Consider the following 66846-nt stretch of genomic DNA (forward strand, 5'->3'; position numbering starts at 1 on the left):
TCCTAATCATAACCCAACCAGTAATGTAACCAACCGAATGCTCATGAATGAGAAAGTCTAGAAGAAATGACTAAAAGCTATACACCTGACAAAAAGAGATGTCATCGGGAGGAAGGGAAAAAGAATGAAAGAGTGCTATATGCAAACCGTGATTTACCCGCTAAACTAAAGCAACCAGAAACCCCTATACAGTATATGTCTTTGCTCCCCAACTGCTCGCCCTAGGACAAAGGAATGCTAACACACACTGCGCCAGAAAAAAACGATAATACGCCACCCCGGGAAAAAAGAAATAAGCAGCCCCCAAAGAGAAGTGAGAGAGAGAAAAGGGATGGATGCAAATGATTAAGGCTATGAGCTCATAGCAAAGAAAATGATATATACCTGAAAAGAGAAAGGGAAAATACATATATGTATATCACAAGGAACGTAAAGAAAACATGGGAAGGGTCGAGTCCTCGGGCCGGCCAAACGTTAGACAACAATGTCGCCAAGATAGCCTAACTCGTCGACAAGTTCAGCTCTCCAGGCAAGTTCTCCGGCAACTTCTTCTCTCAAACATTCTAAAGATTTCATCCCGCTCGCTGAAAAACCACAGCTCCCGTTATCGGTTTCACCCATGATCACATCTCCAGCATATCGTCCAATCTCTCTGTTTCCGCCCTGCCCGCCAGTCGAAATTTCATCGAAGTTATAGCATCTTGGATAGACTAAAGTTTGCTCTTTCTCCTGAGAATAGCATTCTTGGGGTGTACTATATCGCGGGGCAGAGATCCCAAGGCCATCAATCGGGGTTTCAATTTCGAAAAAATCGCCATCTTCTCCGCCAGCTCCATCGTCACTAGCACAACTCCCATTGGGAGAAAATAGGGAGGAAATATTTGGAGAGCAAGAACAAGTTGAAGGAAGATGGCAAGAACAAGCTGATGCGACCGAGTGATAAAGGGAGGGTGAGGGCGGATTCTTTATTGCATTCGAAGTGATACCGGCCATTTCGAATAGAACAGTGTCCCGTGGCGATATCGATATCGGACACGGCTGCGGGTGTGGCTCAGGCTGTGATCGTTGATGGGCGGTAGCACTCGAGCGGTTTGAAGTCACTGGAGAATGATAGTAAGCCTGTGCAGGCTGTGGCTGCAGACCCCCTGATCTGTTGATCGACATTTCTGAAGATGCCTCTCTGAGATACCCAACAATATCCGAGATCTCATTAGAACTTTTCATCGATGTTGGTGGAGGTACCTGTTTTTTTGGTAGAACCTCTACTGCGATTCCTTCGGCTCTCGTGGTAGCCACTACTTTTCCCGACCGATCGACCACTTTGGAAACTTTATCACCATCTTCAGTCCTAACCTTGCTTCGTCCGCGAAATATGCCAGACGCTTTCTTAGCTAGTGTCCACTTGCGCTTCTTGATTGCAATTTCTTCAGTCGAGACTGGAACATCCTTAGCCGTACCAAATTGAAAAATTGATATCCTACGACCGCCCCGTCCTGCCGCTTTTCCCCTTAGACTTCCTGGGTCTTTGCTCGGCGCTTCGGTTTCAATGGGACTCTGAATAGCTGGATGTTCCGGAACCTTACGTGGCTCTTCGAACAAACCACCCTCGTCACTACTACCAGCAAACACAGAAGATCCAATAACGCTAACAGGGGAAATTGTTTTGGCCTTCTCATCCAGTGAAGCCGTTGGCGGTGTGGGAGATCGAGTCGAAAGGAAAAGATGTGGTGGTGGACTCGGTGGCTTCTCTGGCGATGGTGGAAGCTCTAATGGGACGTATAACGTTGAGAGCAGCCGCCCGCTGGCTGGATCGACTATAGTCAGGTCTGGAGTAGATGCTGGATCTGGTATGAAAGTTTTTGAGTCAAGGAGAAACTAATGGATGTCAATGACGCCCTGCACCGATTCGAGGACACCTGCTCAGTCAAAGAGAAACTAACGTAGTAAGTGTAGTCATGTCCCATTTCAAGTCCGCCTTTTTCGGTAACCATTCCTTTCCAAACCCCACGACCAACACGCAAATCCTGATCCATTGCCAGAGCGGTACAGAAATTGTCCCATGAGCCAATAAGATGCACAGTTTGAGGTACGTTATCCGCGGGAAAAACTCTGAAAAGTGTTAGTTATTCTGTGCACAATCTGAGGAGAAAACAAATGCTGATGTAAAGAAATATTTGCGCTCCCCCACTAAGGGGTGGGTAGAGATAAAACAAAAACCATCAAATTATCCGATAACAAGTGATGGGGGAAACGAACATCCGAAATGTGACCAGAGCCCTGTCCTTCGGATCTCTGGTTTCTCGGCCACTCTTTGTATTAGAAAATGAACTCGGCATGCTTCCCCAGCTCTGAGCTTGTGGTTTCGAGGCTGATTCTGTTTTTAGGTTACTGAGGACTCCCAAAACCCCGGTAGATGCGATCACTATTCTAGCAAGTCAAGCAACCCATTCATTAGTGATCTGACAGCATCCACTCCCACCTTTAAGAAAAAGATGACAAGCAGTTGTATTTAAAGAATCCGGAGGCCCAAAGCATTTCGGTGATGAATTATACAAACATTTCGAGCCCTAATGAACCCCTCCAACTCGTGCAGCTGCCAGTTTGGGTACTGTTACTATTCGTTCCCAAGGTTCTTTCTCGACAACAAGGTTGTTCCGAAGCAGAAAGTCGGGTATGCAGGCACCCGGCTCAATTCGAATTTGCTGGGCAAACACCTTCGAGAAGTGAGAACAGGGGCAGGCAAACCTAACAGATAGGAGGCCAGTAAGTATGGTAGAAGTTCCGAAAAGAAAATCAACTGAAAATCCGATTATGATTCCGGAGCGGACAACGGTGGTTCATTCCATCAAGATGAGGATGGGAAAACGCTAGCACAAAAGGCACCAGCTACGATGGGCAGGTAAAAAAAGTATCAGGGAGCAAAAAGTTGCTTATAGCAACGAAAAGGGAGTCTATGAAGGTGGTTGAGGAAGGGGGGGGGGAAGAGCGGATTGACTGACTGACGACAAGCTGGCGAACAGAAGCTGCACGGCCAACAGCACGCAAAGTTGAGAAGGCAAGCTAGTCAACGGGCTGAATCGATGGGGCACAATTGGGGAGCTGGTTGGTTATATTGCGATGTTACTGTGCATGGGATGTTTGGGACTTGCTTTTGTGAATTTTTTCTTTGCCCCCCCCCGGGATTAGACTCAGTGGCCCCCTAGACAACGAGTGGTTGTGAACCTGGAGACGACAAGTGGAAATTTCTCAATCAAGTCTGGCCGAGACCTGATCTGTCCCGCTTCGTGGTTTAGATTGGCCAAGGCTCTGTGCGGGTGGGCAGTCCTTAACGCTCTACGGGCCCAGTTTGACTCAAGTTGGGCGTCATTAAAGATCCTATTCGGCCTTGGTGATATCGGCTCCAGGGACATTCGTTGGCCAGGACAAGGGGAGTTGGAAAAGAATGTTGCAGAATGCTGCAGGTTTTTTTTTTTTACTTCTATTCGGTGACAAGATACCACATACTGTGTGCTCGAGCACGGAATTCATCCTTTACCGGTACTGTAGCATTGCCAACTACTCGTACTTATCTTCTCCCCCGCAGGCAGCGGGAGAACGCAGTCAAAGGGAAAGCAACGACCCCAAAATGTCCCCAGGCGCAAGACCCCCTCCCCCTCCCCCTCCCCAAATCACACTCCCTAGTGGGCACAGGCAAACCATAAACCTCTCACCACAGTGCCCACGTTCTGGCGAGGGTAACCGAACCCCAAGAGGATAGTCACCACGACACCAATTATTGGGTTCCTGAAATGCAGGGTTGTCGGCAGAGCATTACTGTAATTGGGTTCTAACTCCTCGAGGGTCAAAAACTGGAACAGATTGGAACAGGGGTGCAAAAGGCAGTGGGTGATGCAAGAACAAAGTAGCGACTGTGCAGCCAAGACTGTCCCGCAAATCTCTGGGGAAATTTCCACGCTGCACTGCACAGTCTGGGTTCCGCGTGCGTCGCCTGACAGTACTGTACAGTACTGCCGTAGTAGTCTACAGTACGCTAGCGACCTTCTGCTGTAGGAACTGCTCTGGGGCAAAGGAATCACAAACAAGTCAATTCTACATCCTGCCCCGCCCCGCTACTGGTACTTGTACCAGTACTCGCGCAAGTACCGTACACATACAGGGGGATATTTTTCTCGCGAACCAGTGCTCGCCACTTTGGACTCAGGTTACAAGGTGCAGGTATGCAACAGAAAAGACGGCGTGTTTTACATTCTTTGGTCTTCAGCCTCTGGAAATTGTTGCTAGTTGGCCAGGAGACCGCGCGACTACGATGCCAAGAAAATTTCGCCCAAAATAGACAGGTCCGTCGATTCACTGAGTCTCTGCCAAATGAGAGACAAAGTCCGTCGGCTAGAACCCTTACTGTAATTTCGACAAAAATATCCAACACTTGGGTCCAGCAAACAAATGACTTTGAAACACGGTACCGGTAGTACCGCAAAATTCTCAAACCATTGATGGACCGCCTATCGATTCCCCAAGCGCTTAAGAATGGTTCCTCACCACCTCTAGAATCTCGGGCCATCTTCATTGAAAAACCCTTCAATACTCTACTCGTACAGTACTCTTCCAGGACAACCGCATCCACAAAGCTTTGGTCCCCACGCGGTCCTAGATTGGCTATGGTAAATATATTATCATTATCACGATAATTGTGGCTTATCATTCGAGTCTACTACAATACAAGTACTTGAATCGATCGGATTACTTTTGGTAGATTTATGGATGGGATGCTAAACTATGTGCAAGCTATGATACTACAGTATTTCACCTAGGGTGGACAACACGATACATTCTTGATACCGCGCGCCGTGCAAGTATGATTGATAATTCCATTTTTTGTACCGTACAATACGCTCCGATGTGTGACTACATAATAATACGTCTTTTACAGCTAAGGCAGGTTTTCACCCAAATCAGGGCAATGAGACCCAATGGATGCGGCTGAACCCCATTCGACAAATTGATATCATACCAATACCGCAGAAAATTACAGGCCTTGATAAGTTTCGGGCGTTTCGGAAATTGCCAAAGAAAGGAAGGAAGGCAAATCGGGGGCAAGGACTCATCGAATCCCTGTTTCCGGAGCCTCTCGAGCACCCGCACGGTACTAACTTTGGAGAGAGGAATAATTGGCGATATCACCCTCAGAATACCGCCGCCGTATTCGATACGAGTTCATGTAAACCGCTAATGGGGGCCATTGGGGGTACCAGGAGGAATCGATATATCTAAAGCACCCCCATAAGTACTTTCTCAACTACCGACCACGGAACATGATGAGTTAGCGTCGCCTATCCTCTTGGAATTTTATGCCCTATTCTACCTCTGTTGGTGGCACTATTGTTGCAATGTTGGTGTGTATCCCTACCATTAATAAGGTTAATACTCGAGCATTGGTACGGTACAGTACATCTACACATATCATACTCGCGCTGGGGGAGCGATAGCTAACCAAAAGTTCGATAGCGTCAATCTGTGGTACCAGTACCAGTATTCATGTCACCCGATTGAAGTCGCCTTGCTTTTAGTGGTGATCCACCAAAAGAAATGCGACTCCAATCTGGGGACATTAATAGGGGATGATTTGTACTCGAGTACGGTAATCACTTTGTACTCCACAAGTACCCTTACTTGTACGAGTACTCTGCTCACTGTGTTCGAAGACAAGGTATTCCCCACGGAATTTCCTCATCTAAGATCTAGGCGAGTACCGTAACTTACTCGAGTATACGAGTATCATGGCGGGGGGGGCCGGTGTTCGATAGTGGTAGTAGACCGAAATATTTCTTCCTATTTCAATCAGTACAGCATGGTACCGGTACTTGTATCCCAATAGGGAAAGTGCAAGGCACTGCACGAACCCGAGTCTGTACAGTACCACAAAATATCAACATATCAGGGGGCCTCAATCACGCTGGCTCGGATCTGGGATTTGTACTACGGTTCGAAGGGGTTCGTCGTAGTACTGTGCACGGTGAAACTTCTTCACGATATATTTTCGCTGCTGCTTCGATAAAACCCATTGACAAGAGACTAATGCTGCGAAGAGAAAGGAGGGGCTCTGTTGGTTGGAGTTCCGAATTGTCAGATGCTGTTAGCTTGGAGAATTTTCCCCGCTGGTGATCTATCGTGCCGACACTGTCAACTATTCCTAAACACCCCAACCAAACCACCTCCAGAGCTGGTTATCATACTAGCATCGCAGTTCATTTTTCGAGTTCGCAGCCCACGAACTACGAGTACGAATTTCCTGTCTGAACCGCGCTGAATCGTCGCAGTGGGCTCCCTGTTGAGATCTAAAACTCGGCGCAGGGTGTGGACGCAGGAGCGAAACACCTCCTAAGCGTCGCCATTTTGGAGGCTCGAGGCTCTCGGTACCGGCAACCATCACCCGGCCTACTTTTTTCACGGAGAGGGTGATCTGCGGTGAACTTTTTCTCAACCCGGTACACAGAACCGAATTTAATGGTTGCGGAATACGGCTGTGAACGATTGGTTTGCCGAGAAGTTTGTACCCGCCTACCGGTATTTCTCCGTCAATAGTGTTAGTTGGGCGGATCCTCTCGCCGAGGAACAACTCGAGCACATGCACTATGCTCCAGCATCGCGGCGTATACTTACGTTAAACCGTCGCAAGCGAGCGCAATCGCAACCCGCAGGAACAACGATGATGGCTTTGCCATATCCCGCATCGGGTGATGATTAATTTGAGGTTTAGTAAGCGCGATAGAATGCCAGATCCATAATATCACTGGTACCGGTACCGTACTGCTTTCCCTTCGATCTACCGAGTCAATGGTAACTTACGGCATCTGGTGGCGGAAGTTGAGCGGAGCCGTTCGGGCAAGATTTGCACATGCGATATGTCTGATATATGATGGGCCGGATCCGATGAGGATCACGGGCTAACACATGCGCGGTGCGCCGTGATACGTTACATTTACATCTCTGTGCTTTGTGCATTCTACTGAAATTTAGGGCTGATAGAGTGGAATGTATCTGAGGGCTTGAACCATTCTGGGCTTATCTGGATCACGAGATATCATTTATTTCTTGTTTGTTGGATTTGAGCAGGGCAAATCAAGTACCGGTATGGTATGCCTTATCCCTTATTGTCGTGGTTTGAAGGATGGCGTGAAGGAAAGCATCGAGGTGTCGCGCCTCCCAGTCCTCGTTTGCCACAGTATGCTCCTGCGGCATAATACATGATTTATTTTTTCCACTTGCGACGTGTGCTCATCCCCTACTTTTAACGTTTCCGGGCGTTCAATAACTTGCTGATAGGGCTGTCATTCCGTCAATTCTGAGAGCGTGGGAGTCTAGGTGTGATATCAAGTATCCCTTGGACCCGGCGCGAGAGGCCTTTCCTACATACCCTATCGGGACCCTGGTTTACCGTATACCTCCTGGATTCTGTTCCTATCGATTGGAAATGCTCAGACAAATATCATCCTCACCTGCCTGCCATGGATTTTAGTCTTCGGTCGCAGCTACGGTTCGCGATCAATCGCTTTTTACTACACCTCACCATCAAAGCCTCAAGACCTCCCTCTATCAACCGGCCTCACACCCCTTCTTTACCAACCGCGCTTCCCTACTAATTTAATCCCTACATATATAATTTTTTCCTACGAATCGACCGCTGACTAGGGTCAGCATTTAGCCTTATGTCCAAGCACAGCAATGTACTAGCACAATCTCATTGGCTGACGTAACGGTTGTGTAGAGTTACTCCACCATGTTGCCCCACCATATCAGGTTTTAGATTTATTGCTGACTCCCATCATCCATAGGATCTCTTCCGGGGTTATCTTGTTTTAGGCTGTTTATCGATAGATATCGTGGTGGAAACGAGTCGGGAAGTCTGAGGATTAGGGTAGTGCCGTTCCGTGTGGGTGGTGAAAGTGGGTTTTCGGAGCCCATAATGAAGTCCTCTGAGTATATGATAACATAACTTAAACCTAGGCGTTTAAACATACCAATGTTACTTGAATTAATCCGGTTGCCGTAATATGGCCTCCCGGGACAGTCTTTTATACTCCTATCATTTCGCGCACCGGATTTCTACGGAAAACAATCGTCAGTTGGCCAAGTGGCCTTGCTTGGAAAGCCACCTTCAATCTGTGCCAAAGGGAATAATTTTGTGATACTACTAGTTGAATTCGGATGGAATTTCAGCCAACGAGTGCTGATTTGTGACCGGCTAGCGAGAACTCTCATACCGTACCAATTTATCCCACTAAAAAAGACCACCCAGGAGAGGAGCCATTCTCTCCCACTAGTCTTTCTATTAGAACTTTCATCTCGATATCCTTCGCCTCCCAAATACAATCTTCCCGAACATCCCCTTCACCCATAATATGGCTAACTTTCAGACGCCCCCGCCCTATTCGTCATGCTCACAATTGCGTGCCACGTATTGCCGCCCCCGGTACGAGTACTGCTGTGATACACCACACCGCAGGGCCAGGCCGTCAGCTCCACCATGTCTCAGATATGTGATGGCCATCCCGTCCCTCTTGGCATCCCGGCATTTGCCTTAGGGCTGAAGGACGGGTGAGTTTCTCGGATGCTGTTCATCCTTTTTTTTCTCCTTTTTTTTCTTTTTTGGTTAAGCTTGCTTTCACAATTTCTCACTTACCAGGTAGCCAGGTGGGTAGCCAGGTGAGTGGAGTGGGTTTTCAAACTTTCCTCACCAGTATTTTTTTGGGGGGGAACACGGGTATGTGGTACTGGGTGTGATCCCAAGTAGCACTCCCGCACGTTCTTACGAGCTATAGTCTATGAAGCACTGCTTCCGGCGGGTAACGCCCTAAGCGTATCTGAAGGGAACGCAATCCTTTTCCCGGACCTAGCAAAAAGTTGCTCGAGTTATCTCGTCGGATGGTTGTGCCTCCGTGTAGGGTTACTAGAAACGCCGGGGAGAGGATTGATTATCGGTGCTTCTTGTCTTCCGATGCCTTTGTTTGGTCCTCGGTGGCAGTTTTACATTGATACACGCCGTATCACTCGCCGTATCACTGCTACACATGATGTGAGCGCATACCAACCGCTCAAATGTGTTCAGTAGGCAGTCAAGCGTCTAAGTTACTTCCCTCGTTATCCTGAAAGCTATAGTACCGTATGTTCTAGGATTCCGCGTGCGTGGTCGTAGCATGCGAGTTTTTGCAACTATAGCAATCGGCCTTATTATCGACTCTACTATGTGCGCTCTAGTGTCTCTGCCTGTTAGGTGCACAGCAGGTGGGGGAAAGAGAACTGACATTTTTGCACTCTTGACTTCCTCGTAACCCCCCCTTTCTGTCTTGGGATTCTCAAGTACTTTTTGTTAACACCTGTAGAAGCTAGGCGCTGATGGATGCTCATCGTCAAGGCAGCTAATTGCGGGGCTCTCTTCTTTCTTGCTTGAGTGAAGTGTAGATGATGGAGGTGTGCTGTATGTGGCGGTGGCGAGAAACACGACGAAAACCTGCAGGAGAGTATATGGTTAAGCCATTAGATTCCAACTCCAGTCCACTAAAACCTCAATATTGAGAACTCTCGAGTTGAATGTGATTAGATTCCGTGTTCTTGATGCCCTGTGTTGATAACTTTTGTCTGGGTTTCCGAATAGTTGCTTAGTGACTGTAAGTCCTTTATTGTAATAGTCTCTTCCTTTTATATCTACTATTAGACACTTTTAAAGGGAGCGAATGGGGAAAGATACATAGCGCCCTTACGCCAATCACTGACAAGCACCGAATAATTCCGGGTCTGCGAAACTCAAGGAGCCCGTTGCGCACGTGCCATTCTGGGCTGTGTGTGAGTCTGAAAGAACGTACGAGGCCACTTCCCTTGCTCTAACGATATTCATATCCTCGAACCGGTACTGCGGGGAGTGAGAGGGGGGGGGGGTAGGAAATGTATCTATGATATAAACACAAACTCAGATTAGGTGTGGGTGACTCGCGTGGAGCGCCTGATCCTTCCAAAGCAGCCGTTCGCTAATGCTTGTGTCGCCAGTGCGATGTTCTTGTGTTCCGTGATCAATTTTCTGTATCCTTCCGTATAATCCCTCTTGGTATTAGGCACGTGATGGGTGTTGTCTGGGCTGCTGAGGAGAGGAGGTTACGGTATGATAGTATCACAAGCTCGGTGAGTTCACAGGCCTGCGAGGGATCTGGGTTTACCAAATAGGCTAATCACAGGGGGACATGGGGAAGGAGGATCTATACCTATAAGGAAAATAGACCTATGTCCTTACAGTTTTTTTTTGGTGGCATCATATCATACCATAGACTCCCGGGATGCTAAACTCCCGAAAGCTCCAGACAAAAGGGAAGAAAGGGGGGGAGCGATACAGCAGGAACTCGAATGAATAGGCCGTGTGCTAGGTAGTCCAGAATTTCCTCCTCTGGAAAAGGGACGAAATACACACCAAAAACATGGTCTCCGAGACGAATTAAGAAAAAAAGTACCAAACCTTCTTAAGAGAGGCAACCCCAACGCCCTAGCACATGGTCCGATTACTCGGGTTCTTATAGTGATTAAACCGTACCCTGTTGAACCGCAAGAAAGTCTAGGGAGAGTAAGCTAAAATTTAATGGATTCAATGCAATAGATACGCATAGTATCATACTGTACAGACTCTACCAACCCACCTTCTCTGACAACTCCCCCCCCCCTCAGTATCACAGGCCGATATGGAACGGGGAAGAGAGGATAGTGAGAAGGAGCACCGCCCATTCGACATTTTTCCGTGAACCAGGGTGCGGCAGGTTGCCCTGAACTTTATTCCAAACTGTGATCATACAACAAAGCGCTCGTTCTATCATACACCAAATCCCGAAGCGCAGCATTCAACATTTCCAGATATTTTTACCCCAATACTCACAAGTCCTTCTGATAGGCCGACCCGGGATTCCCTATAGGTTGGTTGGTTAACCCGGGCTACCCAAGAACCCAACTTTTAGAGGATTTTCGATCGCGATCTAGAATTGGCTGGAAGGGGTTGGGTTGGGCGCAGGTTAGGGATAATCATGGAGACGAGGGATGGACGGCGGAAACATGAACTAATATGGATGGAGCGGCAATCAGGGACGGAAGTCGAAGATCACACAACTCATGCGCTGCCAGGTTAGTAACGGAAGCCTTCTGCAGTAATATCTATCATAACATCGTTCAAGGCATTCTGTCAGACTTTCATTCGAGTCTGGAATCACGAGTAGTTCTTAGTGCTACTTCGAGTGATCACCTTTGATCACTCGAAAACAGACGACAGGACGTGATTATACCAGGATTTATTTATTTTGTTGCTCTCAAAAGCTGCGGTTAGGTTTTTATTTTTGTTCTATGCTAGGCCCTGGCTAGGGGTGATTCTTCTCGCTATTTTTCCTTCGTTTAAATTTTTTTTATCAAGATTTAATACGTATCCCGAATAATCTGTTTTTGCTATTCCGTCACGCGCTATCACCCATTGCTAGAGAAAGCTGCCGGTCCTCTGATACCAGATTTATCCAGCGATGAATTTTGGAATGCAACCCCCATCTTGGGAGGCTGTGAGTTCGGCTGTGTTCGGACATGGTGATGTTGGGAGGTAGGTTTTCACGGTTCTCTCTTGGTAGTGGGCATGTATTCACTATCTCGTTAGCTAGTGGTTAAGTCACTTTGCTATTCTCCCCCATTTCATGACTATAGAGCAAAATCCCTTTCACACCGCTTCAATTCATAGGAGTTAGGGGTCCCTCCAAATTCCCTACTTCGGCCTTGCAGATCTGGAAATGGACCCGCCGGCACTGGGCCGATCAAACTTCTTATCCCGAAATGCCTTTCAGTCTAAGAACCGTTCTTCCTATTGACATCTCCGGTCCCTCCACAAGCGCCGGGTCTCTCCCCCAGGCTTAGGAAAACGTCACGAGGTAGACTTTGGGTTGAACTAATGATCCAGGAGATACGATAGCGGTATACGGATTCATAACTTGGCCATTTTCCTGATAGTGGGGGTCCACTTTGGCAGCACGCTCAAAAAGACTCTCGCTCTCCTAGTGAGGTCATCAGTTTAAGTGAATTTGAATGAATGAGCGAGTGAGTGAAAATCGGAAAGTTCATTGCTGCCTATTTTCTAGCTTCCGCGTAGCTAGTATCACTCCTCACTAAGCCAAACGCTCGATCCAGGTGTAGAACAGCACTTCTAGGCATAGCTCAATGCCAATATTGTTGTCTGGCGGAGCGCTGTTCATCGAAATGTGGGCAATTTCTACTTCCACCACCTCATAAGATACGAGTTTATTATATCGGCCCCTCGTGAGTGGGGGGGGACTTGTCTTTTGGCGTTTCCCGGTTGCTTCATGGTGGTCTCCCGCGCAAATATTTCCAAGAGCAATTGATACAATTCTATAAAGTTCTCTTGTTGGGGGGAGGATTTTCCCGATACTTTAAGACCCCTCTGGTACCGGTGGTAGTTATTAGCCAATCCTCTTGCTAAAATATTGACCTGTACCAGTGTTGGCTACTTTGGTCAGCATCTAATTGTGTGTTGGGCACCGCGGTATGATAAGAAGGGTACTTTCAAGTGACCTGGAATGGGGAGGTTTAACTTGCCGAAAAGCCCAATATTTCCGGCGGATAGAGGGGCATCTCGCGGGCGCTTTAATTTTAGTATGATGTGATGGAAAAGGGATGGACTCCTGCCTGACCTGCTGGGCATCGCGAAACACCGTGTCGCGCTACAAGAAACAACGCCGGTATAAAAAACAAAAAGCATGACTCTCAAAGTAAACCTCTGTTCAGAGCAACATTCCGGGTTAGGTCTCAAAAACCGATAAAAGCTCTAGCCATTACTACGAGATCAAGCGGCGATTCTATCATCTATCATAAATGCTTTGCGTTGTGTTTAAAAAACATGAAATTCAGATTCTTTTCGACTTTCCCTCATTCCCCACGCGATTCCATGCCGCAACAATTTTTGGTTGATTGGGAGGGAGAGTGTGTGAATACGGCAAGTGTGCGTAGGGGGAAGAGGTTAGATAAAAGCATCTGCGGGTGGGAGAGGGAAATCGAGTAATGATGGTATATGTGCAAAGTTCTATTAAAAATTGAGTGGCGTCGAATGCGGGTTCGCTCGGTAGGTTGTCTTATAACCTTATCTATCATATCATACTACTTTTAGCTCATGACCCCTCTCAAAAAGTGGCTTCTGCACCCCGGGACCTTCCACTCCACGCTATATACCGGGTCATGGAGGCGTATAGCCCCACGATGCCCCACGATTCCTATCGGCCCTATCGGCGGTTACCCAGCCAGTGAAGGGGGCCCAATGAACCACCGGAAATAGATCAACCCGTGGAAGAAATAATCCAAACCCCGATGATGGGTGTCTTCGGTAAGGCTGATGGGCTGGGGATATCGTGTTACACTCCGGGGGCGCGACTTCCCCTGCACCTTGTAGTTTAGAATTGGAAGAAAAGGAAGATCCACAACGTTCGGCGTCTGTTCTGAATATAGCCTGACGCCGTGGTATCGCATAGCCTCGGTGGAACCTTGAATTTGTTCTCGAGAAGGGCTTCGTACGAGGGTGAGGTACACCGTTCAAGCGTTTCCTTCGATGGACCTTTTTTTCTTCTTTCGCCCCCAAAGAATCCATTTTAATCTCCCACTCTAAGAGCATCGATTCCTATGAGGATCTACCAAAATTTCATGCTGCGTTACTGAACCCGTAGATAACATGCGGTCAACTCTTCAGAAGGTGGATCTGCTGGGGGAATGTGCGTTAAGTGGGAGGTACATGGATGCCATGTACCTTTTTATATATGGGGCCCATAAAAAAGCCTAAATCATCTTCATACCGGTTGGTGCAATTGTGAATAATGTACGAGTACTCGATTTCTAACCTTCCCTATCCGTCCGTGCCCCTACCAGGCCGAGCGCGAAGTGACTTCCCAGCCGGTGCCAAAGCCCCAATTGCCTTTAGTAAGGAGGCGCTGGGGGACCCACCCCTCCGAAGATGTCCACATCTCCACAGATTCCGTGTGAAGACATGTGCCGGACGAAACGCTTTCGTGCATTCCATGTAATCCTTACGGCCAAGGCGAGGGAAGAGGCAGGGAACACCCGGTCTTTAAATAGATGTAAGCTTGTTTCGATCGTGGGCTAAGATTGATCACTATTCACGTCAATCAATGCACACTGATAGCGAGTGCAAATTGACTAATAGAAATTAAGCGGTGAGAGTTGCATCTTCGTTGAGAGGTGGGGAAATCTAATGGGGGGGAAGGAAGGAGCTAACCGGGCGAGTGAGATATCGTGCTTGGGTTCGCGAACATTTGTTACCCTTTCGGGGAAATTTTGGGGGTTGGATTCCAGAAAGCCACAGCCGGAGCGCAAATTGTGAGGATGTCAAACGGTTTCGAAAGTCTCCCGACCAGCAGTGTTTGCCGAGCGAGCTTGTAGGAGCTGCACAGAATACGAATATCTCCTATAGCCGCAACACTCAGATCCTCTCCCATCCACCCCCTTGCATTCCCAGTGCAAGGGTAGGCCGTGAGTTGATGGTACAGCAGCAGGACAACGCCCTATGACAAATAACACACAAATATGCTATTTGCATGAAGAGATATCTATTTGTTGCAGCGGAGGGGGAAAAAGTGTTCATAATATAATATAGTGAAAAAAACATCCGCCGGTCATGCCCATCGTGAAAAGCCTTAGTTAGCTCTAGCAAAAATTGCGGTAGGGTTTGCGTTGAAAAGGCGACCAGTTGCGTTTTCTGTTCTCATGCCTGGTCACATCGTCAACCACCCCCACTCCATCCCACCAATTTGTAATCTACCCTTGCAGGATACTCCAGGAGTTCGTCATATGATGCCCCCTCTCCGCCAAGGCCGCAAGTATTTCACAGATCTAAACATAATCCAGGCATAGCACATTATCTGCATGCCCAGCTTTCTGTGGATCCACAGAACGCCACATCAATGGCAACATAAAATCATTGTTAATATTAAAAATTACTGGACAAAAGCCCAATTCTTGTCTACGTCGTACGAGAACGCCTGGGGCCCACTTTAATTGGTATGGATATTTAGATGAAAGTGTGAGTAAGACCATACAAGCCCTAGGTGAAAATGGCATTATAAGGGAAAGATAATACGGTATAGTAGGGAAAAAACAGGAAAAAAAGAAAGAACGCAGCATACAATATTTATATCCACCCACCATTGCGCTCAATTTCCCGATAGTGCCATGCGACATCGATTGTAGAGTACTCCGAGGTGTACCCGCTTTCCCCGTCCGGGAGTGGGTCGTCGTCGCTGTTGTAGTAGACGTCGAATGGATTGAAATGTTCGCCATAGAAAGAGTGGGCTCTTCGGCCAAGAGGTACTTGCTTCGTGATCTCCGGCGGGTTTGGGCCTGAGGCGTTGACGTGATTGATTGGATTGGGTTCTCCTTCTTGGGGGATAGCATGAGAATCCACGGAAGGGCCTTTGGGCTTGTTGGCTTCCCAGTAGCTTCTGGCCTCGGGGCTAAACGGATCCGAGGATTTGAGTTTCCTCTCCCTGTACTTTAATTCATCCAGGAAGGACTTGTCTCTCTCCCGCTTGTCCTTCTTAATCTGTCGCTCAAGAGTGGTGAAGCTCGCCCTTTTAGTATTTCTGACAATTCTCCCGACCGTTTCCGAGCGTTCTCTGATCCTGTGAAGTGCATCTTTGCCATGGACCCTTATCCAGGCGTCCAGCCACGGGACCAACCTACCACCTCGATGCTTCCTCGAATAGATTGCGATCCTCACGGCCTCAAGACATACAATGTCACCCGCGATAGCCGCGAGAAGGCAGCCATCGCAATCGGTGTCCTGATACATGTCATCTCGAGGCGGGCTCGCCATATAAAGTTTTTCATAATCTCCCGGGGGAATCCAGTACGCCGATATAATTCTCAAGTTTGCGACGAGCTCTTGCGCATCTCTATTCTTCACGGGCACTAGGGTGTTGAGGTGCGTGCCCCACGCCTCATAGCGGATTTTGTAAAAGAGGGCTTCGAGGAGATCACCGTTGAGTGGTTCATGCACTTTGCACGCCCACCTATTGGCTATTCGTCCGCTCGTACTTCGCGATTGGAGGAGTCGCGGGGGCAGTGCCTTTATCAAGTCCTTTTCCCGACGCTGGAGGTCCTCGGGCAGCCCTTTTGGGTTACGGGCCTTGGACGCTAGTGTCTCTGGTGTCCGGAAAATGACGGCGGCGAAGAGTCGTTTCTCTGACTTGGTTGCTTCTGTTAGTACTCCTGGGAGGGGTATTGGTGATGGTGGTGATGAGGCTTGCGGCTGAGCCGAAGTCCTGCCACCCGTACTCTGGATGGAGGAGAGAGCCTTTGAGTGTTGCTGTTTACTCGTCATGGTGGGTAGGCAGGCGGGCGGGTACGGGGAAAGTGGGCGTCCTGTTTTTGCTTTGTTAGGCTTCTGTATTTAGGTTGTTGTTTTTTTTTTTTCTTTTCTTCCCCCTCTTCGATGGACATGCGCAGTGTGGTGATCTATCGGTAAAGAGGTAAGGAATGGTAAGGAAAGTTACGATTGTTCCAAGCATTATACTAGGCGGTGCGAAATCAAATTGCCAGTATCTAGAGTGTTCCAGTTTCATGCACGACCATGACGATTTGAAATAAGAAGGGAACGTACAGATAGTGAATCATGGAGATGAATTTTTTTTTTTTTTTTCAATAAACGTACACTATCGATGTGGTCAGTCGTTTCCAAGCTCCTCATGCTGCAGCACGGAATCAAGGCGGTGGGTTACTGGGGTGGTTTAGCACCAGGAACTTCCTCGTTAAATGGGAGTGGGCGTGGAAAACTCATTATGTTGTGCCACTGGTGATGTGCGCGGTCCAGCTAAGCCTTTGTACCAAAGTCCGGATTGGGCTAGGCTGTGCAGCACTGTCCACTAAAACACTTCCCAATGCAGTTAAGGTGTGGTATCCGAGATATTTATAGAAAGCCCAATTGACAGCAAAGAATGTGCAGCAGTAAGCCACGCCTGTTCTTACAGGCTTTCTTTTCTTAAACCTTCATTTTCTTTTTTGTTCGTTTACCACGGTGGTACATGACACCTATCGATCGTTCGTTCGCTCGTTGGTCTCCCCCGCTCCTAAGAAAATTCCCAGGATACGGTACGAATCCAGAGGTACGACAGTAAGAAAAAAATAAAAAATAATGGGAGTAAAAGAAACCCCCCGGAAATTGAATAAATGGAATAAAAAATGAAATAAAGGGTATAGAAAAATACAACAGCAACAACTCCAGTTCCTAACATCGGCCCAGGTTCGTTCCCTTCATCACACCGATCCCCATATATGCAACCCCAAAGAATTAACTGAACCTTGCCAATCTGAATGAATGAATGCCCGAGCGCAAAAAAGACCGTAAAGTTTTTTTTTTTAAAAAAAAAAAGAACCGAAAAAATACCGCCAATCCGTCATCCCTTCGTGAGAAAGAAATATGTATAAAATAATCGAAGGAAATAAAATAAGCAAAATATCACAGAATCTGCCGTCTCCCAAAGATTTCAGACTATCTCAACCGCGACAATTCGTTCCTCCTCTGTCAGTTCGCTGACCACTGATGCTGAATCGTCAAAGTTCTCTGTGAACCTTCCTGATGCAGTGGGCTGCGAATATAGCACCCTATTGCTCTGCTGGCTCAGTCTTAACGCCGCTTGCAGTGAAATATTGTCATCCTGCGGTCCCAATACGGGAGAGTCATGGGGGAAGACTACTATTTCCTGCGATACTGGTCTCTGCTGCGGCGTGACGACTGGCTCGAGGCGGTTGAGAGCTGTGCTACTGGCAGCACTTATGGGCCGGGGAGAATGTATCACATGGTGTACCGGTTCCGGTGATTGGAGTATTGGCTGTTCTGGTTGTTGTGGGGGATTGTTGATACCATAATGCTCATTCTAGAGAATATGTTAACGATGCTACAGGGATTGAGATTTCGAGATATCTAGAATGAATCTTTACATACCCATGTTGCATTATCGGTTGACCCAAAAACTGCTGCCTCGTAACTTGGAGGAGCCTTCTCCGCTTCGTCCTCACCATCTATAGGACTCCTTCTACGGCTCCTTCTTCTCTTCTTCCGCTTGAGACAGGCCAGTGCAATCAATGCTGCAACGGAAACCACTCCTAACGCAACTAAAATGCCAACCAACGTCCCAGTGCTAACTCTACTTGCTGGATTGACAGGGGTGCCCGACTCGGTGGCAGTAACTGCCGGAACTTCAGTAGGGGTAGCCAAAGTGCCTGCCGTGGTGGGCGTTATCTGAATTAGCGTCTCCTCGTGCGGTCTACTCCTACCATTTGGTGGTGATGTTTCCCCCGGATGCCAACCGCCCGGATCCTCCGTCTGTGTTGCCGGCGCTTCCCCCAGCACAGAAGCCTCTGCAGTGGGCGTTGGCTCTAAGTCCGATAGAACCGGCCCCCCGAACGCCGGCATAGTATCTCGATTATGGTATTCTCCCTTCTTCCTTTAGCAAAGAATAAAAGCGACCATAGGTGTCCGACAGCTACAGGTAGAGGAGGAGAGGAGAAGGGAAAATGGAAGCGAAGGTGAGCGTGGGTGGGGGGGTTGGGAACATATGTACTCGAGTACTCAAGCACCAGTAGTGAGTGACTCGCCATGCGCTATCATTTCACAGAAATCTCTCAGCCCCTCTTGCTGACCGGGCCCCGGTCTCCTACCGTATTGGAAAGGAATCTCTGCGAATCAGCGCCCCCCGAGGTTTTTTTCTGGTTGTGTGCGGAGGGACCACATGTGGTGTAACGTTGTCACCTCCATGGATTGAACCTAGCTCCACCCCGTCGCACTTTTTTTAAACAAGGGATCTTTCGGGTTGGAAGTGTCAGCAGAGATGTACGAGTACTCGTACAGTGTACTCGAGTACCGGCACGGTAACCGGTAATACTTGTAATAGTTAGTACCATACCAGTTATTTATTTTGGCTTATCTGGGATGGTTTGCAGTCCCGCCATCCATAAAGAGCTACTCCGCAGAGCACTGTAAAATCACAGCGCCTCATCATCACCAGAAAGCTATGAAAAGAAGGATCGTGATCACAACGCAAGTCACTTATTGGAGTCCCGAGCGAAACTTGGTGCGATGTGAAAGGCTGACTTTAGCGGTATACCGGCAAGACCCGTGATAGTGCGAAAAAGCAGGGCTTTGGTTTGTTGATACTTATAGTAACCGTCGCCACCAAAATCATACCGTACCGCAACAACTCTAACTTTCCCTCTCGGATGAGCATGAGCAATAGGCTCACTGTGCTCAAGTAAGGCTCCCCGATAAGTACCTGGACCCGGGGTTTATGCCATAAACTTCCTGAAGTGCAAGTTCACTTCCAACAATACTCCAATTGAACTGCTGAGTGCCTTTGCTGGCCGATAAGTGAGTATCATTTCTAATTCGTTGTGGTAGGGAATAATGTGATTTAAGTACCAAAATTCAGCACTTGGCTGGCGAGGTCACATCCGGGCGAGCCTTAGGCTTGCTTGGATTGAAATTTGTTGCGTCAAATGCAAATGGTCTTGCGTGTTTCAAGAGTCAACCGCTTTCTGAAATACGGTACTGTATTACACTAGTACTAGCAGACCACCATAACAACTTGCCCTACTATGAAGTATCATTTATCAGGCCAACTTAAGCCATAGTCGGTGCTATTCCCCACTCACACTTTTCGGTATGTAACAGCATACTAACCCATTACTCGAGCACCGGTACTAGAGTGGGACAACCCAGCCTTATGATATGGGGAAAGTGCACGCTGACAACTAGCGGGTGTCATGCCAAGCTGTGAATATATTGTTGGAGAGCCCTGTCCTAGTTGATAAGTACAGTACCCAGAAACAAGGGTCGTGAATCTGTATGGGCGCTTAGATCGCACTGGTTTTTTGCTATATATTCCGCGAATTTCTGTTTCCGGGTACTTATTGCCTGAGACAGGTATAGTAAATATCTGATCGCCCGGCCCGTCTCGGATGCCCACTGTGATGCAAGAATAGTCCAAAGCGACTGTTCACCTCGACCGATTCCGGAGAGGTACCGGTACCAATCTGGGATCCCGAGGTCTACTGAGCAGTGCACTTTCTTTTATTTAGAACGGTTGAAACTTCGATAACAGCTGGAAAGCACTGATGTCTAGTGTGATTCCAAAGGAGGGCAGATGATGTCCCAACCGACTTTATAGAAAAACTTTCCACCTCAGGAGACCTTCCACTCTTACCCCCCGTCAGCAAAACACACCGGGTCATCACTTCACCGACCCAACGGTGATTAACCCTCTCCTACCGTTATCATACAAGCAGTTCACCGTGAGGACTCGAATAAATGAATGCAGTGCTAGGAAGCTAGAGCTGCCTCTCCTGGTAAGGCCTACGGTAGTGATTCTTCCTCTCTGGTTTGTGTTGGAAAAGCAGGTTTTTTGGTGCGTATTTTTCCCTCCCTCCCCGCGCCCCACAAGGGTGATTTTTGGACCATCTAGCACATAATCCGCTTGCTCGAGCTCCAACAGTACAGTACCTCAACACTCGCTAAGAAACTAACGTTCTGGAGTAATCTCGCAATCAAAGCCTTTACCGATACTGTACTGCACAGAACCCGACTCCGCCCACTCCAAAAGCATAAAGCGCGGTTACAAGTTTCCGGGCCTTCAATATTTGATTTCCATAGTATTGATAGGCTCTGCCCCCGGGACCCCGCATTGTCCAAACGTGGTCTTGACAGGCACCGCAGGCGAAGCGCCAGAAGTTATTCGGAACACCTACCGAGAGCGATTTCGTTGGATCCCGTTGGGTGGGATCTTTGTAACCGATCGGAGGGTGTCACGGTTCAAGCCACTTGGAGAAAAAATTACAGACATTGCCTTGGGACGTAGTTTTGGTTGGGAATGCGAAGGCAAGCCTTGTTGTTATCGCCGGCAGGCGCAGTGGGCTGGCGGCGCTTCGGTGCTTTCGTAAAACGAGTTGTGGAGGGGCCAATATACCGGGATAACTTAGGGTACAGGTAGATCGCTCGGCTCCTATATTTTACACATATAGACTCCCGTCACATCGCGAAAGGCCGGGTTGGGAAAATCATGCTCTTGAAGCCAGCAGCCAGTGAAGTAGTTAATACAAGTAGCTTGTTATAGTCTCTAATGGTGAACGATTTGATAAAGCAACACTATTTTACTGTATCATAGCAACCGGGCTAGTGTCCGGTGTTACCCAGGGCAGAAAGCTAACTACGATACTTGTACCTCTCCACTTAGACACACCCCATAAATCAAGGAAGTTGAGGCCCCCGGTAATTCAGGCGCCTCCGGGGTACAGTACCACCCACGAACAATGCCGCAATAGCTACTCTCTGCTGTCTTTCATAAGGTCGCTTCTTGGCAGCTTGCCTCGAGTAAAACCGGGACCCACTGCAAGTTAATCTATGATACCGCCGTATGCTGTGATACCACGAGCTTACGCAAGGGAGGCATTTGTATACCCCACCCAACAGATAATCCACTCAAGCACTCGGACAGTTGCCCGCCGTCCCCACAACCTCTCCAGACGTTATCGCTAAGCTACCCGCACCCCATCCGCTAATTAAACGGGTGCTTCACTGTGATTCATCATCAATACCTGTGGCAGCGTATATCTACTATGATATATCGTCAAATGCCCGACCCGGCGGTAAAAACGCACATTTAGGCTCGCATTGCGCACCAGTACGGTACCCGCTCTATGCGACTTCCTTCTATCATTCGAGAAGTGAGCTCGAAGATGAGGAGTGATCCTTGGTTTAATTATATAACACAGCACAGACTGTCCTTAGGCTTTCGCTTTTGATACACCGGTGTCAAGTGGGCGCGGAGAAACAAGAGCGTCAGTCAGCGGTCCAAGATTCCCTCGTACCACGCGCGAGTGAAAAGGATGAAAGAGCGTGATTATTACGTGACGAACTATCCGCCCGGAATGCAGAATAATGATCTTCGAAATGTTATATTCTCGCCCATAGTGATACCGCGGAGTCGTGATTGCGTTCAGCATTTTACCCACCGCGGATCTCTTAGAGAACGGTTAAGTGAAGGCTCCAGGTTTAGCCGTTTACAGGGTTTGTTTCCATCTGGCAAGTTTATACTCTAAATCTCCGTGAGCCGAGCAAGCGGTTTTTTCCACAAAATACCTGAGCTTCACTTTAGTATTCCCAAAGTGTGGGTAGCCCTCCCTACTCGGCATAACAAAGGTGACTGGTAACTGGAGAGGGTAGTTAAGTGATCATCGGTGATCCTGTGGACCGCCTGACTAATACAAGTTAATACATCACGGGTCAGAAGACACATCGATATCAACACAAAACACAAAATTGTCAGGGCTGGAGAAAAAAAAATGACCAACCCTGGAATAAGCGTCAGTGGTCATTCGCCCGAAAACATAAAAACATACTGGCAGAATCGAGCTTATTATCTCTCCCGAGAACCGTTAAACTCTGACGATAATCCACCCCCCAATCAATCACCTCCTCCGAGTTACACATCATGCTGGGCCGGAGACGCTTTCCGTAGGGAAAGAGAATGTTTGACAATCCGTCAATCTCCCCATTTCTGGTGGAACCAGCCCATTAAGCAGTCACCCTACGTCTCGGTTTACGATAGTTTAGCTACCGATGAGGCTTAGAAGTAGGACAAAGTACTTGGGGGAAATTATCACGGGGCATGAATATTACCAGCAGTACTCTTCCGTTACATTCGTACGCCCACCAGAGCAAAAATCCCGAACCGCTGCCCAGCCGAGTAATCCATAGCTACTGTAGAAACCTGTCTTGTGCATAGATAATCCTCCATTGTCCATGATACTTATGTTCTACCTTGATTGTTCCTTTGAGCGCCGAGGGACCTTTCGTAGCGATCGTTAACTAGCGTTTATAATTTCCCCACTCTCAAGGATGTATTTGCTCTTGAGGCTTACAGTCATGTGGTGAGTAGGTGATTATATGTCGGAGTTTCCATCATTTCCCTATTCCGTTCCGTCGTCATTGGTAATCCATCCCGTGTCTGACACTATTTTCCATATCATGAAACAAAAAATTAAGGACCTCCCTTCTACACGCAGAAAGGCAAAGCCCTGTTCAGCACAGGATAGAAATGGCGTTTTTCTGAACCCTAGGGCGTATATGTTGCAAATAAGATATGATATCATACCTTTTGGGATTGAATGATCTTTTTCGGCTATAACTCAATAATAACTCTGTATCTGAGGAAAACAACAATGCATCATATAAACTTAGGGCCTGTTCGGTATGTCCATCATATTTATAGTGATCATAAAACCCGCAAACAGCATACACGTCAATAAAGAAAATATGATCATAATATTATCATAATATTATAGTTCCGAAAACATAAGGGTTCAGCATTATGATACCAGAATATTGAGTGCTGAGAAACTAATATAATAAAATCCTAGTTTCATTGAGAAACCCCCATTGTATGTACAGTACTACCCTTATAGTGACAGTCACATTCAATCTAATAATAACCAACTTGTGTTGTTGAAAAATATGCAACAAAAAAATATGTTGCGATAATAAAAATGTATCACAGCACATGCCGAACACCCCTTCGATAAATATAAAAGTTTTAGATGGAGAAATTTATGCCGTAAAAGTGGCGTACCGAACGGACACTTATCAATATTACCGTCAAGTTCTTGGACAATGATCAACGGTAGTTTTTGGTGATTCTCCTTTCCAGTGCGGGATATTGTAGGGAGGAGACGGGATTTTTTCAGCACGGTATTATGGTAGGGTGTGTAGTTGTGGATAGACGGAAAATACCAGAACTGAGAGAGCTTACGGTAACAGTGCTGATCCTGATGTAAGGCACATCAATTTCCTCCTGTTTTATAGAATTCTTTGTTTTTCCTGTTAGTAAATAAAGTTATATCATACTATGAATTAATAATAGGTTTTTTTTTGTAAAACACATTTTTTCCTTTCCACTCGTCCATGATAGCTTCCAAATGCCAATAAGGGTCCGGTTGCGTATGATATTGCTTGCTCCACAGATCATGAGATTTACGCTGGTCACGACAGCTCACTAAAATACTGTACAATGTGTGTCCCCGACGTATACCCATGCTGAGGAACATGCTTCTGCCCCATTTTCAATTTATTGTCCGTTTTCACTGTTACTGTTTCCCGCTCCTCCCTCAGCTCATGCGATCGCCAAATTCCCACCGCTTGTAGAGTACTTGTCCTTCCTCAACGAGCGTCCGGGAACAGGAGTTGCGAATTTGTATGAGCGGTCAGACAGACACTCCCGGCTCTCATTTGCCATATATTGAATCCCCGTTTCCGGGTACCCATTGTCTGGGACAAGTGCTCGAGTACAGTACCAGTAATCAGGACCGACGCCCTGAGAGAGGCTAGGACCCTCCGCCGCGAGCCCAATAAAGTATCACAACCTACCTTCCACGGGTTTTCCATAAACGCGCAAGACCAGTCCTTATATCAGCTGAGGAATGAGGTAAGGTTAGTACTTCAATTTCGATATAAGGTGATTTCTCATGCGCGTCGTGCGTAGTGGGGGCCCTCGGTTGCGAGTTTATTGGATTCCGATTGTGGGCAATTTTGATCTCTTCACGTGATCTGAGAGGGTATCGGAAAGCGGTTTCTTGCACGGGTACTCTTAGATAGGTGTAGTATTTTGAGGGTTTTGGAATCTCTGCAAATCGTCAAGAACTGTGCGTCGCGTCTGGAGTGAGTGATTTGTTTGGGCCTTCGGACACCGTACTGTACCGTACTGGGGCGGCTATGGAATCCTATAAAAATATTCAGCACCAACGAGAGGTTCCCGCCTTTGGTATTTTGGGAAAATGGCATGCCTTTTTCACGCTCCCTACAGACGAATCCTATCCAAGGACGCGTATAAGCGGTAATTGTAACTCTAGGTACTTTTCCGGGCGATAGGGATACCCCCCACCAGCCAATCTAGACCGAAGATCAGAGTGTGGCGCCAAAGCCTCACGAAACATCACCCGTCTAACAAATAGAATTTAAGCGATAAGCTTGAGTTTATCAGATTTATCCGAAGGAGATCAAGTCAAGTTGTAAACAGCAAGCAGAGGTGGCCACTATGAGGTACCCGAAATGGCAGGCGAGTGCTGCACGAGTACGAGTACAAGTACCGTCCTCGACTTCCCAAGTACTGCACTCGTACCCGGCAATTCATAAAGTATCCGGATGCCTTGGCGACAAGATGACTCCATTTATCCCTCATAGGCGAATCTTGGCGTCAAGGTATCCGGGTACTTTATGAATTGTCGGGTGCTGCTGCGTAGCCTCAACCTTTGGCGTCACTAAACAATCCAAATAATCACCAGACTCGGGTGGATGGTGCTCCTGATCGTGGAGCATTCTAGGGCGGAGAACGGATCCCGGAAGTGGGGTCTCTAGCGTAGGCCCTCAATATCTGAGAGGACTTGGTAAATCAACCTTACGATAAAGATACTCAGTGTAGAGGTACGAGTACTAGTACAGGTACAGGCAGAGTTCAGAGTGTTCGTGGGGGGAGCCGATTGCGGCAGGTGCGAATACTTGTACCCGTACAAGCACAACCGGCTCCGCTGGAAGCGTTCCGGCGGGCCAAATTTCAGGAACTTGTGGCGCCCCCACCCCACAGATTGTACCGCATAAGCGGTTCAGGGTAGGCCAAATTAATCCGTGCTGCTCCCTTGGTGGGCGTACCGGTATGGATGTTCTCATCGGCAGCTTGGGCACAGATGCAGAATGAAAAAGTTCAACAGGGTCGTTGCAATTAAACAAGAGACCAGGTGAGAAATGGTATACCGTGCCTGTAGTGCTTGCATCCCCCACCTGCCCTTCTCGAAAAGATTCGGAAATCTTGCCCCGGTTTAGGCCTTGGAAATGCCAAGATCTCCGGACCTTTTGAAAACGGCAATCTGTCGCTGAGCCCAAGAGATCGATGGGGTGAGGTCTCAGTTTGAAACTCTGGTAATTTGTTACTTGTACCACTTAAGGAAGGTTGCTTCCCGGATGTCCTGAGCAAGATCTTTTGGACTCTTCTGCACACGAAGGGCTACTTGTAATCACAGCCTTTCCCGAGTGCAGCAAGAGATAAGGAAGGAGCAGCTCTTCGCGAAAGGGGCTGAGGGTCACAAGTAAGATGTTCATTATTTCACAGTAATAATCGTATCAAGCACGAAGCGCTGGTTGCCCGCTGATATTTTGAAAGCTGTGAAGCAATTCTCTAGGATTTACCCATAGCTCTATTAACTTGCGGCGGCGCCAGTGTGCAATTGTAGGATTAGCCAGCTACAAAGTACCGGTAGTGGTTGCAGTATTTCCGGAAATATTGGTGACCGTACCCGAGTAGGGATAGGCTATTGTGGCTTGAAACTCTGTACCCGGATTTGTGTTTCACTAAGCGAGGAAAGCTTAAACCTCCGTCCACACGAGTACTCGAGTACTGTACTCGTACTATTCGAGCAGTGAGCCACAACATTAGAGCACCGGCAATCAGCGATCTCGCTTGTACTTGTACTAGTACCGTACTAGTAGTGTACTCGAGTAAGATGGTATGGTAGTATGATACTGTAGCTGAATTTGGCATAGTGACCGGGTTCTATTCTTTTTTCGCCACGCCACTTTGATTCTGCTTGTGTCCGAAATTTAGGACTGGAGCAGGCAGTTTGTGATTAGAGATTAGAGATCTCGTTCTTCAGCGCTTGTGTAGTGTCACATGCTGCAAGTAGGACACTCCCTGGACGGGAGGACAAGCAGATGCGCATAGCAGAAAGGCCTGGAGGTGCAAATGAGAGTGATATTTGATCACTGCTTAGCAGTTAGTGTAGAGGAACTCCACAGTTATTGGGGCTGGGAGAATCCCTCTGGTAATTGCGATTCTGCGACCATAATTTAGGACATAAGGTAGTGTAGCTTTCTAATGCGGGTAGCCACAATGTTCTCGGGTAGGTTTAGATTATTTATGGCACTAGGGAGGGGCGCTTCGCTTTGGTGGCTTGGAGGTCGCGGGGGAAGAGACCAGTAATAAACTGCCGAGAGCAATTATTTCAACTAACTTGATTGAGGTTGTTTGTACGGTTCGAATCTATTGCACGGGGCATTGTACGAGTACTAGTGCGGTCTCGACCATACGGTGGTGGGGTACGAGCTCAAGATTAGTTGGACCACCTTGACAAGAATAGTAAGGGCGCAAGTATTCCTAGATGTTTAACTCCTTCCAGATCAGTCTACACCAATTGATCGGGGCAATCCACCCCTCACTCGCCTACTGTTTGCCAGTATCCATATCCCAGGAATGCAATTATCCGGAGGGATTGAAACACCTTGACCCCATGGTCCGACCGCAACCAGACTTCGACTACCCACACTTTCAAGTTTCAATGGCCAACAGCTGATAAGGAGGAAGGGCAAACCTTTATTAAACAGTCTCCCCTCGCCCTTCTCCCTTCCCTTCTCTCCAGCTCAGTCTTTGCATTCACTTGTCGCTCTTTCTTCCTTTCCCGCCCTCGTTTCCTTTCTTGTTTTCAGGCTTGAAGCCCATATCAGTCCTTTCTCCTTACGACAATTTCTTTTTCTCCGGAAGAAATATTGACAAAGATGAAGTCGTCGTTTATCTTGTCCGTCCTTGGCGCTGCCACTGGTAGTTTGGCCCATGGATTGGTTTCTCAGTTGTTGATTGATGGAACTTTGTACGATAACTTCAACCCGTTTTTCGATGTCTACCAGAACCCCAAGCCTCAGAGGATTGGGTGGACCACTCCTAACAATGGCCCGGCTGAGGTGTGTTTAATAATTTCATGTGTGAATGGAATTGGAGATATTGACATTTGGTAATAGGACATCACCGCTGCCGGCATTGTTTGCGGCGTTGGCTCTACGGCTGGATCTTTGAGCGCCCCGGCTGCCTGCGGATCCTCTATCAAGTTCTTCTGGACCCCATGGCCCGACTCTCACCGCGGTCCTACCATGACCTATCTCGCCAAGTGCCCCGGCACCGACTGCACCACCGCAGACCCCACCACTCTCGACTGGTTTAAGATTGATCATGCAGGTCTTAATCCTGATGGAACTTGGATCTCAGACACCATCATCGCCGACAACAACACCCGGACCGTCACCATCCCCAGCGATATTGCTCCCGGCCCCTACCTGCTTCGCCATGAGCTTCTCGCTCTCCACTCAGCCTTCGATCCCAATGGCGCCCAATTCTACCCCATGTGTGCCAACCTGCAAATCAACGGGACCGGAAGCGCCGTACCAACAAACACCGTCAAGTTCCCGGGCGCTTACTCTCCTACCGACCCTGGCATCCTCATCAACATCCACTACCCGGCCGTCAAAAATTACACCATCCCTGGCCCTGCTCCCTATGTCCCGGGCGGTGCTTCAGCTCCGGTTTCCCCTTCTGCCGTCGTCCCCTCCTCGCCTACCACGGGCTTCACTGCCGCCGGATCCGGTATCCCAACCATCAAGCCTTCCGCTCTCCCTCCGTATGGCAACGGCACCAGCATCCGCAGTAAACCCCCCAAGAAAACCCAGAGTATCGATTCTCCTCTCAGCGAGGTTGCTCCTTTCGGCGGGGACCCCACTGCTCTCACTGATGTCTCGGCCGTCCCGACTGAAGTTGCTCCCACGGCCGTCCCCACTGAAGTTGTTTCCACTGTCATTCAAGTCGTTACTAAGACAGTGCCCGCCGTTGAGGCGGTTGAGACGGTCACTGTTACTATATCTCCCCCCGGTGGTCAACCTGCTTCTGAGTGTACGCCAGTTGGCAGATACAAGCGCGGTAATTATGGGTATGGAATCTAGGTGGGGTTGTATATATCGATTGTGAATTGGCTCGAGCGCCAAGTTTCTTGTGTGTGTATATATTTTCTTTTGCGTATATATCGCAGATGGCCACTGGTTGGGCTATAATTCTTAGAAATAGTATATAGTCAATGGAGAGAGTATCCTGTGACATTTTTATTGTCATTCCCTTTTTTTTTTTTTACTATTGTAACCTTGCTACTTGATTTTTTACCTTAGATCTAGTCTCGCTGGTGTGACTCCCTATTATTCCCCACCCGGACCCCGTACCGACTCGGGGAGATAATATAGTTGAAAGGGGTAAGGTGACCATTCTACTCATACATGAATGTCCGATCTCTGTAGGCTTGGCGTTTTTAAAATCTCCTGGGCGGGAGTTACATGCCAATATACTTGGGCTGCAGCAGTTCCCGCAAAACCCGGCGGGGGACCAAGATTATCAATTGCAATACAAGGGACGACTTGAATATGGGAATTCTTCTAGGAGAGACTGCTAGGCAAGTTGTGGAGCGATTGGGGAGCTCTATCTTAGAGATGTGGTTCATAACATGCGGGTCCACCCGCTGCGTAGGCCCCGTGCGGCATGGGCAGACGGTTGTAAATTTGCTCGGTTTCGATCCTAATAAGAAAGGTTGGTAAAGAATGAATCGTTGTATCTTATGGTGCTGAGGATTTGAAAGATCTGCGCATTAGCTGCAATGAAGTTGGCTTCGTGATGGGAGTGGGATGGGATATCTATTGATGAGATCGATAGAGGTTGGAAAGCGGTTAAAGATTATACGGCGATGTATTGAGTAGGATGGCAGAAGTAAATATCATGCATAATTTTTTTATTTCTTCAATCCCTTATTTCCCCTTCTTGCTTCTCCATTCTTGCCTCTATTTACTTACGTTTAAACTGTTCGTATTATAGAAAAAAAATCTCACCGAACGATCACTCGGACCTTTAATGTTAACTCACACTCGGCACCAAGGCGCGGAAATTCCAGAATACTTATTATCGAATGGTCAAGTGTAACCGCCGAACTACCCCATTGGAGATCCAGTATGATACGGCACCTGCATGCTTCCGCGCTCATAGCGGGGGATCCACAACTTGGCACCTCTGTTGAGCACCATCCGCATCCACTCACCGGTCATTGACACCCTATCGCCGCGGATCGAAGTACCATGGACCGGTGCTTGGCAGTGGGGAATTTAATCCTCCATTATAGGTTTTTGTCAGGGATCGCCCGGAACTCATATCAACCGGATCATAACTACCCGAACTCTGGGAGAAACTAGGAATAGCATGCTAGGGTTTCTATCGGTGCATGCTTTTCCGTCGGCAATCCAAGTCAATCTCTTCTAGAGGCTCATATTATCGCCCCACTCTCCGGTTCCTTCTTTTTCCCACGCTCCACAGATTTCTTCTCCCTGGGTTCTCGGCAGGTTTCTAATCTAAAGACTGGTCTGGTGAGAGCGCTGCCAAAGCAGAATGTCTACGCTCCACCCTAAGCCGCAGCCGTCTATCAGGCACATGGTCTAACAGCAACCACAACATCTCGAGAAACCGGACCCCCTGATAGCCCCCTCCAGGATACTCTGTTGTACAGGGCTTTCATCTCGAGTTCATGGCCACCCCAGCAGGAACAATTGTTAGGCATGCTCGCTCTGAAAACTGTTTAGTCCCTCGGGCTGATATAAACAACCTTTTCTAGCACATGTGTCCAAAGTATTTGAGTCGAGTATCCGAAAGATACCCCCAAAGTGCGTGGGGGCCACGAAAGCCTTTAACGGGAATATGCCACCCTCTCAAGGTAATCTATTATGAGAGCAGACCTCCCGGCACCAGAAACTGCCGGCGAGGGTCCATGTTCACATTGTGTCACTAGTCAAGTCTCTTACACTCGCTGTTGTCGGTCAAGGAAGGTAACTAAGAATGTGGAAACGAAGAGAAGTAAAGACTTGCGAAACAGAGAGGCTGTTGGAGATAAAGACAATGGCTTTTTAGGAATGCAATTGACTTAATTCTTGTTTATTTCTCCAGTGCCTGAGACCGCTATACTTATACCCATCAGTGGTTTCTATATACAGTGCTCCAAGTCCCAATTTGCCATACTCAACATGCTTCCGTCACATTGAAGTAACCATTTCGACACTCACACTCGCACCCTATGCACTACCGTATAAACTCGTGTTATCCGCCAGCCCCCCAACCTCCGTGCTCAGAAGCCAAAACTGTTAAGAATGATTAAGGTGTTTCCCTCACACGGCAACGCCCGAGCGTGCGGACTGCATTGGATCTCATTAACTTGTATTGGCAATTCTATCATCTTGTCAGAGTGGACATATCGTGCGCTGATGCTGGGATTGGCGGGGATTATATTTCTAGAGGAAATGGTGGATATTGCGGGTTTTTTACGGTATGATATCTGCAAAATCACCTGGTAATGCCGGACCAAACCGTACACCATAGTTCGAGACTCAAACCCTGACTAGCAGACTGAGCCGCACACCCGATACCGGATGGGCGGGGTAGTAGCATATAGAGATCAAGGGCGACGCTGCTGCTCTATGGATGACGGCACAATAGCTACCCGTAGCGACACGTCTCCCAATAGCGCATAATACCAAATAATCGCATAAACCATAGGTAGTTCAATAGTACCTATCGTGGCCTCCAGGGAATCCTCAGATAGCAGGGACGGTTGAGAGCCTAACTCCCCCACCTGAGGGTGGATGCAGCAGGCATTAAAGAGGGGAGGGAAAAGTAATCCATTATTAACTACCCTTTTGATAGAGGTCTTGTAGATTTTTGCTGTTCCTTTTTAATCGACTTTGTAGAAATAGTTTCAAGAACCCTGGTGGAGCAGCCGGCAGGAAGGTAGATAGGTAAGTCGAGAAAATTTTGGTAGCGCTGTCCCAAGCTATGCCGTTCGGCGCGGGTACCTTGATTTTTCCCCGGGATCGGCTTTCACCACACCTGCTGCTTGCCCAGGGTCGGTGTGGAATTTTTCTGGGCGGTGAATGGTCGGTTCACGTTCCCAGAGTTTCTGGTGAGTTCTTGTCATTAACGGAATACCTCAAAAACGTTTCTTTTTTTCCCCATGGCTCGCAGAGTTTCGTTTCGTTTCCAGAGATGTTAATGGGTCTGAATACATATATCTCCTGTTGTTTCCTTAATTGTCATCACCCAGTTTGCCATTTCTCGGGTTCGGTTGTACCCGGCCCACCTCCCATATCACTCGCACTACTCCCACTTTTACCACCGTTCTATACCTATGCGGAAGAGGAGTTGGCGGAGATGTGGGTTTCAACCGGGATCTGTGATGGACGCGATCATGATCGATCACTCTATACATACTCATGATGTCGGAGTGTTTTTAAAAAAGACTGGGTCCGCAGGAGGTTGCATGCGACCTACATATGAGCGTTAGCTAATAAGAGTGTGCAAAGTTCGCGATAGGTTCTTCAGCGGTTGTACCAAGGACAGGGAGTGTGAGAGCCATAACTTGGATGCTATGATGACTATCTAAGGAGAATATGAACATGAAGATTTGAAATTAAAATCATTACCACCCTCTCCTGCATTACAGGCTTCCGGGAGAAACGAAATAGGTGAAGATGAACCGTAGTATGATATAAACAACTTTTTGTTCGAGTGAGACTCCCTTTTTTAGCCAAAGCAACCCCTAACTTGTTCCTGCCTTGTCTTAAGGCTAATATTCAGGTCTCATGCAACCTCCTGCAACTTCCACAGACCCGGTCTTTTTGAGAAACCCTTCGACATCATGAGTATATGTCTTGGTGATCACGTGGCCTTATGTAGTAGTATAAGCACTGACGTTTTGACGTACGAGAGCAATTACACTCGAGAAAAATCGATTATAATCGACCGTGCTCGAGCAGCGGCCATAATCGATCACTCGATCAGGGTCCACCGATTTCACCGATTATTCAATCCCGGGGTCCTCTCGATCGGATCGCAACCGAGCAGAACCCTCATGATCTGCTCGGCTATGCCGGTTTCCATCGATGACTGGGATTTTGTTTCGCTTTTTTCCAAGCTATCTCTGCTGACAATTTGCAGCAGTGGGGGGAAGTGTTAGTTAGGGGTTACGGGTGTTTAGTTCGTGGGTTTGACGATCAAACTGTACCTTCATTTCATAAAACGTGACTGCTCTCTACACGAACCCAGACATCCAGGATGAGAATCCTTAGTCCGCCACACTGGGACGCAAGAGCATCGCCTAACATCACCAGACGGAGTCACTATTTCCCAGTTCCTCCATTGCTGCTTTCGGTTGTTGACCGGTGCACATGTTTCCACCACTCCAATCTTCAATCCAACGTCTTCCCGATCTACGAGTTCAACGCTAATACCGTATCAACTCGGGCCAAGAGCAATCTATCCCAGGAAGTCTGGGTTTCCTACCCTGTAATCTCTTGAAATCTACTATCTCCGACAGCCCTTTAATCTCCGGACTCTGAGTCAAAAAAGGCTAGGACTAGCGTTTTCCCCACACGGTATAAGATCTGCCCACCGGGAGTGTTTGGTCCCGTTAACAGGTATTCGCAATCTTGTTAACCCGTCGAGCTAAACCTATCGTGGACTGACGGGCCGATTTTTTTTCCGCTGATAATCTGGCGGTGGAATTTCGGGGGATTGTATGGGTATTTTGACGGGACGGGAGAAGATGCTGTGATAGCAAAATAGACTAACGGGTTACCTAGAAGGGAAACTTTGAAGTCTTGAGATGAATTGCTATTATCCGGGATAATACGGTGTTTAATACAGTCGAGATTGGGAGTACACTAGACATATTAGTAATTTCTCTTCCGGGCCTCTACTATATTATGGTCTAATATAGATTTTGCAATCCTTAGGTTACTCCACTTTCACTACAGGTACCTCGTATGCCGTTACTATTATCACAATCGAGATCGAGTCTAGGTTTAGCGCTCCTTCTGGTCAAAGTCCAATGCTCCTGCGAGGAGGAGGACCAGCACCCGGCCCACGATATGTCAACAATCCCCCCCACCCCGAGACGCAGCGGAAGTCGATCAAAAAGACAATATGAGCATGCAAAAAATAAAAAATAAAAAATTCCCAAGATTCCATCAGAATCCCATTTTCCACGTCAGCCTTAGTCAGCCTTGAGGTGTCCTTCCTCCCTCCCCCCCTCCCCCCAACACATGGCATCACTCGGCCTTTCACATGCGCAAAAAAGCTCCCGGAGGAGACAACCAGCGCCTGCGCCGTGCGAAAAATTGAAACACTTCTTCTCCTCTGCCCCTCGTACGCCTAACAATTTTGCACCCTCACTCGCCTAATTTACCGGGCACTGTGAAGACTACTAACAAACTTGTGTAGTAGTGGTGGGGAATGATGCCGGGACATTCAGAATTTTCCCCCTTTTGGATAGAAGTGGGGGGGAAAGGCAGACAAAAGGATTTCTCGTTCAGCCCACGGTTGAGACAATTGAAAAAAGAAAGGTATGAAACAAACAGATAGACCTTATTCGGAAATGCAACTTCAACGTTCTATGAAGTTTTTTCGATTATCGTAGTTTTTTTTTTTTTTTTTGCGGTATGATAATTATGATACAAAAAAAAAAAAAAAAGAAAAAGTGTTCAACAATACCCCACCCTAAGTAGGGCGTATATGGTGTAAGCTGGGCTCAGTTTCTACCATTGGTCCTAGAGGTGCAATACCCCGTGAGACCGAGATACAGTTACCGGTACCAGTACTCGTAATGTATGATAGCCCCGTAAGGTCCCATGAACGAAAAAGGAAATAAAATCCCAGCCTTTGTAATTCCTTTTTCTTCTTTCCTTTGCACCCTCCTTTAATTACGGGTACAGATATATCGTTGATTTCCGATACCGACAAATTGGTGAACGAGCACGGAAACTTAACCCCCCCCCACGGAGCCCCCCTGCCATGCTATGTGATAAGGGGAGTAGTTTTACCCGTGGTAAGCCCCCTCTCCCAACCGTCATGATATCACCCATCTCCCTCCCTCCCCGTTGGTGGAATTGTTTTCCCAACCGTGCGCCCCCCCTCGCCCCAACGATCCTCAGCCTCGACCCCCATCCCGTAACATGTACCCCCCTCCCCATCATGATAACTTGTAGAGTAACTCACACAGATCGAGGGGGGGTGAGGGGTGGCACAAAACGGCCTAAAGTTGTAACGCAACAAAAGGGTACTTGTAGTGCGACGCCAAAAACCCGAGGCATCGGTACTTGGGTTGACATGTGAAATGGTGGGGGGGGGTGTATGAGTTGTTTTTTTTTTGTGAAAGATACCGGTACTGTATTGTTGCGATGGGGCGGAGGAGGAGGATGAGGGGGTCTGTGCTGGTTGTTGGCTTAACATGTTTGAGAGAGAGAGAGTGTGTGTGTGTGATATGTTATGGGGCGATTGAGGCTGTTGAGGCTTGGGGGGGGAAATGGGAATGTGAGACATTTTGAGCGGATGGCACCGTGGGGCTTTTATTGTCGGATGTGGGTAAATATGCCATTTGTAGAATACGCTACCGGATCGCACAGTAAGCGGTGGGAGGGAGCATCGTCGTAATGATAGCTTGGATCGCGGCACGCTGAGTCATTAGGAGTCGCATGCCGGACGCACCCCCACAGTGACAGGTGAGTTGCCAGCGAGTGATATTGTGTGATACAATCCCGGGACCGGCATCCTTGTTTCATGGCTCTGGTTTGAGCATTCGATTCTGACTTGCGTCGGGTGGGTGAGAGAGAAGCTGGAAAGCTCTTTCTCGTCCTTCTGAATGGCGATGGATTCTTGCTCTTCTGGACCTGCGCCGGTCCATCGGCTTGATCAGGAATTTACAACTCCGGAGAAAGTAAACAAGTAATGGTATTGACAAAATATAGTTAAGTTCAGTAGCTTACCGGGGATAATCCTAACGAAGGGTTACATATGGGCGGGTGGGGTGGGCCGGATGGATTACAAAGAAAAAACAGCATCCGTGGTAGGTACCGCTAGTTAACCTCTACACCCGTGATGTGTGTTTGAGCCGTCTTCCCGAGATCCCTCCCGCGGAATGTTCTGGAGTAGACTTCTCAAGGCTGGGCCGTCAATTCCTTGTTAGGAATCTGTTGTGCCCCTAGCTGGTCGACCTATCGTACATTATCGCGGTTGCAGGCATCAATATCTGGCCGGGACAGGAATACCTTCACCACCCGCGCCCAACCTCTCGAAGCCGCTACATGCAACACTCTATAGCCGGAGAAATCCACCAGCATACCAACCCTTTCATCGCCAAGCTCTAGTGATGTGTGAGGTTAATACTGATCCCCGGCTCAGAACGGGGGTCCCGCGCCCCCCACAGCTCCACCGCACCATGACAAGCCGCGACCTAAGAGCTGCATGCTGTACAAGCAAGGATAATAAATTATCCCGAACCGTACACCGGCGCTGACGCTGGGCCACTTGAGCATTAATTGTGCAATTCTCGTGGGGTTGTATCATACCCAGCAGCTGCCCATGGGAGCGTGCAGCCCTTGCTATTTGGGGACTCGAGGTCTATGTTGGACTCCAACACTCTGGCTATTTCTGCTCCTTTGAGGACCATTACCGGTCTGGCGGAGATTGGAAGCTTCAGAATGCGAGTTGGAAAACCCTGTTAATCATAACGTTGCTTGAGCGCGCAGCTCGGAATTGTAGTCGTAGCCTTTGGATATTCCCTCAACGATCTCCACAAATCGGAGCTTATGGTTTGGGCGGCAGGTCTGCACAAGGATGCTGAGCCTGTTCAAGGTTGTTGGAGACCGGGAGGAGAAGCTTGTTCAGGTTATGGGGGAGCGGCATGTGGGGAATGGCTAGGACAGCAGTTAGTATTTCCGCAGGGTAAAATTCAGTATCTTATCCTCAACTTGAGTTCAAGGTTGGATGTATGCATCTCGGCGACACCACGGACGACTTGCGATCGTACTGTACTTGGTCGCGCTAGTGCAAGTACTGTACGTGTCTAACATGATGGCCTAGGCTCACCCGTGTTCGCGCAAGGTTGCTTCTCTAGTCATGGATCATCACTCGGACGTGGTTGTCGGTCGAGAACTTTTTCTATCTTGCATCGGGTAGAGCAACCACAGTAGACCCGGCATGGAAATTATGAAAAATAATCTATTGGAATCCCGAAGCCCAGCGCATTCATGAGGAGCTCCGAGCCTTTGGGGCTCCGATTGGCAAGGAAGGCCATCCAACCGAAGGCGTGTCGATGCAGAAGACAATGAGGCTCCAATGAAAACGTAAAGTAAAGTTAAGAAATTCGCCTAGTAGGCCAATCGGAGCACTAATATGTGTGATACCTACTTCCTAATAGTGTACCACGCACCCGGAGCCCGGCCGACATTGGGAGACAATTCACAATTTCCAAGGTCATTCTCAAGAAATGTGACACCCCTAAGCGCTCTAAAGCATTCAGTCAGCCGACCAAGGCGACAGTCTCCATCTCTAGAGCCTCAAATCATGTGTTGTTGGCCGCTTATACTTGGCCTAGGTATGAAGTACCCGGAACTAGAGGTTAAAGAATTACTTGTCTCTCGTGACAAGTATCTGAAAATACGCTATTGCCACACAACGACACAACCAACAGAAAAAACCTCTGCTGGTATGCCAGATACATGCATGGTGAAAAATCTGTGGAGATCTGAGCCTAATACAAAACATACACACCATGTTTTCGGGTGCAGTACTTCTTACCTAGAACAAATAAACGGCTCCCGAAAGTTAGCGTCCAGCAAAACTGGATGTTCGCCTCACCAACCGCCTCGCCCAATTCCCGTCTCCACCCCCCGTCCCTCGCAACACATATCAGCGCCGGAGAGGTAGTGACCTTTCCTCCAATCTCCGAAACTACCCAATCAAAACAAGTTCCGAATATCATTCGATGAGGGAAAAAAAAACGAAAGAAAGTATACCCGATTGTGCTCGTAGTATCATAACTATCCTCCTCTCCCCTCTAAATCTCTCGCATCAAATCACAAAGCGCCGCCACCGAAAGAAAAAAGGGAGGAGAAAAAAATCCCCCGTTCCAACTGGCCCCCGTTATTCACAGCAAGCACGCCGACCGGGCAAACCACTCTGATAACAACAAACCGCTAATTTACGGTAGTAGTGAAACCTTGCCTGACGCTAAGACCCCCCTCTTCCCCCCACACGCCCTAGGACAGAAGAGAACCACGGCAAGTGCTGTACTCGTACAGGTACTCGAATAGTACTCGAGTAAAGAAGCAGTACCGGTAGGGGAGAAAGGCTCGGAGTTAGCAACGCTTAAAGCCAGCAATTTCTTTTTCCAATCCCGTAACCAACAACTTGGGGCTAAGCGGGTATCATACTCGTGGGGGATGACACCTGAGCGACTAACTTACCCCAGAGGCAGCCTGACTCCTTGGCGTCAAGGATTTGCGGATTATTGGCCCCTGACGTTAAAGTCGCCGGATGCTTCTGAAGCTCGAGAGTACAGTACGAGTACTGTACTCGAGTATAGCTGGTACTTGTTTACTCGAGTAAGGGGACCTTTACCCGAGCATTGGACTTTGAATTTTTCACGGGAGCACCGACGCGCACGAACGGTTGGCCATACATTTACTCAATCCCTATTCGGGCACCTATTGCCGTAACAGGTGTGTAGCCTAGTTATAGGGGGGGGGGGCAAGTGAGTTGATACGCCATTGGGATAGAAGGACACAATACCTTTGTGCTGTACTCGGAGGGTGGTGGGGGGAAATGGGTGAAGGGGGGGGGAGGAGTGAGAAATTTTTCACAATGGCGATTTGGAATGGGTGATTACGGGAGAGAGGAGGTCTGTGTCTACGTCTACTCGTAGGGGTCTGGTGTTATGGTCGTACCAGACTGGTATATGTGGATCTGCTGGTTTGCTAGGGGGTGTACAGTAAGGCACTTTGGTAAGACATGAATTAAAGTGAACTTGCTTCACCTCAAAGGACTAGCACCGCCTAGGCACTTGTTGTAATGTATAATCCAGGTTAGATAACACTTACCGTGGCTGTTCCAATACTCGAGCACAGCGGGTGCTCTAACGGTTAGCAGACCACCCAAGATGACTATGTAAGCTTATGGAGGAGAAAATTTTTCCTCCTCATTGTTGCCTAGAGTTCGCAGTGGACCGTTTTGGTCACTTGACGTCTAATCTAGATTTACAGAAAGAGTCTGAAGCTCAATTACGGCTGCCTGAGTCGCAAGGATAACTTTGGGTACAGGAAAGCACAGCGCCCTGTCCCCCGCAGCAACGCATAGGCTTGGTTAAGATGAACCTGCCAAATCAAAATTTCTGTGGTATCACATGATACGTACGTTACAATACCGGTAGACAGACATCTTCCCAAAGAAATATATACTCTTTTTATTATCATTACAAATTAAGTGCATCGGGTACCTATACGTTTCCAACGCATACACCAACAAGATTGGACCTATTTTGTAACTGTTCCGAAGGTATATAAAAATTTACCATGAAATAATAGCAAGAACGAAGGAGAAAGAAAAAAAGGGGGTGAAAAAAACACCCCAAAACTAGAGGAAATATAGGAAAACATAACTTGTCCCTTACATTGATACTTGCCGGGGAGCGAACCCTAGCTGTAGAGGTGTTGCTTCGAATTCCAGCTCTATTAACGGGGCGACCATACCATTGATGGTATGGGCTATCTCACCGACAACCCGGTTGACCTCTTCCTCAGAAGGGTCATGAGTGATCTCCCCCGAGTAAACCTGCGTGCTGGCCTCCGCTTCAGCAGGGTCATCAGGTGGCGCTTCGTGCATCTCCAAGTCCTGGCTGGTGGATGTGGGCCCCAAGTTCTCCGGCAGTTCCGGAGAACTTGGGAATATACCGGAGTCCTGTTGAGGGTGATCAACAGCGGCAGCTACGGCTGCAGGTGGTGCCTGGGGTGCTGAGCTGTTCGAAATACGGCGGAATAATGATATCTTGCGCGCAAAGGCCTTCAGCGCCTTCCTGCAGCGTCGCCTCAACCTTCGGACTGCATAGCGAGGGTTTAGCTGGGGTCTGGGCATATCTGACGGGGCAGCCTCTTGACGCGGCGCACCGCTGCCATTAGGAGGAGCGAGGCCACCGAAATCATCAAGTTGCGCTTGGATGTTGCCGGCCTGGGGAGTGCCGGCGGGTGAAAACTCCGAAGGCTCTGGGTCTCTTCCAAACCGTATTTCGAGTTCCCGTGAAGACCTGTTGGCAGCGGTTCCACCTCTGAGCCCAGCAGAATCTGGCTCCTCCTCCACAGGGGTGGGGATGTTATTTCCCATAAACCCTGGGGTAGAACCCGAAAACACTGGTATAGTTAATGGGTATGGCTGCTGAGGGTGATGGTTGGCGCTGGAGCTAGATCCTTCACCAGCATTGTCCTGCCGTGTTTGAAACTGTTCGACGCTTCCCCTATTCGCTTGGAGGGGGTTAGGATATTTGCTGTTTGTATTCCTCCAGCTCTTGTGCCTCCTGAGAATGTCACGAGCCCACTGGACATCCGCATTTTCGTATCTTCTGCGCTCGCTCCAAATCTGTGTTGCATGCCGAACCTGTTCATCAGATGGTTCAACTTCGAAATCAGATCCCATGCTATCGCGCCTCTTAATGCTGGAAGCAATGGCTCCAGATTCGTCCTCGTTTTCCTGCAAAATTAGCTTCGGAGCGTGATTAAGGACTATTTTTGACCCACCAGACGAATGCTCTGTCTCCTGTTGACAGCAACTCTGTGGAGACTCCGTTGAGATTCTGAACGTCGTTTCCCAGACACACTTCGATCAACTGTGGCGGGAAGCTCACGTCTATGATCGAATTCAGGGTCCGGTGACGAGCGGTTTGTTTGTAGATTATGCCAGTCTTGACTACTGTTAGATTCAGAACTGAGTCTTGGGCTCACTGAAAGGTCCATTGTGTAGTCCTCTGACCTCCGGTTTAAGGTACTCCGTCTTGACATGGTACCAGAGGTGGGAGTTGTTGACCCGGGAATGGGAGGAACTGGTGGGGCCGGGGAATGCGAACGGTAACTGGGCCCAACAGAATGCCTTGAGTTCCAGGAGTGACGGTTGATTGGTTTATCCGCCATACTCTCAAAGCCCATAGTGTCGTGGAGGCGGAAGCCGGGCGAGGGTCGCCTCGGCAAACTCACGGAGCTTTGACGACTTCGTGAATTTCCATCTATGGAGCCATCCTCACCAAAGTATTCGCTTGAGCTTCGATCGGGAAGCTCCCTACCGGGTGTGCCATATAACGTTGGTGGGTGTTCGGAGAAGGAGACGCTTGCCTTTCTTGCCGGGGCTTTTTGTTTGCCCTTCAGGCTGGAAGATGTAGGGTTTCGAGAGGGGGGTGAGGGCTCTGGCTCATCCCGTAAATCCCTCACTTCGCTATGGGAATCCGAATTTCTGTTACCCGCATGGCCGGTTTCCGCGATATAAATTTGCTGCGACGAGTCAGTACCGTATACAATCCGAGGTTATTAACGAAACAGGATGTCATACACTACCGATAGAAACAGGGTCACCGTATATATCCCGTTTGGCTGAATCTGGTTCAAATGGAGCCGCTGGATTGTAGTTCGGTTGCCAGTTTGGCGGTGAAGAATATGTTCGTGTTGGTGGACATCTCATGGTGAAGCCAACCACCTGGGTGCAATGCTTGCACTTGAATTCTATCGACTTGTCCGGCTCAAGCAACAATCCGATAACCTTTATTGGGACGTATCGCCCACAACGCCGGCAAGGTATGATGATCTCTTTCGAGGTATAGAATTTGACGCTCCGCCGGATTTCCCGCCCGGACTTCTGCAGAAACTGCAGTATGCTCCCCATCCCAGGCAGTTACCAATGGATAACGGTGGAAGCGGATCTAGGGGGATAAGGCGGTTAGTGAAAGCAATTCTGGTAGGCGATGTATGCTATTGAAGCCAATTCTAGCTGGTATAGAGCAAGGGAGAGAAACAAGTACCAGTTGGTGCGGCAGTGTACCAGAGTGGTGAGTGGAAACTTCCAAAGGAACCCACAACCTCGAACCGAGTTCCCAAGGCGAAGCCTTTATATGGAGGGGGGACCGATGGTCCACTGGGACTCTGGGAGAAATATTTTTCCCCAGTCCACTCGCTATCCTCTCTCAGACCGTAAGCGCTCCCTGTCGGGGACAGCGGTATGTGTGTTTCAGGCGACAACCGTAGGAGAGAGAACTTAGCCCCAATGCAAGGACGCCTTGGTTAGCGGTCTTGCCCCGGAAAGCGTGGCGCGGACATGGCTCCTCGATCTCTGGTTTGAGGTCAGTGGTTATTGTGTACCGGTATCACCATGTGCTTGTACTAGTACTGTAGTTCGCCCGAGATACCCAGTACTGTACTCGTACGGGCACATTATGGCAGCTGAGGGCGAACACACCCACCACATGGACACGTTCCAGAGTGCTGAATCCTCCCTGTTCATGAGATTGTGTTGCATGGCAAGAGGGGTGAAAGTGGAGGTAAGAAGCATCGGCGATGGTTTGTTCTCGCTTTCCCCAACTGCGCGCTGTGGGACTCAATCGTAGTCAAAAAGAGGGTCTAAGCCATGCTAGCTGTTAGCTGGTAGCGAGGTGCAGGCAACCTTTGTCGCCATTTTCACCTTGCTCGGTTAGGACTCGCATCGTTGGGCTCCGCCGCAGGAGATCTACAAGTACCGGTACGAGTACTTGTATGATAGGAGAAATTATGATACTATCACCACGCTAATACCTTTCAATTGGCAGCCGATTCATACCCTACCATGGCCCAAATGTAAACCCCCCCCCGGTGATTCGAGTTAACTTATGATTACCCTACTACTTTCCAAGACCCTCACTGGTGAAATTTTTTTTTTTCGCTCACCTGCACTCACCCTCAGCCGAGCGGGCTCTCCCCATTCCCAAAAATGTATTCTTGAATTTTCGTGGAATAAATGCTTTAAAAACGGAAGAAGCGAAAGGGGGTTGCCTCCTATCCGTTGTTCCCGGCTCGGGAGTACCCCCGTTTCCCGTGTAGGTGCTTACTAAGACAATCTCCTCTAAATACCGGTGCCGATATAGTACGAGTACAAGTATCTTATCTTATCATAAGAGTGTTCGACCAACGGTAGGCTAGTTAGTAAATAACAATAATAACGGGAGAGAAAAGGAGAGCTCGGGTTTTCCGGATCTTAAAACTCAGGGATACAAGGCTGCTATCTCCCCCCAGGGATATGATTCTTGACATGATGCGACTGCCCCGCCAGTTTGGGGGGGTTTTGCCGGATCATCTTGACTCTTCGGCTATCAGGGGTTCTCACGCTTAATCTTGCAAGTATCGGTATGATAAATTATGAATACGATACTCGAGTATGGTGAGTACCGGTATCTTCCAAGCCCCGCCGCGGGGATTCTCAAGGGAGGTACGATACGCCATGATGGTTTGTATGGGCACTTCTCTATTTTGACCAAGCGCGCCCTATTTATCGATATTTGTTCTCGCACCGCCGACCCGGCATATAGCCAATGTTTCAACCAGTGTGGCGGTGACTGGACCGTCACCCCCAAAATCTGACGACCCCGCCCCATCCAGGTTGGAAGATGGTGGGGTCGGGGCTGCTCATGATGACGGGAGGGCTAGGGTTAAAATATTTGGCGGAGATCGATATACTCAATTGTTTCATTCTCTCTCTTGTCAATCCATTCACCTACCGTATTTGCTGACCCCCCTGACTACTCGAGTACCGTTGGCACTTGGCACTAACGAGTTCTGCCAACAGTGGTTTCTATTGGGGGGGGGGGTGCGGTACGAGCATGATACTGTACGGCTCCCGCTGTTTCCTCCTTCTGTGTCCACCTTTGATTGATAGCTAGAGTTCCAAACTGCCGTGACGTTCGATGCTCTGGCAGGGACTATTCGTACTAGTACAGTAGCTTGGCAATTCCTACCCCGTGCTGCACACATCGCACAGTACGGTACTCGTATAGGAGGAAATCTGCTCGAGTACTGTACTTGTACGGTATTAATCTGCTGGCTCAATTCAATCCTTGTTCGGACGCTTCTCTGTAGGCTAGTGTGTGTTTCGCCAGCGGACCAGGATATCGGTATATTCGTAAAAAGCAAAACTCCATTGACTTTTTTAAAAAAGAAAGAATGATGAAAAAGTAAAGAGAAAGGATAACTATCATATACAGTTCCTCACCCCTCCACAGAAATTGCGAGGAGGGGTTTTGTTTTCCCCCACCAATGCTCTTATAACACATAGAACCTTCCCTATCCGTAACATGCCCATCTAGATTCGTCCATCCGTTAAAAAAAAAAATTTCTTCATCAGTTTCATTTGATCTCGTCCAGGCGTATCGGTGGTTTCTGAGCGTTTCACCGAGCCGGCTTCTCGGTGGGAGCAGCGGCCTTCGCAGCTCTTTTGGTCTTTCCACCCTTGGTGTAGGATTCAACGAAGAAACTGACGAAAAGGTAGCTGTTTGGCTGTTAGTTTTTTTTTTTTTTTTTTTTTTTTGATTCGGTCGGTTGATTGGGGTATGAAGATAGACTTACGTCAATGGTGTGAGGTAAACGACATTGGCAACCACGGCCCAGACTTCTCCAGGGTTCGAGAGACAGTGAACCATTCCGGGTGCCTTGACATCCACCGGCATTCCATGACGGGAAACGGAAGCAGAGGCTGAGGAGGATGGAACAACCTCAGTTACGGAACCGGGGAGGTAAGTGGTAGGAGTGAAGTAGACAAAGAGGTGCAAAGCAGCGAGTGAACCGCCAACGACGAATTGGGTGATTTGGAGGGAGGTAAGGCTGCGCTTGAGGGCATTCGGGACGGGGATGCGGACGGTGGAGAGGGTGTAGTAGAAGTACATGAGGGTATGAATCAGTGAGTTGAAGATGCAGAAGACCCAGATAGGTGGTGACATGAATCTACGGATGTATCAATCAGCCTTAGGATCCAAAGAGAGTGACTTTAGGGGGAAGATATCAACAAACCTTATTCCAGCCCACATACAGATCATGGCCCCGGCGTGATGATAGGTTTGCAAAAGACTACTCTTCTTTCCCTTCGCAATGATGATGGCAGTATCCAGGACCTCATAAAACTTGCTCAAGTAGAAGAGCCATCCGTAAAATGCTAATCCTTCCTCCCAGAGTCCAACACCCCCTTCCATTTCTCTGATTTCCACACCCTCGAATCTGGTCTCGGGTCTAATCTTGCACAATGACTCAACCACTCCCGGAACTCCCCTAGAAGTCACTATTGATCGGTGGATGGCGCCGGCCATGCCGATGAATGTCCATAGTGAGTAAACAGCTAGGAGGAGGTTGTGAAGCAGTACAAACGCCTTGAAGATCCGTGTCGTAGCAATGCAATATGGTTTCCCGTTGCATCGAGAATTGAGAAGGTGCACGGCGGCGGCATAGGCTGCCGCAATCGATAATGGCACCCTGGGATCGAGAAAAGCGGTGTAGAGGGACTCGGAGATGGTGAAAGGGTACTTCGACGCTGAGGGTGGAATTGTTGGGGAGGCGGTAGACGGGGATGGCAGCAATGCAAGCCATGAACTTGGAGGAAACGCTACCTTTAGTGATGGGATAAATGATTCCACGGCGGCTTGCATCGTATCAATTGGTCGTCAGGACTTGGTGAAGGAAGAAGTGTGATCTGGAGAGAGGAGAGGAGAAGGGAATAAAGAAGACGAGAGGGAGGATATGTACTGTACAAGCTGCCAGCGTTCTTCCCTATTTTCCTAGCGAATGATGCACGGGGAGTGAATTTTTTTCTCCCGTTTTGATTGGGAACCTCGCTTGTCGGCCCCTGCGTGATGGAGTTCTCAACCCTTTGGGGCTACGCAATGGAATATTGTTGGGAGTCTCGACACCCAGAGATTTTGGGGGAGGATGCCTACTTTTCCACCCGCAAAAGCCTCGGGGAGGAATAGGAAACATTCTCTTGGTCTTGGGAAGGGCAAAATGGAATGCATTCCGTTGTTCGCCTTAGAGATCCGGTGCCATGATACCGTACTTTGCCGGTATTGCGATAACCCGTTGGCATGGGGCACTGATAGTCTGCGCGCGGTGCGGCCGCTGTTCAGCGCGCAGTTGTTGGGATGGCGCATTTTGGATGAAAAAAAGAGAAAAATAATTCTGCATAGGCACCGGAATCCAGTGAATTTGTTTCGAAGGTGAAATGAATGGAGGGACATAAGTCATCTTTGTTTCCCTTATGATACTCTGCGCAACAATCCCTCTCAGCCGTTGACCAAAGTCCAACGCATGGTCTGGTTTTTTTCCAAAGGAGGTTTGACCTGAGGCTCAACTGAAGGTTCACTTATTTCGCTGGCAACAAACCCCAACAAAAAAAAAAAGGTGGAAAAGAACCATTGCTCGGCAAGGGATCGCTTGGCACCCCTCAATTAAGCCTATCAACCGCTCGAGCACGCTCGCCACCCGAAACCAAGGTACTGTACGTACCGGTACTGTACTGGTACAGTACTCTACCATGATATCTCAAGTACGAGTACAGTGCAGTAGTCTACTCTTCAGGCCCCCCCAGCAAAAGGGCGACGGAAAAATGGTTCATCCGTTCAAAAAAAATGAAAAATCTCGAGTATGGTACGGTATTCCCACTGAACCCCACATGCTCCCACTCATCAATTCGTAGATCTAATTGGCCCCCCGCACTTCCCTCCCGCCTTCGGATCTACCCTTTTCCTTCCAAACTTGGAAATCGGCGGGAGGTTTGCTGCCTTTGCAAGGGGAGGAAGCAGGAAGCACCGGCATAAAATGCGGGAGGAATGGTTGCACTTGTACCATGCTGTGAGAGGTCTCGGACATCTGAAAATTGTTGGGATGTGGACTGTTGTACGGGTGCAAAAGTGTGGTCCTTTTCTGCGGCGATTTATTTATTTATTGTGACATCTTTTGCGGGGGGCGGATGTGATAAATGGGAGTGATGATGACTGAATCTCCAGCTAGTTTTCATCTAACGGCTTGCTCTTGGAGTACGAAACCTCGGGGTAGTCGTGAGTTATCACGATGTAGTTGCGGGGCGGAGGAGGCTCTGATGCCCCAGTTCTATGCCCCCGCGGGTTCCGTGTCCCCCCACGAGTGTGGGATCGGAGAAAAGAGCAGCCTACCCAGAAAGAAAGAAGACATCCAAAGCCAATTGGAAGAGTCTTAATAGTGCCAATCCGACTTTCACCAAAATGTACTATACCACACGGGTATTTTCGGGAGCAATATTGGGCTTTGGGGAAAGAGTTCCCTTCCGGTCATACCCTGTCACCCGATATTCCTTTGTCAGCATATTCCCCTGTCAGGTGGCTGCTTCGTTAAGTGTTACCTGTGGGCCATCGCAAATTCAGGCGGGGATAATTATAGGAAATGGTAGTCCAGATCCCAAATGCCCAATGGATATGATGCTCCCTCTAAAGAACATCTTAGACTTTTCAGCCTTCGTTACTACTCATCTTGAGCGCCTCGCTTAGTAGAGATAACCTTCACCATTCTCCGAACTATCCCATTTTCATCATGCCGGTACCTCGGGCATAGCTCCCACACATCCAAGCTTACAATGAACACTCACACAACAATCCAATCGCAGGCGGCATAGCTGAGCTTCAAACTCGCTTGAAGAGGTAAAAAAATAACCTACTCTTGTGCCCGGTATTGCCTACCTGCTCATTCCTGTCCCACTCTTGCGCCTTCCCACCCTCAGTTATTGACCCTTTGCGCTCGGTTTGCCTGGTGCATTCGTTATCTATCAGGGCCCCGAAAGACAGCACATAGGGCGGTGCGTGTCTCCCAGAGCCCGTAGCAATTCCTCTGCCATGTGTAGGCATTTTTAGCAGACATTGGCACGGCTGAGGAAGCAGGCAAATGGAACTGCGACATGCAGTATTGACCTAATACCGGTAGTCTGGGCGACTATTATGAGACGAGCTGGTGGGCCTTCGTTTCCTGCTTAAGTTTGCTGAGTAGGAGCCCCGTTGTGATAAAGGCGAAAGAAGAAACTGTTGAGTTTAGGCACGTTGAATCTCCTGGATATCATATTTACTAAGGGATACATGCTTTAGAGTTTGCCATAAGTGCGTTTTTAAGCCTTGCAACAATCTAGAGCAGCTTGGTAGCATACCACCCACCATAGAACGTTCGAAATTCCCGCAACTTGGCGAGAAAAAGAGTCCCACAGACTTCCGCGCGAGCAGATGCTCTATCTTTATCACTAGCCTTGCCACACTTTCTTATCTCATAGGTGCAGTCTTATCGCCACTACATCCTATCAAGCCATGCAAAGCCAAGCTATGATGTAGTATCGATGCAAGCCATGTTGAGGGGGTTCTGAAGGGTTTTCATAAGCACGAGTGATATCAGATGATAACTCCTCCAAATCAAGTCGGTCAGAAACACTCTCTGGTTCTCGCTGCCGTTTCCCATGCAATATTTTATGGAGTTCATATGCTAATGATATGGGATTGCCACATACAGAATGACCCAACAATTTAATACTCGTACAATACCTGGCTCGGAGGGACTTGACTGCGGGAATCTCTCTGGGCAGCGTAGATCATGTCATCTGTGAGATCAGAAGGGAAGCATTGCTATGCGCGTCTCTGTCATTGCGTATAGTAGGCGGGCAAAAAAACCCATCCCCTAGGCTATTTTACACAAAAACCAACGATTTTCCGAGGGCCACACAGCTCAACACTTCCAAGGTAAGAAACCTCGAGGAGCAGTAAGAATCGTGGAAAAACCCATTTCCTCCCATAAAGGAAGTATAAGGGCGGTAAATTGATAACTTGCGATGTTTTATGCCATAGTGGGTTAAGATCAGAAAGTGACTTGAGACTTTGCATGGGGAAGAAATACGAAATATACTTGGCAACAGCCTTTCTCCTAGGCTATCGTTGTCGGTGGTTTTTCAATCCCATACGAGTAGACTTGTTATTCGATTTTCTTTGCCAAAGTTTGCTCTCTACCTGTTTCCTGGTTTGATTTTGCCTAAAGTGGAACCCCCAATTCGTTGGGGGGGGAATGGTTGACAAAGCGGGCTCAGTTTTTGGTGCAAGACGGGTATCGGCTCGAGTTTTTTTTTGTCCTACCATAGTACTTTACGTCTTTGCCGTGCCGTAAGAAGCCCGTAATAATCGCCATTGTGAACACTGGAAAGAGCATGTCATGTCATACTCGCCCCTCTTACGTCTCTTCCCCGACTACCAATACCGGGGAGGCTTCCACCGAAAGTTTATCGTAACTTGCATGGGTCAGTACTTTGCTTATCATGATTCGCTAAAGGACGTATAGTGAGATATGGTTAATCATAGGGAGAATTTTTTCTGGCTGCGGTAGTGTCTCTCGATTATTAGATCCTCGTTATTCATTAGACAGATTCATCTTAGAAATGTGGTTTACCCGTGGTCCCATCTGATCGGGGGAGGGAGGGCATGTTGTACGACGGGGAACATGTTCAATTAAGTTCTATCTATGATAAAACATAGATTTCTCTAGCCCGTTAATGACATTCTACATCGTCGTCGTGGTAGTACCCGGCAAAGGGATCCTCACAGATGGCCAGGAGTTAACGACGAGGCTCCTCACATAGTAGGAAGTTTGCCCTCCCTATCCTTTCGTATTCAGAAATTATACCTAAGATCTCTGTAGAGGTCTAGCACGTGATAGTAGGAATTTTTCATATCCGAAAGAGAAGGGGTTTGTGATCACAAGCCAAAGAGAGCCCGATGAGACATTATGGTGATTCAAGGGACAGTGCCAAGTTCATGATAAATTTTGGTGAAGAAAAGGTTCCTTGCTCTTTCCGAGCCCCAATTGGACATATCCATGAGGATTATTCTGGAGGTCTCCGGTGCACCAACTTATGCCTATTAATGCATGAGATAAGAGAAACGCATTGGAACTATGACATTTGCTTCTGGTATAATCTCGTATGGATTGCCAGGGTTTGAACCTTTCCTCCAATATAGTTGAGTAGAATCACTATTCTTCATTTCGGCGTTGTATATCAACCTTTTTCTTATCCCATAGGTCGTCCTCCTCGTTTGATACTCCTCCAAGCCAATATTGGCATCCAGAGATCCCCGACCTCAAACTAATTTCACAAATTCACAAATGGTCACTCACCTCTCCTCTTAGAATTTGGGCTAGGACTCGATCCTAATTGTATATCTTTTTTTAGACATTTTACCACCCATACCCAACAAAACTAGCCAAGAAATTCCCGAGGATCTTCGCTGTGCGCCGAGCGCTACAGCACTGGGTCCTTAAGGATCATTTACTATCCCTTGATCGCCATTTACTTCATAAAAGTGGTGGTGGTGGTGGTGATGGTGTATCCGCAGATACACTTCTATAATGGGAGATGAGTTCTCTCTGTGACTTAATGTTTTCAACGAGTCGTCCTGGCAGTCGGCATGGATAGTTTGGTATTTATTTTTTGCGATCATGCCCAGTCACTTGTTGTAAATACCGGACAATCTCTGATATGCTGGGCACAGATTCTCTTGTTTATACTTTGAGGTATTGGGGTGTGTGTGGCGGCCCAAGGGGCTTGCAATATAATCAGGAGTAGATATATCTCGTACTACCGGTAGAGTTGATGTTTGCCTGCTCCCCCCCAAAGTGTGGGGGGAAATAAAAAAGGCTTGACAAGAAGTCTGGGCGCGCCCGATATATTTTGGGGACTAAACAATAATTGACTAGAGGTAAAATTGTGACAAATGAATAGAATTAAGATTGGAAAGGGAGAAGCCCCTAAATAGATATAATCCACAAGAATCGCCGACCCGTTGCCCCCCTCCCAAAAAAAAAAAAAAGCGTGGCGATCCTCTTTAGCATCTCATGAATCTATTGATATACCTTCCACGGAAACCCCTCCCATACCTTTTAAGTAGGGACAAAGCCTCCACATCTAGGAGGATGTAGATCTGGAAACCTAGGCCTGGCTTCCCACAATGCCTAAACATTGTCGACGAGACCCATATTCGGGGGTGCAAACCTAGCCGATTCGAATAATTACATCCATGCGCCGGGACCGGACATCACAGGAGGGGAAGGAGGCGGGAGTGAAAGAAAGGGGAGGAGATGAGTTTAGTGGGGGTAAGGTTAATGCTGCTGCAATTATTGCGAAGATGGACAGGTGTGTGTATAGAGGTGTCATCAGGAAAAACCGTGCCTCGTGGGGTCTAAAGTCTGCGGGCGGTTGTAGCTCCATGGGCTCGGAGGAGCTTTGCTACTTCATTACGCCCTCTGATGATCGCCACATGGAGTGGCGTGTGGTTGTTTTTGTCTGTGCTATTGATGTTGATATCGTCTCGTGCCAATAGTAGCTCTACTGCCCCCTTTTGCCCACGGAGAGCAGCATAATAAAATGGCGTTCGGCCGTCATTGTCTGGTCTGTCAGGGTTGACATCTTCTCGCGTCAATAGCAGCCTCAGTACCCCCTCATGCCCATTCCCGGCAGCCATTGAAAATGGAGTTCGGCCGCTCTCGTTTGGTTTCTCGGGGTCAACGTCTTCCCGTGCCAATAGTAACCTTAATACCCCCTCGTGCCCATTCCCGGCAGCCATTGAAAATGGGGTTCGGCCACTTTCGCCTGGTTTCTCGGGGTCGACATCTCCCCGTGCCAATAGTAGCCTTACTACACCCTCATGCCCATTCTCGGCGGCCCACAGGAGCGGCGACTGCTTATCGCAATATGTGTCTGACACGTTAGGGTCGACATTATCCTGTGCTAATAGTAGTTCTACTACTCCCTCTTGACCATACCGGGCAGCCCAATTGAGTGGGGTAAAACCCGCGGAATCCCTTCCGTCGATATCACAGCCCTCCATCTCTATCAAAGTACTCGCGAGTTCGACAATTCCGAATATGGATGTACAGTGTAGCCCGGTGAACACGAATTCAATCTTTGTAGTGAGCGGGGAGAAAATATCGAACAGTCCGTCCTCCATAAGGGCCCTAGCAGATATATGATTACCATAGTGGCCAAAGAGCTTTATCGCCAATGACTTTGCATGATCTGAGAGTTCTTTCTTCCCGTGGTATCCCCAATTTAGACAGGAATATTCGAGAAAGGGGATATCTTTGATGTCGGGAACGAATTCAGGCGGAATGCCGTTAATATGCCGAGAATTTAGATAGGTTAAGCAGATCTCCGCAATTGTCGAGTGTGCTCTAACAAAGAGGTCGGGCCGGGTGCAAAGGTATTCTTTGAGAGAGAAATGGATCAACCGAACATACAAGGCTCCCTTGTCGACGATGACAAGTCCTTGACAGCACCCTAGCAGTGTTGGTACCGGAGGAACATTGTCAGAATTGAAATCTGGCGATCCAACTTGGACGGCTAGAGCGTGGCATAGCTCATCCACACGCAATGGCCGCTCCGAATAGCAAATCCACATCAGAGCGGACATCCCGAGTCTTGCTTTCTCTCCTCCCTGTGCTCTTATGCGTTCTAGAGTTATCCCGTATGCGTCGCCTAACCCTAGGCCATCTGTGATTGCTCCAAGCCTTTGCCGCCGACGATAGATGGTTGTTTCTTGTAAGATGGCATCGATATTTAGGGATACCAGCAGGAATCTAGATGTACATCTGTCAGTGGATAACTTGAGATGGAACCCAAGTGCTACCGCTCCTCGTACGTACATTTCCGAAACAGCTTCGGGGATCCTCTTCAAAATATCAGCCTCCAAGCAATCGTCCATCGCTTCAGGATTTGTGTCTTCATCTAGCTTGGCTCGGAGGTATCCGTAGATATCCTCCTTCCTAGGACTTATGGGTAAAGTCGCTGTTATTCCTGGAAGACGACTTTCGATCTCACCTCGAACATGTGCCCTTCCTGTGAGGAATATTCGAGTGTTTGGAGATTTTTTGAGAATATCTCTCAGCGAACTGAGAATCTTAAGCCGATGCACTGCAACACATTCGTCTAAAGCATCAATACACAGGAACGTGCGCTGTGAGGACAATGCGATCTCTAGAAGCTCCATAATTTGGGAAAGTTGCAATCCTCGGCCTCCGAGGAACCTTTTCTGGTCCATAAAAGCCCGCATTATCTTCTCGGGAATTTCTTCTAACCCGGCAACGATCTGTTTCAACAGGGAACCTAGCATATTTGTTGGGGACTGCTCTTTCTGGGAGGCGTAGTCGAAGTAAAAGCAAGCAACAAAGGTATTTTGTGTAGCTTGGTCGCATAAAGTATCTACCACTAGTGAACTAATATTCCTGCTTGTCAGCAATACCATTCTCTGTTTATTCCATCAAATACTTTCTCGTCTCTACTACCTGATATATGTCTTGCCCGCCCCTGGGTTTCCATAGCAAAACAGTGTTGCATTGTCAAATTCTCCTTCCCCATTACCATCGCGCCAGATTCTAAACTCGTCGGTGTTAAGGAGCCAATCCCCCACATCCGCAACCCGGCTGTTTCTAACGTCCTGGTGCCGGATGTGAGGCTCTAGTGTGGATAACCAATCCAAAATTCTGGACCTCTGGTCGTCAGCATAGTGGTTCGACACATTGTGAATATTGTATGAGTTGGTAGTATTAAAAGAGCTGGTAGTATTAAAAGAGCTGGTAGTATTAAAAGAGTTGGTATTAAAAGAATTGGTGCCAGACGGAAACATCTCTGTTTCGCTGGTTTGAATGGAGTAGAGAGATGGTTTATCGAGGAGGGCCGGTTGACGGAATTATTGAGAGCAAAAGAAGCGGGGTAAGTTTTCAAGTGTGGTACTGTACTGCACATTTCTGTCTAATAAGTTTCTGCACGGTTGTGAACGGAAAGTCCTCGCACCCCTGCAAAGCAACATACTCGGGTGTCCGAAATATCGGTATTCCTGTCCTACACCGTTGGCAACCAGACTTGCAAACCTCAACTAGGGATTAGCAGCCAAGAAGCCTGTAGCTAGTGAAAGGGGGAGAAGAAAAGAAAAGAAAAAAGAGGTCACGAAGAGAACAAGTGAAACAAATGACAGTCAAGTAAGTGGCTGAGGGGTGAAAATTATCAGAAGATATGAAGTCAATAAAAGCCAAAAGGGAAAACTTTTGATTTCTAAGGGGGGGATAAAGGCACATATATTTCAGTTATATAATATATGAGGGAAGTGGAAGGTAAATCATGACATCTTGGATGAAAATATGCAATAACTTTTTTGAACTCTAATATATCGCTCTTCTCTAAGGCAATATTTCAGGGCAATGTTTCAGCAGTGTCAATTTTACTAAAGTCTAGTTCCAAATACATAGATTTATTTAACAACAACTGTTCTATTCAGTTATCTTATATAAAGTGATATTAGTAAGAACAATTGTCTGCATCTAGTATCATATCTAGTACATCAAAGGTATGAAATAGGTTAAAAATAAACATCCAATTCAGATTAGCTAGATTAGACTTAGTCCACTTGTAACCGGTACGGGTACTTGGTTATTGGTTTTGTTTTATGTTTTGTTTTAAGTATCACTTTGATACTTAGTTAGTTTTAAGTATCGTTTGATACTTGGTTTTGTTTTATGTTTTGTTTTAAGTATCACTTTGATACTTGGTTAGTTTTAAGTATCGTTTGATACTTGGTTTTGTTTTATGTTTTGTTTTAAGTATCACTTTGATACTTGGTTAGTTTTAAGTATCGTTTGATACTTGGTTTTGTTTTATGTTTTGTTTTAAGTATCACTTTGATACTTGGTTAGTTTTAAGTATCGTTTGATACTTGGTTTTGTTTTATGTTTTGTTTTAAGTATCGCTTTGATACTTGGTTAGTTTTAAGTATCGTTTAATACTTGGTTTTGTTTTAAGTTTTGTTTTAAGTATCACTTTGATACTTAAGAAGTTTTACCAAAGTGTATCGATTGATACCTTTGATTAGTTTCGTTCATGTTAAGACATGAACAGATTTGTGTATTTAAAGACCGCCTGTTTCTATGATAGAAAGGGCAGACTTTGACAGACAGTATTTTCAATATACTTGGTTGAACGGTTACTTCTTTGTTCCTCAGTACACCCTCGAAGTCTCCTTTAGTTCTCAGCTCTCGCCTCCTCTCTGGAAGAGCAGGCCATCTGCCAACTATCGTATCTTTACCGATAACGTGATTAGCACCTTGCGAACACGTTACACCACTGGCATTCAAGTACAGGCACTATACTAGCATGTGGATATAATTAACTGATAACCAACTACAGGAAATTTTCCGCTATAGGGTAATTTGTTTGCCAGTAATTCAATCTAAATATTTTGTATTAACAAATTGTGATCATTATAAAGTGAACTTCAGGAACTGAATAGTAAATGATATAATCCTCTATAGAGTTTGTAACTTTCAGTATCTGCCAAAATGTCAAGAACTCTCCAGAGTCAACAAAGTACCAGCAAGGCCTATGGGGTAGAAGAGAGGTATGTAGTATTGAGATTATCATAATTAGGAAATAAATTTCAATCTCTTAAGTTGTAGTACTAGTGAATATGAAAGACTCAGATGATAATTTCTTTCAATAGATGATAAAGTTATTATTATATTTCCTAGCTATTGTAATGATCCCTCTTTGGATAGTTAGTTCTTGGCGACAGGGAATGATACTTCTCTTCTTCTCCTTCTTCTTTCCTTAGTCTTACAATAGCACTAGGCCTCTGCCTACATTACCGATAGTACAAGACCTTTGTCTTCTATTGGGAATGCCTATCGTAAGCTTTCTCTAACTCTTCTTCATGAAGAGCTTTCCTTGGCATAACAATAAAGGTCGCAATAATGATAAAGATCGTAATGGTATTTTATATTCGTTAAAGTAATAAGTAGGAAAAGTACTTAGAACAAAGTGTGAAGAACCTATCCTCCTCAGCCATACCGGCCTCCTTATATAATGTTCTTCCCGTCCATAGTCATGTGACCTAAAGTGGTCACATGCACGAAACCAAATCATAACAAACTAGTTATATGACCAAAGTGGTTACATGCTCAAAACCTATAATCTTATAGCAAGGTCATATGCAAAAACTTGTAAACTAATCATAATGCAATAAACAAATCATATGACTTGAATAAGTCATATGCACAAGACCCATGACCTCATAACGAGATTGTGTGCTAAATATAAATCATATGCGCAAGGCATACCTGCAAGGCATACTTGCAAGGTATACTTGCCAGGCCCCTGTCCCATGACTCATATTCGAGTCATGTGCAAAACATATCAAACCATAACATAACAAATTATATGACCCAAATGTGTCATATGCGCAAAACAATAACATACCTATGACTCATAATTATGCATCATGTAAAAACCTTTTCCGTGCCAAGCCACATTCATGACAGCTATAATCTTCTATATTTAAAAAACCTACAATCTGCTACAGATTTAGCCTCTCAAATCTTACAAAAACATGATAAGTTAAAAGGTTACTTTATTTTTTACCCAACTCTACTACTATTTTAGAATACTATTCATTTAGACTACTCTTACTATCTCAATAGTATTTGAGTTTTACTATTAGGCGGAGACAATATAATAGACTGCAGAGTTGTCTAGGCCAACCAAGATTCATTTCTGTAGATGGAGATTGTCTAGGAAGGTTCAGATTATACTCGTTTCGTTTATGACTACCAAGAGTAAACAAAAAATAGGTGAAGTAGAATTGAATTGTGAAGACAATATTATATTGTTAAGGTTTCTTCTCCATTGCTTGATAATGTCTAAAGCTTGGGAGGTACTTCGATATTTATATTCTACGTCTAAGTGTTCACGAACTACATCTATCTATTATACAACCATGCACTTCTCTGATTTTAACTTGCAACATCGGGTATTCTTCTAAGATGCAAACACCTGGAAACCCTGAAAATCACCACAACTTCTTTGATAATTACAATATAACTAACTTGGAATCATGCTGTTCCTAATAGTAATTATCCTATCATCAGAGTTTTTAGACTTATAGCCTAGTTCTCAAGTCGAACTGAGTTGGCTCTAATTGTCTCTATCATTGATCAAATGATCAGTTTCATCTACAGGTTGTATTTGTGAAGGCAGTCGTAATTGCAACTTTTCAAGGTTGTCTGACATCAAACCTTCTTCACTCCATACCTAACCAATAGATATCTTCCAGAGAACTTCCTACTAATTAGCAGAAAGCTATTCTACCAGATGGATTGATAATCTTATAGTCAGCAAGCCTTGCTTGCTTTGGATAACTCTCTCAATCTGTGTATGCAATCTTCTTAAGTCACTAACTTTGAAGCTCAATATCTTCTGATCCAATTGATAGATTTTTATCCAGTAACTTTCCTTATATAGAGGAGAGGTTTTTCTATAGGATAGAATTATAGCCCTTCCGTCATGAGTTCTCAGTTGTCATGCAGGGAGCATTGTGGTTGCAAGTGGCATTGGTAGAAAATCACTCTATACCAGAAATAACTTTGCTGACAACAGGAGTTGAACATGTAACCTTCGGTGAAAAGCTATGTGATATTCCAACTGAGCTATATAACTGAGATCGATAATATATAATGATACACGGGCCCCATAAGGGGGCTGGAGGGGGTGTTGGAGACCAGAGATTCCGATTCCAAGTGGAGTTACCCTACTTAGGGTAGTTCCTAGATATCAGATCCTGATATTCCTAACAGTTACAGGTCTATGGCTAGGCAACCTAGCAAAGCCTCTTATAAGCCACACCTTCCACACGAATTCCAACAATCTGGGAACTCCTACGGCTACTGCACTGGCTCCTAAGCAGGAGACACTTGAAAATCCTCTTATTGAGGACTTTGTCCTTTTCCAGACACTGTGTTCTACTCCTCAGAAGTACTATGAATTTACAGAGCATGCTACCCAATTTGCTCAGTCAGTTAAGGCCATACCTGTTAGGAATACCAGGATCTGATACCGAGAAGTCACTCTAAGTAGGGTAACCTTACCCAGAATCGGAATCTCTAGTCTCCAACACCCCCTCTGGCCCCCTTACGGGGCCTGCACGTCATCATACATATCAATCTCAGTTGCATCCTGTGACTATAATATCACAGAATTGAAGGTGTCAGAATAACACTGTATATGTCGCCGCTGTAATGTGTTCCCAAGGTGCTAATCATGTTATTGGTAATAGATACAATAGTTGGCAGGTGGCCTGCTCTTCCAGAGAGGAGGCGAGAGCTGAGGACTAAAGGAGGCTTTGAGGGTGTACTGAGGAACAAAGAAGTAACCGTTCAACCAAGTATATTGAAATACTGTCTGTCGAAGTCTGCCTTTTCTATCGTAGAAACAAGCGGTCATTAAATACACAAATCTGTTTATGTCTAGCATGAACGAAACTAATCAAAGGTATCAATCGATACACTTTGGTAAAACTAATTAAGTCTTAAAGTGATACTTAAAACAAAACATAAAACAAAACCAAGTATCTGTAACGATCCCTCCTTGGATGGTTAGGTTTTGGCGACAGGGAATGATACTTCTCTTTTTCTTCTTCTCCTCTTCTTTGTCTTAAGATAGCGCTATGCCTCTGCCTACGTTACCGATAGTACAAGACCTCTGTCTTCTATCGGGAATGCCTATCGTAAGTTTTCTCTAACTCTTCTTTGTAAAGAACTTTCCTTGGCGTAACGATAACATTGCAATAAAGATAAAGATTGTAAAGGAGTTTTATATTCGTTAAAGTAATAAGTAGGAAAAGTACTTAGAATTCAATCTAATTTTATTTAAACTCATACCACCAATACTGGTATACGATAAGCCCCCGCCAGCACAGGGATACCGCTAACCGGTATACCACTAATCCTAAACTAACCAAGTCTACAGTCCCGCACCTAGCATCCCCGAGTCAAGCCCGCACAGAAACTAATTACAAGACCATCAAACAACCCAGTGCCTGCCCCAGTTCAAGTCCGTAGCCTCTCTGATATGAAGCCAACCAGCAATAAGTGTAGCCGAAGCCAAGCAAAAGACCGACCCAACCAGGTTTCTCATCCAACAAAAAATATAAAATCACTACCACCTGGTCTGAACACCGTCCTGCAAAACCTCCACCACAGTAAAAAACCAACAAAACTAAAAAAAATATAAACTACAGGCAATACAATGGCAGAGAGGAGGTGACCAACATGTCCACCTCTCGCATCTGCATACCCAGCCGTCGACCCTATGAATCCACTTTGCCAAGTGCCTCTGAAGAGCGTAATGGTGAGGAGGACCTGTACCTGCTGCCTGTCCTCCAAAAAGCAAAATCCATAAACAAAAGAAATACATAGAGGTGGTGACAGACAGAAAGGGTTAGTGGGGCCTATCTCCTACCTGTGGTGCCCTGCCCCTGCCAGCCATGCCCACTGCCAAACCAAAGAAACCAAGCAAACTCCACAATACCCAGCATGCAGAACCCAAACAAGTCCAACCAGGTGGTCACAACCCACTATCAGTACAGGTGGCTATCAGCCAGGCCAGGTCACAAGGGAGCCCTACAGCACTCAGCAGCTTCACCTCAACAGCCCCAGCAGCCTGGAAACACTTAATTAGACATCGCCCAACCTGATGCATGCCCGACTGGTGCTCGCAGGTACCTCTCTCCTCCCAATCAGCCCCCCCCCAAGCCCCATGCACCAGACACCACATAGCCCATCCAGCCCCTTCAGCCCCTCGGACAGGTCAACCATCTGATAGCCACAGAACAGCTTATACCTAACCCCGACAGACAGCCACTGGTCTTGGCCACCCAACAGAGCCCCAACCCCCGGTACTTTGTAGCCGGGGGCCACAAAGGAGGCAGCACCAACACCTAAAGGCATCGGCACCAGCCACACCATCCAACCCAGTCGAACTAAAGTCCAACCAAGCCGGGAATGAGTAGGCAGAGCCAGCCGAAGCCAGCCCCACAGGTCCAGCAATAAGCACTGACCGAACAACGGGCAAGAGGCACCCCCAACCAGCGCAACATGAAGGGGGAGGACGAACGAATAAGAGCAGACAAACAGAAGGTAGGCCCCACTTGCAATGGGTGAAGCCGCCAACCACAGTCCACAACTGAACTACTCAACCACTCAGACAACGCGAGTGTCTGCCGGCCAATCGTCCCACACCACCCCTGGTAGCAATGAACACCACATCAGGGGGTAAGATTTTTCAGGGTCAAAGCCATCCCTACTGAGGCGAGGATGAGACACCTGACTGAACTACCGTAAATGCCATAAGGACAAAAACTCCAAGGGAACGGTGATAAACAACATCGTAGGACTCCGACCATAGAAACATGTAGTAATGAGGAGGGGAGTGGCTGGCAAGGCCTCCTCCCTAGTGGATTGATGTGGCCGGTACAACACGTTGATACTTGGGAAGGTCATCTGTCTAACCCAAAGGCGTTTTGTATCGTGAGAACTAAGGACTCTGTTAAAACCCAACAAAAGACATGAGCTGGCCCAAAGAACAACATGGGTGATCCCCCTAAACACAATGTTCAATCCTCCCAATCGAACGCGAAACCTGCGAGTAGACAATAGACAGGAAGCTGTAGACATTTTACCGAAAAGGGCTCATATGCGACCGTGATGAAGTGCTTGAAGTGACAGCATCGTGAGAAACCATCAAGCGACGAAACAAGAAGCAAACATGTAGTCCACCACACAACACCTAACAGACCTCAACACCAAAGACCCCAGGAACTACTGAGCGAACTCAGATATCTCCCCCAGAATCCGAGGCATCAAGGCCCACCATGAGTGCGAATGAAACGCTCCGGGCAAAGCGACGGCAAGGACAAGGAAAAGTACTTAGAATTCAATCTAATTTTATTTAAACTCGTACCGCTAACACTGGCATATGACGAGCCCCCGCCAGCACAGGGATACCGCTAACCGATATACCACTAATCCTAAGCTAACTAAGTCTACGGCCCCACACCTGCCATCCTCGAGTTATGCCTGCACGAGAACTAATTACAAGACCATCAAACAATCCAGTGCCTGCCCCGGTCCAAGTCCGTAGCCCCTCTGGTATGAAGCTAACCAGCACTAAGCATAGCTAAAGCCGAGCAAAAGACCGACCCAACCAGGTTCCTCATCCAACAAAAAATATAAAATCACTACCACCCAGTCTGAACACTGTCCCACAAAACCTCCACCACAATAGAAAACCAACAAAACCCCAAACAAATATAAACTACAGGCGACACAATGGCAGAGAGGAGGTGACCAACATGTCCACCTCTCGCATCCGCATGCCTGGCCGTCGACCCTATGAACCCACTTTGCCAAGTGCCTCTGAAGAGCATAATGGTGAGGAGGACCTGTACCTACTGCCTATCCCCCAAACAACAAAATTCATAAACAAAGGAAATACATAGAGTTGGTGACAGACCGAAGTGGTCAGTGGAGCCTATCTCTCACCCATGGTGTCCTGCCCCCACTAGCCATGCCCACAACCAAACCAAAGAAACCAAACAGACCCCACAAAATCCCGCACGCAGAACCCAAGCAAGTCCAACTAGGTGGTCGCAACCCACTATCCATACAGGTGGCCATCAACCCTCCGGGTCGTCGAGGAGCTTTGCAGCACTCAGCAGCTTCACCCAACAGCCCCATCAGGCTGGAAACACCCAATTAGACATCGCCCAACCTGACACATGCCTGCCCGGTGCTCACAGGTGCCTCTCTCCCCCCAATCAGCCCCCCCCAAGCCCCACACACCAGGTACCACAGAGCCCATCCAACCCCCTCAGCCCCTCAGACAGATCAACCATCCGACAGCCACAGGACAGCTATACCTAACCCCATCAGGCAGCCACTTGTCTTGGCCACGCCAGCAGAGCCACAACTCTTAACTCCATATAGCCGAAGGGAGCCTACCAGCCAAAGCTGGAAGCCACAGAGGAGGCAGCACCAATACCGAAGGCACCAGCACCGGCCACACCATCCAACCTAGCCGAACTGAAGTCCAACTGAGTCAGGAAAAAGGTAAGTGGAGCTAGCCAAAGCCAGCCCCACAGGTCCGGCAACAAGCACAGATCGAACGACGGGCAAGAGGCATCTCCAACTGACGCGACAAGAAGGAGGAGGGCGAACGAACAGAAGCTGACAAATAGAAGGAAGGTCCCACTTGCAATGGGTGAAGCCGCCAAGCATAGACTATAACTGAACCACCTAAACGTACAGACAACGCGAGTGTCTGGTAGCCAATCGTCCCACACTACCCCAGGTAGCAAAAAAACCACACTAGGGGGTAAGATTTTTCAGGGTCAAAGCCATCCCCACCAAGGTGAGGAGGAGATACCTGACTGAACCACCGTAAATGCCACAAGGACAAAAACTGCAAGGGAATAGTGATAAACAACATCGTAAGATTCCGACCGTAGAAACATGTAGTAACGAGGAGGGGGGGAGGCGGCCATGCAGCCTCCCCCGTGGATTGATGCGGCCGGTATGATGCATTGATACTTGGGAAGGTCATCAGTCTAACCCAAGGGCGTTTTGTATCGCAAGAACTGAGGACTCCGTTAAAACCCAACAAAGAACATGAGCTGGTCCAAAGAATGACACGGGTGATCCCACCACACACAATGTTCAATCCCCCCAATCGAATGCGAAACCTGCGAGTAGATGATAGACAGGAAGCCGTAGACATTTTACTGAAAGGGACTCATATGCGACAGCGATGAAGTGCTCGAAGTGACAACATCGTGAGAAACCATCAGGCGACGAAACGAGAAGCAAACAAGTAGTCCGCCACGCAACACCTAACAAACCTCAACACCAAAGACCCCAGGAACTACTGAGCGAACTCAGATATCTCCCCCAGAATCCGAGGCATCAAGGCCCATCATGATAGTGAAAGAAATGCTCGGGGCGAAGCCATGGCAAGGACGAGCAAAAGTACTTAGAACAAAGCGTGAAGAACCTATCCTATTCAGCCGCATTGGCCTCCTTATATAGTATTCTTCCCGCCCGTAGTCATATGACCTAAAGTGATCACATGTGCGAAATCAAATCATAACAAACTAGTCATGTGACCAAGATTGTCACATGCTCAAAACCCATGACCTCATAACGAGGTCATATGCAAAACTCATAAACCAATCATAACACAATAAACAAGTCATATGACTCGACTGAGTCATATGCGTGAAATTTATGACCTCATAACAAGGTCATGTGCAAAATATAAGTCATATGCGCTAGGCCTACCCGCAAGGCACACTCACAAGGCATACTCGCCAGGTGCGCTCCCATGACTCATATTTGAGCCATGTAACGAAAGTATCACAAATCCCACACATAACAAATCATATGACTCGAATGAGTCATATGTGTGAAACAATAACATACATGTGACTCATAACCATGTATCATGTGAAAACTTTTTCCTCGCCAAGCCATATTCGTGACAGTATCAGGTGATACTTAAAACAAAACATAAAACAAAACCAAGTATCAAACAATACTTAAAACAAAACATAAAACAAAACCAAGTATCAAGTAATACTTAAAACAAACCAATAACAGAGTATCCATACTAGTTACAGCTACTGTCAGTCCGACTGGATCCTGTTCATGGAGTATATAAGAGGGGACTGTCACGAACGTGGCTTAGCGAGGAAAGGGTTTTTCACGTGACACATGGTTATGAGTCACAGGTATGTTATTGTTTCACGCATATAACCCATTCGGGTTATAGGATTAGTTATGTGTGGGATTTGTGATGCTTTCGCACATGGCTCAAGTATGAGTCATGGGACTTGCGCCTGACGAGTATGCCTTACGAGTGTGCCTTATGGGTAAGTCTTGCGCATATGATTTATGTTTCGCACATGACCTCATTATGATGTCATGGGTTTCGTGCATATGACTCAGTCGAGTCATATGACTTGTTTATTGCATTATGATTGGTTTATGAGTTTCGCACATAATCTTGCTAGGAGATCATGGGTTTTGAGTATGTGATCACTTTGGTCACATGACTAGTTTGTTGTGATTAAGTTTCGCACATGTGACCACTTTAGGTCACATGACTAAAGGCGGGAAGAACACTATATAAGGAGGCCGATGTGGCCGAGGAAGATAGGTTCTTCACGCTTTGTTCTAAGTACTTTTCCTACTTATTACTTTAATGAATATAAAATACCTTTACGATCTTTATCCTTATTGCAACATTATCGTTACGCCAAGGAAGGCGCTTTACGAAGAAGAGTTAGAGAAAGCTTACGATAGGCGTTTCCGATAGAAGACAAAGGTCTTGTACTATCGGTAATGTAGGCAGAGACCTAGAGCTATCGTAGGACAAAGAAAGATGGAGACAGAACTGATAAGTATCGTTCCCCGTCGCCAAGAACTAACTATACAGAGAGGGATCATTACAGGGACCTTCGGCTAGGTCTGAGAAGTGGAACGGAGTAAATCCGTCACCTACTCAGAACACTACTAGGCTTCAAAAATGTAATACCTTTGGCATGGGCTGTAAGTAACAGGATGTTTCTGCACAAAGAGATGGTATTGAATGATAAAGGATCTCAGCAAGAGATCAATACATTCGCACCCATCCTACAATGTCTAGAAGAGTCTAGAACTTTGAGAAACACTACTATAGAAGTTATTAGGGTTCACAGAGTGTTGCAACTAGGTTTCGGAATAAGTTGTAGTTATAACGACAACTTCCCATACTATAACAGTAATTGAAGTCCTATTATCCAAAGCAACCAAGGGAATAATTATCAATCCGGTAAAATAGCTTTCTGCGAATTAATAGGAAGTCCTTTGAAAGACATTTATTAGTTGAGTAAGAAGTTATGGAGGTTTAAAGTCAGGTGACCAAAAAGGTTTTATGATTATAACTACCTTTACAGATACAACCCAGAGATGAAACTGATCATTTCATCAATAACAAGAACATGTGGAGCCAACTCAGTTCAACTTGAGAACTATGCTACAAGTCTAAAAACTTTAATGATCGGATAACTACTATTAAGAACAATTTGGATTTGAGTTAGTTATATCATAATTACCAAAAAGGGTGTGGTTATTTTCAGGGTCTCTAGGTGTTCGCACCTTTCAAGAATACCTGATGTTGCAAATTATAATCAGAAAGGTACATAGTGGTATGATAAATAGATGTAGTCCGCGAACACTCTGACATAGAATATAAATATCGAAGTGCCTCCTAAGCTTTAGACATCATCAAGCAATGGAGAAGAGACCTTAACAATATAATACTGTTTTTACGATTCTATTTTACTTTACCGAATTTACTTCGTTCTTAGTAGTCATAAACGAAAAGAGTGAACCTGAGCCTTCCTAGACAATCTCCGTCTACAGAAACAAATTTCGATTGGCTTAGACAATTCTGAAGTCTATCAGATTGTCTCCGCCTAACTATACCAGCCAAGAAGCTATTTCTCCAGAAGGTTGGTAAGATACTGGATCAAAACTAGGCTGAATTGGCAATTGCCAAGCAACAAATTGAGGTACAGGAAGAAGAACTGGTTGCCGTAAAAAGGACCAAGAGGCTGAAGGTCTAGGAGGATCCAAATCTGAAGTTTGCAACTATTCATACTATAAGAAGTGCACAAATTAAGAATGGGAGGGTTGAGGTGGAGGATTCGGCTTTGGAGACTAATTTTCAAGAGTCTACTGGTGAAAGTTGTAGAGAAATAAGTGGTCTAATGTAGATAATTTGAATTGAGCAAAGGGCATGGGTGGTGAGCACGGACCAATACAGAAGTTATGGAAACCCGACCTGGCAGAAACCCCCCTCTGACTTATCCCATTCATACAACATTAGAAAAAAAAAAAAATTTTGGTAGAGGGAATAGCTCGGGAATTTGTATTACCTCTTCCTTTAGAATGGTGGAATACTTGTAAGGGCAAAGTTCCCGATTTCTTGTACCGAGGATTTCCCGTGGTCAAATTTTCTGATCTGGAGAGTCCAAGTCTGCGGTATTCCGTCAACATCTCTAAGTAATATATCTTCGTCTCACTCACTGAGGATTCATGGCTCGTCTATTCTACCACCTGCTGATTGAGATATGAGCGCATGTCGGTACACACTTCTATTACTCAAGTACAGAATTTGTGGCAAATCCCGTGGTGCAATATCTTGTTTTTTGGACATTAGTGGTTATTGGCAAAATATCGTAGCGTCGAAGTGTATAATTCCAAAATCCAAGTGATGCGACTACCATATTAGACTAATCCGATTGTCCATCTCTAGATAACCACTTTCCAGGCCAAATACCTTTGAGTAACAGGAAGTGAACATTCGTGCATACTGATCTTGGGCACAAATCCATATTCCAAGGAAAAGCGATGGATACTGTATTATCTTAAATAAGAGAGAATTATCACAGGATATCTGAGTTTCCTATTTCGACTAGGGTGAGAGAAAATGCCAGCAAAACCAAACAACACCCTAATTACCCCGAAAGGAAACCTAGGCGACCTGAGACAATTCTCTCTTATTCAAGGTAGTACGGTACGGTACGGGAAGAAAGAAATGCTGTGTTCAAAACTAAGTGTACCTTACTAGAAAACTTAAGGCTTTTGAATGCTAATAGATTGCAAAACTGTGGTTCAATTCAAGCGACATTAAAGAAAACCGGGATATGCGAAAATGCGGCAATCTACTGATTTCCCTCTCCTCGAAATTGCTAAAGAATTGACACTAGAATTTAAACCTTCTCCTCCTTGAGACCATGCTTCCAGAAAACCGCGTATGGAGTGCTACCGTCCTCCCTGTAGCCGAGGAGAACAACCCTATTTTGCAACGGGCATGATGTTAGTAATTGATGGTAAGGCGGAGATGGGAAAGCATACATTCCATCCACATTCATGTCCTCACCAATGTAGAAATCCCACTGACGGTTTTTACCCTCGATCGATCCCCTTGTAAGCTTGGATCCTACAAATTTCTTAGCACCAGCCTCAAACGTTTTGATCTCTTCTGGTGAGGCGTTACCAGACTCCAATGGAGGAAGCAGTGACTAATGATTTTGACCGTT

The 66846-nt window shown here is 47.0% G+C and overlaps 6 protein-coding genes; 1 reads left to right on the forward strand and 5 right to left on the reverse strand.

Moving 5' to 3' along the window:
• Positions 1 to 15004: 15004 nt before the first annotated feature.
• GSTUM_00008984001 (uncharacterized protein) lies at positions 15005 to 16597 on the reverse strand. XM_002840416.2 has 1 exon: positions 15005 to 16597. Exon 1 carries the CDS (start codon positions 16403 to 16405, stop codon positions 15215 to 15217), a length of 1191 nt encoding a protein of 396 aa, XP_002840462.1. The 5' UTR covers positions 16406 to 16597; the 3' UTR covers positions 15005 to 15214.
• A 456-nt stretch (positions 16598 to 17053) lies between these two features.
• Positions 17054 to 18599, reverse strand: GSTUM_00008985001 (uncharacterized protein). XM_002840417.2 has 2 exons: positions 18026 to 18599; positions 17054 to 17957 (listed from the first exon to the last, which is right to left on the reverse strand). The coding sequence occupies exons 1-2, from the start codon at positions 18494 to 18496 to the stop codon at positions 17568 to 17570; spliced, it is 861 nt and encodes a 286-aa protein (XP_002840463.1). The 5' UTR covers positions 18497 to 18599; the 3' UTR covers positions 17054 to 17567.
• A 9071-nt stretch (positions 18600 to 27670) lies between these two features.
• On the forward strand, positions 27671 to 28882 carry GSTUM_00008986001 (uncharacterized protein; the record flags this gene model as incomplete). The annotated part of the gene is made up of 2 exons (XM_002840418.1): positions 27671 to 27853; positions 27911 to 28882. 2 exons carry the CDS (start codon positions 27671 to 27673, stop codon positions 28880 to 28882), a joined length of 1155 nt encoding a protein of 384 aa, XP_002840464.1.
• Positions 28883 to 39231: 10349 nt separating this feature from the next.
• GSTUM_00008987001 (uncharacterized protein) lies at positions 39232 to 42313 on the reverse strand. XM_002840419.2 has 4 exons: positions 41848 to 42313; positions 41382 to 41748; positions 40580 to 41323; positions 39232 to 40532 (listed from the first exon to the last, which is right to left on the reverse strand). The coding sequence occupies exons 2-4, from the start codon at positions 41508 to 41510 to the stop codon at positions 39459 to 39461; spliced, it is 1947 nt and encodes a 648-aa protein (XP_002840465.1). The 5' UTR covers positions 41511 to 41748; positions 41848 to 42313; the 3' UTR covers positions 39232 to 39458.
• A 1653-nt stretch (positions 42314 to 43966) lies between these two features.
• On the reverse strand, positions 43967 to 45486 carry GSTUM_00008988001 (uncharacterized protein; the record flags this gene model as incomplete). XM_002840420.2 has 3 exons in its annotated part: positions 43967 to 44339; positions 44417 to 44791; positions 44858 to 45486. 3 exons carry the CDS (start codon positions 45484 to 45486, stop codon positions 44240 to 44242), a joined length of 1104 nt encoding a protein of 367 aa, XP_002840466.1. The 3' UTR covers positions 43967 to 44239.
• Positions 45487 to 66399: 20913 nt separating this feature from the next.
• GSTUM_00008989001 (uncharacterized protein) overlaps positions 66400 to 66846 on the reverse strand; it is a 1291-nt gene continuing 844 nt past the window's right edge. The window contains exons 4-6 of the mRNA XM_002840421.2: positions 66843 to 66846; positions 66662 to 66746; positions 66400 to 66601 (exon numbers count right to left, since the gene is read on the reverse strand). The exon at positions 66843 to 66846 is cut by the window's right edge and continues 179 nt beyond it. Coding sequence (XP_002840467.1) covers positions 66517 to 66601; positions 66662 to 66746; positions 66843 to 66846 — 174 coding nt within the window. The 3' untranslated portion in view covers positions 66400 to 66516.

Source organism: Tuber melanosporum (genome assembly GCF_000151645.1).
Source record: "Tuber melanosporum whole genome shotgun sequence assembly, scaffold_50, strain Mel28".
Classification (NCBI taxonomy): domain Eukaryota; kingdom Fungi; phylum Ascomycota; class Pezizomycetes; order Pezizales; family Tuberaceae; genus Tuber; species Tuber melanosporum.

What these genes read in the sequence shown, in the direction of transcription:
- GSTUM_00008984001 (XM_002840416.2), bottom strand. Translation starts at nt 16,405, where the DNA reads ATGACGAGTAAACAGCAACACTCAAAGGCTCTCTCCTCCATCCAGAGT.
- GSTUM_00008985001 (XM_002840417.2), bottom strand. Translation starts at nt 18,496, where the DNA reads ATGCCGGCGTTCGGGGGGCCGGTTCTATCGGACTTAGAGCCAACGCCC. An exon ending in CAACCGATAATGCAACATGG is followed by an intron (nt 17,958 to 18,025) that starts GTATGTAAAGAT and finishes CATATTCTCTAG; the next exon opens with AATGAGCATTATGGTATCAA.
- GSTUM_00008987001 (XM_002840419.2), bottom strand. Translation starts at nt 41,510, where the DNA reads ATGAGATGTCCACCAACACGAACATATTCTTCACCGCCAAACTGGCAA. An exon ending in ACCCTGTTTCTATCGGTAGT is followed by an intron (nt 41,324 to 41,381) that starts GTATGACATCCT and finishes GACTCGTCGCAG; the next exon opens with CAAATTTATATCGCGGAAAC. An exon ending in GGAGACAGAGCATTCGTCTG is followed by an intron (nt 40,533 to 40,579) that starts GTGGGTCAAAAA and finishes CTAATTTTGCAG; the next exon opens with GAAAACGAGGACGAATCTGG.